The sequence below is a fragment of the Scomber japonicus genome, chromosome 11 (genome assembly GCF_027409825.1).
Source record: "Scomber japonicus isolate fScoJap1 chromosome 11, fScoJap1.pri, whole genome shotgun sequence".
NCBI classification, from domain to species: Eukaryota; Metazoa; Chordata; class Actinopteri; order Scombriformes; family Scombridae; genus Scomber; species Scomber japonicus.
In genome coordinates, this window is record NC_070588.1 from 32,144,655 (window position 1) to 32,216,743 (window position 72,089).

General features: G+C 42.9%; 7 protein-coding genes and 2 pseudogenes across 7 annotated transcripts; 1 reads left to right on the forward strand and 8 right to left on the reverse strand.

The window, feature by feature from the left end:
- Window positions 1-6,651: 6,651 nt before the first annotated feature.
- On the reverse strand, window positions 6,652-7,391 carry LOC128367703 (putative olfactory receptor 13C6). The gene is given in 2 exon segments (XM_053328315.1): window positions 6,652-6,938; window positions 6,941-7,391. Coding segments are annotated over 2 exon segments (738 nt in total).
- Window positions 7,392-10,100: 2,709 nt separating this feature from the next.
- Window positions 10,101-11,030, reverse strand: LOC128367514 (olfactory receptor 11A1-like). The gene has a single exon (XM_053328084.1). The coding sequence runs from the start codon at window positions 11,025-11,027 to the stop codon at window positions 10,101-10,103; it is 927 nt and encodes a 308-aa protein (XP_053184059.1). The 5' UTR covers window positions 11,028-11,030.
- A 4,875-nt stretch (window positions 11,031-15,905) lies between these two features.
- On the reverse strand, window positions 15,906-16,832 carry LOC128367504 (olfactory receptor 11A1-like). The gene has a single exon (XM_053328073.1). It carries the CDS (start codon window positions 16,830-16,832, stop codon window positions 15,906-15,908), a length of 927 nt encoding a protein of 308 aa, XP_053184048.1.
- Window positions 16,833-28,250: 11,418 nt separating this feature from the next.
- LOC128367704 (putative olfactory receptor 13C6) lies at window positions 28,251-28,990 on the reverse strand. The gene is given in 2 exon segments (XM_053328316.1): window positions 28,251-28,537; window positions 28,540-28,990. Coding segments are annotated over 2 exon segments (738 nt in total).
- A 2,709-nt stretch (window positions 28,991-31,699) lies between these two features.
- On the reverse strand, window positions 31,700-32,629 carry LOC128367515 (olfactory receptor 11A1-like). The gene has a single exon (XM_053328085.1). The coding sequence runs from the start codon at window positions 32,624-32,626 to the stop codon at window positions 31,700-31,702; it is 927 nt and encodes a 308-aa protein (XP_053184060.1). The 5' UTR covers window positions 32,627-32,629.
- A 4,875-nt stretch (window positions 32,630-37,504) lies between these two features.
- Window positions 37,505-38,431, reverse strand: LOC128367506 (olfactory receptor 11A1-like). Its single transcript, XM_053328075.1, has one exon. It carries the CDS (start codon window positions 38,429-38,431, stop codon window positions 37,505-37,507), a length of 927 nt encoding a protein of 308 aa, XP_053184050.1.
- A 4,485-nt stretch (window positions 38,432-42,916) lies between these two features.
- Window positions 42,917-43,785, reverse strand: LOC128367705 (uncharacterized; annotated as a pseudogene).
- Window positions 43,786-48,074: 4,289 nt separating this feature from the next.
- On the reverse strand, window positions 48,075-49,028 carry LOC128367501 (olfactory receptor 11A1-like; annotated as a pseudogene).
- A 9,922-nt stretch (window positions 49,029-58,950) lies between these two features.
- On the forward strand, window positions 58,951-59,877 carry LOC128367508 (olfactory receptor 11A1-like). Its single transcript, XM_053328077.1, has one exon. The coding sequence runs from the start codon at window positions 58,951-58,953 to the stop codon at window positions 59,875-59,877; it is 927 nt and encodes a 308-aa protein (XP_053184052.1).
- The last annotated feature ends 12,212 nt before the right edge of the window (window positions 59,878-72,089 follow it).

The following is a 72,089-nucleotide window of genomic DNA, read 5'->3' on the forward strand; positions in this document are numbered from 1 at the left end:
CCTGATGTCCATAACTAAGCAAAGTGCTGCTGTTAGATTTAAGGAAATAGCATGGGTCGTAGGCATCCCGGTGCCTGATGTCCCTGTCTAAACAGGCGCTGTGCTGCTGTTGGATTTAAAGAAACAGCATGGGTCGTAGGCATCCCGGTGCCTGATGTCCCTGTCTAAACAAGCGCTGTGCTGCTGTTGGATTTAAGGAAACAGCATCGGTCGCAGGCATTTTGATGCCTCAAGTACACGACTAAGTGAAGTGCTGCTGTTGGATTTAGAAAACAGCATGGTCGCAGACGTCCCGGTGCCTGATGTCCCTGTCTAAGCGAAGCGCTGGGGTCGTAGTGAGGAAACGCCATGGATGCTGGTATCACTGTGCCCGATGTTCCCGTCTAGCGGAACACTGATTGGAGTTAGAAAACCACATGGGTCGCAGGCATCCTGGTGCCTGATGTCCCTGTCTAAATGAAATGCTGTCTAAATGAAACGCGTGGCTGGAGTAAAGAAAACCGCATAGGTCGCAGGCATCCCGGTGCCTGATGTAGACGACTAAGCGAAGTGCTGCTGTTGGATTTAGAAAACAGCATGGTCGCAGGCATCCCGGTGCCTGATTTCCCTATCTAAACGAAGCGCTGTGGTCGTATTGAGGAAATGGCGTGGTTGCTGGTATCACTGTGACTGATGTTCCGTCTAAACAGAACACTGTGGCTGGAGTAAAGAAAACCGCATGGGTCGCAGGCATCCCGGTGCCTGATGTAGACGACTAAGCGAAGTGCTGCTGTTGGATTTAGAAAACAGCATGGTCGCAGGCATCCCGGTGCCTGATGTCCCTGTCTAAACGAAGCGCTGCGGTCGTATTGAGGAAATGGCGTGGTTGCTGGTATCACTGTGACTGATGTTCCGTCTAAACAGAACACTGTGGCTGGAGTAAAGAAAACCGCATGGGTCGCAGGCATCCCGGTGCCTGATGTCCCTGTCTAAACGAAGCGCTGCGGTCGTATTGAGGAAATGGCGTGGTTGCTGGTATCACTGTGACTGATGTTCCGTCTAAACAGAACACTGTGGCTGGAGTAAAGAAAACCGCATAGGTCGCAGGCATCCCGGTGCCTGATGTCCCTGTCTAAACGAAAAGCTGTGGCTGGAGTAAAGAAAACCGCATGGGTCGCAGGCATCCCGGTGCCTGATGTCCCTGTCTAAACGAAATGCTGTGGCTGGAGTAAGAAACCGCATGGGTCGCAGGCATCCCGGTGCCTGATGTCCCTGTCTAGGAGCGGCTCTGCGGTTGGAGTGAGGAGACGGCAGGGCGTTTATGACTCAGACAATATAGAAGCAATTTCAGGTTAGTTGTATTTGTGATAAATTGTGTTAGTAGCTTGCGATCCAGCTTTTAACGTGGACAATACAGAGTGATTTCGGTTAGTATTGTGGTAACTGTGTTAATAACGTGCAATACGATGCTTTTAATGGCAGATGATGCCTAAAATGACGGTTGACTCGATATGCTGGCAACGTGCAACCTGGTGTTTGTAATGTTCAAGCACGTGTAACGGTGTGCAATGGCAAAGTGACGTTAGAGTAGCTGCGCGAGAAGCTTCCAGCTGGTATATGGAAAAGACAATGTGGAAGTAACTTTAAATTAATTATGAATCTTTACTACAAAGTAGTGGAGATGGATAACGTATGATGCAGGACTGATGCCGTTGGTATAATGCCATAGACTGTATAGAAGAAATGGACGTAACAATGTGACTTCACCCACTGGTTTGTGGACTGCTGCTCGGGAGCCACTTTTATTTATTTATTTATTTATTTATTTATTAATTAATTAATTATTTATTTATTTTTTCTCCTTCTTTTTCTTTTATGACACCAAAACCATAATACTGACAAGTCTGAGTAGAATGAGTAGCGCAATACCACCTGGCCCCTGCCGGGGGGCGCTGTGGCTGTGGGACGCTGTGGCCGTGGGGCTACGGGGCTCTGTGACGTCACGCGTGCCGAACCGGGCGGTGATTGGCTTAGACGAAAACCCGGAAGGCGGGAGCGCCGGTTGCTGTTTGTTGATGCTGAGTAAACAATGAAACTTTAGTTTGATGTGGCTGAGGTTGATCGGGAATGCATCCTATGCAGGGATCGTTGGCAGTTCGGTCGCTGATGTCGGGGTCCTTTGTGGATGTAAAAGCGGCCGGACGGAGAGTGCGACTCCGGTGTGGTGGAGAGTTATCTGGACTGTTGAAGCGGTTGAAGAGGGGAGAGTTGAAGCTGCTGCTCCAGCGGCTTTGTGCGTTGCTTCCCTGTTTTTTTGGGGGTTTTTTTGCCCTCGCTAGTGGAGGAGAGGAAGCCGGAGATCTACCGGGAGTGTCACATCAGTGTGGGTTGAAGAGCCTGCAAGGCCGGTGGTATGTGCCTGCGGGACCGGCATGTGCCCCGCGGGGCGCTCGGCTGCGGTCTGCTGCTGTGTGATGAGAGGAGAACCGGTTTCCCACGAATCTTCAGTCAAGTCGGACGGGTTGATCTGCAGTTCGTGATCCGTGGTGAGTTCACTCTTGGAGTAGTAATCGTAGCATTTGTTCAAGTTGTGTTGATGCAATGCGGGAAGTACGATCTGTTTCTGGGTTGATCATGAAAGCTTGACTGAGACTGCCTGCACGTGAAACTCGAAAGCGAGAGTGAACGAGGGGGACGCTGTTAGGTCTGTTTATATAGGAGCCGGAAGGGGTGTCATTGGTGTGTGTTCCCGCTCCTGAAACTGCGCTTATCAAGCTTCGAAAAAAGTTACTTGTAATAGTTAGTTGTTGTTTTTTTTGTGTGATTTAGCAATGTGTGAGGTTTTTTGGATGAGATTTGACAGCAGAGGCAGCAAAATGGGCATGTGAACTTGTGGAGGAGTGCAAGGACCATGGTTGGTGGGGACGCTGCCACGCCATCCTGGGTCGTTCCCTCCTCATAGGTCTAACAGCACTTGGTGTGACCTGAGCAGCAGAAAGGGGAGCCACACATAGCATCACAGAAGCCACAGAAAAAGCCACAAGGTGGCTTTGGATTAAGAGGGGAGACCCTTGGTGTGTTGCTGCAGGAATGCAAGCTGGGATTTGATTACCCCAGCTGGGTCACCTGGGTGGGGGTCTGATGTTGAAAGACCCGAAACCCCTGATGAACCCAGGAACATCACTGAAGTTGCATCCCATCGCATTATAGAGATGTACTGTATCTTAAAACCAAACCAGGATCTCTCCTGGGCCTTGCATACATCCACCATCATTGGGAAGGCACAACAGTGTCTCTTCTTCCTGCGGAAGCTGAGGTGAGCCAGTCTGCCACAGAACCGTCCGTCTGTCCGTCTTCTGCCCCTTATCCGGGGTCGGGCCACGGGGGCAGCAGCCTAAGCAGGGAAGCCCAGACTTCCGTCTCCCCAGCCACATTGTCCAGCTCTTCCCGGGGGATCCCGAGGTGCTCTCAGGCCAGCCGAGAGACATAGTCTCGTCCTGGGTCTTCCCCGGGTTCGCTTGTACCCGTGATCTTGTTCTTTCGGGCACTACCCAAAGCTCATGACCATAGGTGAGGGTAGGAATGAAGATTGACTGGTAAATCGAGAGGTTTGTGTTTCGGCTCAGCTCCCTCTTCACTGTGCAGAGCCCACATTACGGCAGACGCCGCACCGATCCACCTGTCGATCTCATGCTGCATCCTTCCCTCACTCATGAATGAGACCCCGAGGTACTTGAACTCCTCCACTTGGGGCAGGATTTCATCCCCGACCCAGAGGGTGCACTCCACGCTTTTCTGGCAGAGGACCATGGACATGGATTTGGAGGTGCTGATTCTCATCCAAGCCGCTTCCCACTCGCCGACGAACTGATCCAGTGAGAATTGGAGGTCACGGTCTGATGAAGCCAACAGGACCACATCATCCGCAAAAAGCAGTGACCCAATCCTGAGGTCACCAAACTGGACCCCCTCAATGCCCTGGCTGCACCTAGAAATTCTATTCATAAAGACTATGAACAGGATTGGTGACAAAGGGCAGCCCTGGCAGAGTCTAACCGTCACCGGAAACAAGTCCAACTTATTACCGACAATGTGGACCAAGCTCTGACACTGGTCGTACAGTGAACCCCGTATCAAGGGGACCGATACCCTGTACTCCTGGAGAACCCCCCACAGGACTTCCTGAGGGACACGGTCGAATGCCTTCTCCAAGTCCACAAAACACATGTGGACTGGTTGGGCAAACTCCCATGCACCCTCCAGGACCCTGCAGAGGGTGTAGAGCTGGTCCACAGTTCCACGACCCGGACGAAACCACATTGCTCCTCCGGAATCCAAGATTCGACTATCCGACGGACCCTCCTCTCCAGTACCCCGGAATAGACCTTACCAGGAAGGCTGAGGAGTGTGATCCCCCTATAGTTGGAGCACACTCCTCCGATCCCCCTTCTTAAAAAGAAGGATCACTACCCCAGTTTGCCAATAGAGGCACTGCCCTCGTTGTCCAAGCAATGTTACAGAGTCGTGTCAACCATGACAGCCCCACAACATCCAGGGCCTTAAGGAACTCAAGGCGGATCTCATCCACCCCCGGGCTCTGCCACTAAGGAGCTTTTTGACCACCTCGGCGACCTCAGCCCCAGAGATAGGAGAGCCCACACCCGGGTCCCCAGGCCCTGCTTCCTTACCCGACGGCGTGTCAGTGGGATTGAGGAGGTCTTCGAAGTATTCCTTCCACGAAAGCATAACGTCCCGAGTCGAGGTCAGTATGGTCCCCCACCATACACAGTGTACATACATGGTGCACTGCTTCCCCCTCCTGAGATACCGGATGGTGGTCCAGAACCTCTTTGAAGCCGTGCGGAAGTCGTTCTCCATGGCCTCACCAAACTCCTCCCATGACCGTGTTTTTGCCTCAGCGACCACCGCAGCTGCACTCCGCTTGGCCTGTCGGTACCTGCCTGCTGCCTCCGGAGTCCCACAGGCCACAAAGGCCCTATAGGACTCCTTCTTCAACTTGACGATTCGGATATTGCCGCCACGACAGGTACCGACCACCTTACGGCCACAGAACCAGTCGGCCGCCCCTACAACGGAGGCACGGAACATGGCCCACTCGAACTTAATGTCCCCCGCCTCCCCCAGTACACGGTCAAAGCTCTCGGAGGTGGGAGTTGAAACTCTCTCTGATTGAGACTCTGCCAGACGTTCCCAGCAGACCCTCACAATGCGTTTGGGTCTGCCAGGTCTGACTGGCATCCTCCCCCACCATCGGAGCCAACTCACCACCAGGTGGTGATCAGTTGACAGCTCCAGCCCTTTCTTCGCCCGAGTGTCCAATACATGCGTCCGCAAGTCCAACGACACGACTACAAAGTCAATCATCGAACTGCGGCCTAGGCTGTCCTGGTGCCAAGTGCACATGTGGACACCCTTATGCTTGAACATGGTGTTTGTTATGGACACGGGGTGGGCAATAAGTAAGCCACCCCTGTCCAACGCCTCTCACCAGCAGCAAATCCAGAGTGGAAGAGAGTCCAACCCCTCTCAAGAAGACTGGTTCCAGAGCCCTTGCTATGCGTCGAGGTGAGGCCGACTGTATATCTAGCTTCTTCTCAACCTCGCACACCAGCTCAGGCTCCTTCCCTACCAGAGAGGTGACATTCCACATCCCTATAGCTAGTTTCTGCAGCCGAGGATTGGACCGCCAAGGTCCCCGCCTTCGGCTGCCGCCCAGCACACACTGCACCTGACCCCTTTGGCCCATCCTGCAGGTGGTGAGTCTGCGGGATGTGGGTCCCATGTCGCCTCTCCGGGCCCCATGGGTGCAGGCCTGGCCACCAGGCGCTTGCTACCAAGCCCCACCCCCAGGCCTGGCTCCAGGGGGGCACCTTTTTATATTGTGTATTGAACTTTATTGCTCTTATAGATTGTCAATATTTTATTTATGTCTTAATGTTTTAATTGTCTTAAATGTTCTTATGGCTCAGGGAGTGCTATCTAAATGTTGTTATATGTTGTTGTATATAATGACAATAAAGCTATTAAACTACTTGTCCCCTTAAAGAGAAAGGTCCCTGCAAATAAATAGAAGGTTGTCCTAAGTGATCACTTTCATCCTATGATGAAACATTTCATTTATCTTGACGGGAGTGGTGTCTTCCAGGATGCCCCCATCCATAAGCAACAAGGGTTCACTGACTGGTTTGATGAGATAATAGAATATGAAAATGATGTGAATCATATGCCATGGCCTTTGCAGTCACAAGATCTCTACCCAATTGAACACCTGTGGGATTTTGAACCAATGTGTTAGACAGCACTCTCCACCACCATCAAAACACCAAATGAGGGAATATAGTAGAGTAGAGTTCAAAGACTCTAGAATCAATGCCAAGGTGCATTGAAGCTGTTCTGGAAGCATGTGGTGGTCCAACACCTTACTTTGTCACCTGTCTGTATACACATACATGCACGTTCATAACAGTTAATTGAAACAAAGTGAACATTTTAAATGACTAAAAATGAATTAAAAGATATTTATGAATAATTTCAACAAATGGACAAATCAGTACATTAGTCAAGCTGATGATATACTCTTTACTCTCTATCATATATAAAACTACATAGTCTACATTAAATGCCTTCCAAGAATCCATATTTATGCACTATTTATGCACTCAAACAGGTGAAGCTGATTAAAACCAACAAGTGGGGTAAACATGTTTCTGCTGCCTTTTTCCTGACTTCTTTACAACTTTGGTAAGTTAATATTAATATCCTTACATATGTAAAAATTACAAAGAGCATAGGGAGTAGTACAAAATTGATTAAAAGAACCACACCATATATTGTCACAAATTTTGATCTCACACAATGAAGACTGTAAACTACATTGTTACAAAATATTCCTTTTAAATTAAAGTTGCACAGTTTAGTATCAGCAATGCCCGTAGACAAGCTGGCAAAAGCCATGATAAAACCAGAAAAATACTGATAGTAGTTTTTCTCATGATAACTGGATATTGCAGAGGTTTACATATAGACACATACCTGTCATAAGCCATGGCTGACAACAGTAAGAAATCAGACATGCCTAAAGTGTAAAATATAAAAAACTGAAAAAGACAGACTGAATAGGATATGATCTGTTTTTCAGATAAAAAGTCAATTAACATTTTTGGGTAGATAGTAGTGCTGTAAAGAACAGCATTCAGTAACAAAGCTGCAATGAAAACATACATAGGCTCATGAAGGTTTTCATGAACCCATATAAGACACACAATAATGATATTACTGCCGATTATTAGAATATATACTGTAAACATGATCAAAAAATAAACATATCTGTATTTGTCCACTTCCACATACCCACCAATAGTTATATATGTTACATTTAATTCATCATCCATTAAGATTATCAAAAAAGTAGAAGTTCAGCAATAAAATAGATTACAAAACTAGTGCTTCATTCAATGTCTTCATTCATAGATATTCTACCTTGAAATACACTCTCATGTTCATCTTAGACATTCACACAGTGAACTGTCTCTGTGTCAATGGAATGTTTTCTATGGAATTGCTTGACCCTCTATGGATCTCATTAAAGTCTTCACCTAAATAGCAACTACTCGCTCTTAACTTTACTAAACTCGAGAGGCCTAAAGTTGCAGCAATTGTTTGGCCTACTTTGCTTGGGCGTGTGCCCCATAATACAACATTACACCCCACATCTTCTGCACCAACTGTTATTTTCCCCTTGGGTTTTTATATTGGGATATTTTTATACTGGGATAAACGTGTTAAAACATATATATTAATGTGCACTAATACAACGTTTTTAAAGATGCTTGTGTTGCTTCCCCAACTCAAAGTATTCATAACTCAATATCGAGTACTCAATATTGAGTATGAATACCAGAGCACCAATGCTATCCACCAATTTTTTAAATCTGCTTATCACACTCAATGTGATACACAGATTTTCACAAGATGATAGATTGCTATGGTATATCAAACTGAATCTGTAATAGATGGAACCTTTATTGTCCTCCAGGAAACATGTAAAAACATCCAGATAACCTTACTGCAGTATACCGATGTACATGGTGATGTGGTCATGTCTCGTTTACAAAGTCAGAGTTTGCCCTGATACCAAACCAGTACATTGGATAATTGAGAAAGTTTAACCAAAATGAGTGGCCAATCAGACCTGCAAGATTTTTTTTCTAGAACCCAGCACTGCAAGAGGTGGCAGCCTGACATGACAGCTTCACTCTGCTTTACTTTTTTCTTACTTTTAAGATATTTTTGAAAAACCTAATTTTAGATGCTATATTTTGGCCAAGTGTTTTATTTTATTACCTTAGCAGGCACTACCTCAGAGAACAGTGTTTATGTGAAGCAGTGTTTCCCTGTTTAATTCTCAGCGTTGCTGCAAAAATGACTGTGCTTGAAGTAACATGACGTTAACTATGTTGATCACTTGCTCGATTTCATTAGAAGTTGCTAGCAGCTAGTTAACCATATAACTTTGCTTTTGGCTTCAGTGTAGGCTTCATAACACAACCTGCCCCCTCCCTTCATAAGCTACTGAAGTAGGGGAGGACAAAAGCAGACAACTCAACTCTCCTGGACGTCCTGTGACTCTCCAGCATATTGATAGGGGCTCCTTGACGCCTGCAAATGAGACACAATCTCCCACAATCTGGAGCGAGCAAGCAAGAGCGCGCACTAGAGTGACTGACCGCGCGCGCGTGTGAGTGACTATCAATGCAGCGCGTGTGAATGCACAGCTTCCTGATAGATCTATGTTGCTGCTTATTAGACCAATCGCACCTAAATCTTCCAAAGTGCAGGAGCAGTTCACACTACATACAACTAGAAAGTGTGTGCTGCATCCTGCCAAGGTCGGCATGAAGCGTGTGTGCGCACGTATGCACGCGCACAGAAAACGATGGGTTTTCTATGGCTTTTGCGCGTCATATCAATGATATCATGTCAGTGTGTGGATCATTAACCTTGTTGCAGTGTACTCCCTGGTTCTAGTTAGTGAACTATCAGCTTCTACCTGCTCAGATCTCATATTCAGCAGCAGGAGAGGAGGAGAGCAGCAGGGGAATCTAGCACACATAGTGTATGGAAGCCTATCGATGGAAAAAGTAAAACTGGTAGCCTAACTACAAAAATAAACCATTATTATTATTTATCTTTTATTTATTGCTCCAACAGCTCAGGTCGACTGAACAACAGAAAATACCTCTTTTTGTGTAGCATACATGTGTATGTTATTTTGTTAAAGCTATCAGACATTAACATTTAGTTGTTTTGTTTGAATTATTATTTATAATTTAATATTACTTTAACAACTCAGGGATGTCCAAGAGGCAACATGTTGTTTGAGCATTTCTAGGGGAAATACTGGTGCAGTATAGGGGTTTGAAAAAACGGTTTAATTTGAAACATTTTAATTTCATGGCTCACATTTGTGCAGTTTTTTTTATTTTATAGACTCTACTTTGGCCAAGTGCTTTATTTTTATCTTACAGCACTACTTCAGAGAGCACTGAGTAGTCAGAGCACTTTACTTATTATTTAAAAACATATTGGTTAATCTATTGAACAAGTCATTACATTGACACAGACTGATATGCATTGTTTATGGGAATGTCATTCATGGTTTATCATCTCTAGAAGTGTATGATTCAACTTGTTTGTTTTTTTAAGAAGGAAAAGAAAAATTGCAATTATTGATTACATCGACTCACAATACTTGTAGAATCGCAATTATCAAGAATCGTGATACAAATCGATTCAGCACCTTAGAATAGTGATACAATCTAATTGTGACCAAAGCATATCATCCCACCCCTAATACACACAAGTTCATAACAGTTAATTGAAATAAAGTAAACATTTTAAATGACTTAAAATAAATTAATAGACATTTATGAATAATTTCAACAAATGGATAAATCAGTACATTAGTCAAGCTGATGATATACTCTTTACTCTCTATCATATATAAAAATACATAGTCCACATCAAATGCCTTCCAAGAATCCATATTTCTGCATGATTATTCAAAAATAAATTGTTATACATTTATCAGTGTAAAAGCATCAGAGTCTTTTGGCTCGGCAGAACAACCTTTTGAGGTGTTTAGAAATTTCTTTCATTTTGAGCCCGTATATGAGTGGATTAAACAAAGAATGATACAAAACTATTTGTAACGTCATTATTAGACGTGCCATTTTTGTAAACTTAGATTCCAGTCGAGCTATACTGACATCATATACACTAAAACAGGTGATGCTGATTAAAACCAACAAGTGGGGTAAACATGTCTCTGCTGCTTTTTTCCTGGTTTCTTTACAACTTTGGTATGTTAATATTAATATCCTTACATATGTAAAAATTACAAAGAGCATAGGGAGTAGTATAAAATTGATTAAAAGAACCACACCATATATTGTCACAAATTTTGATCTCACACAATGAAGACTGTAAACTGCATTGTTACAAAATATTCCTTTTAAATTAAAGTTGCACAGTTTAGTATCAGCAATCTGTATTACTAGCACTGCCAGTAGACAAGCTGGCAAAAGCCATGATAAAACCAGAAAAATACTGATAGTAGTTTTTCTCATGATAACTGGATATTGCAGAGGTTTACATATAGACACATACCTGTCATAAGCCATGGCTGACAACAGTAAGAAATCAGACAAGCCTAAAGTGTAAAATATAAAAAATTGAAAAAGACAGACTGAATAGGATATGATCTGTTTTTCAGATAAAAAGTCAATTAACATCTTTGGGTAGATAGCAGTGCTGTAAAGAACAGCGTTCAGTAACAAAGCTGCAATGAAAACATACATAGGCTCATGAAGGTTTTCATGAACCCATATAAGACACACAATAATGATATTACTGCCGATTATTAGAATATATACTGTAAACATGATCAAAAAATAAACATATCTGTATTTGTCCACTTCCACATACCCACCAATAGTTATATATGTTATATTTAATTCATCATCCATTAAGATTGTCAAAAAAGTAGAAGTTCAGCAATAAAACAGATTACAAAACTAGTGCTTCATTCAATGTCTTCATTCATAGATATTCTACCTTGAAATACACTCTCATGTTCATCTCAGACATTCACACAGTGAACTGTCTCTGGGTCCATGGAATGTTTTTTATGGAATTGCTTGACCCTCTATGGATCTCATTAAAGTCTTCACCAAAATAGCAACTACTAGCTCTTAGCTTTACTAAACTCTAGAGGCCTAAAGTCGCAGCAATTGTTGGACCTACTTTGGCGTGTTCCCCGTAATGCAACATTACACCCCACACCATTAAAATGGGGACCTGGGAAAAAAGTGTAAATAGGTAGATATGCACCAACTGTTATTTTCCCCTTGGGTTTTTATGTTCAACTGGAATAAATGTGTTAAAACACATATATTAATGTGTACTAATACAACGTTTTTAAAGATGCTTGTGTTGCTTCCCCAACTCAAAGTATTTGCCAAAATTGAGTGTGAATACCAGAGCACCAATGCTATCCACCACATTTTAAATCTGCTTATCACACTCCATATGATACACAGATTTTCACAAGATGATAGATCACTATAGTATAACAAACTGAATCTGTAATAGATGGAACCTTTATTGTCCTCCAGGAAACACATCCAGATAACCTTACTGCAGTGTACCAATATACATGGTGATGTGGTCATGTCTCGTTTACAAAGTCAGAGTTTGCCCTGATACCAAACCAGTACATTGGATAATTGAGAAAGTTTAACCAAAATCAGTGGCCAATCAGACTGATCAGACCTGCAAGATTTTTTTTTCTAGAACCCAGCACTGCAAGAGGTGGCGGCCTGACATGACAGCTTCACTCTGCTTTACTTTTTTCTTACTTTTAAGTTTTTTTTACAAGAAACCTAATTTTAGATTGTGTATCTGTGTAAAAAGTTACTTGTAATAGTTAGTTGTTGTTTTTTGTGTGATTTAGCAATGTGTGAGGTTTTTTGGATGAGATTTGACAGCAGAGGCAGCAAAATGGGCATGTGAAATTGTGGAGGAGTGCAAGGACCATGGTTGGTGGGGACGCTGCCACGCCATCCTGGGTCGTTCCCTCCTCATAGGTCTAACAGCACTTGGTGTGACCTGAGCAGCAGAAAGGGGAGCCACACATAGCATCACAGAAGCCACAGAAAAAGCCACAAGGTGGCTTTGGATTAAGAGGGGAGACCCTTGGTGTGTTGCTGCAGGAATGCAAGCTGGGATTTGATTACCCCAGCTGGGTCACCTGGGTGGGGGTCTGATGTTGAAAGACCCGAAACCCCTGATGAACCCAGGAACATCACTGAAGTTGCATCCCATCGCATTATAGAGATGTACTGTATCTTAAAACCAAACCAGGATCTCTCCTGGGCCTTGCATACATCCACCATCATTGGGAAGGCACAACAGTGTCTCTTCTTCCTGCGGAAGCTGAGGTGAGCCAGTCTGCCACAGAACCGTCCGTCTGTCCGTCTTCTGCCCCTTATCCGGGGTCGGGCCACGGGGGCAGCAGCCTAAGCAGGGAAGCCCAGACTTCCGTCTCCCCAGCCACATTGTCCAGCTCTTTCCGGGGGATCCCGAGGTGCTCTCAGGCCAGCCGAGAGACATAGTCTCTCCAGCACGTCCTGGGTCTTCCCCGGGTTCGCTTGTACCCGTGATCTTGTTCTTTCGGGCACTACCCAAAGCTCATGACCATAGGTGAGGGTAGGAATGAAGATTGACTGGTAAATCGAGAGGTTTGTGTTTCGGCTCAGCTCCCTCTTCACTGTGCAGAGCCCACATTACGGCAGACGCCGCACCGATCCACCTGTCGATCTCATGCTGCATCCTTCCCTCACTCATGAATGAGACCCCGAGGTACTTGAACTCCTCCACTTGGGGCAGGATTTCATCCCCGACCCAGAGGGTGCACTCCACGCTTTTCTGGCAGAGGACCATGGACATGGATTTGGAGGTGCTGATTCTCATCCAAGCCGCTTCCCACTCGCCGACGAACTGATCCAGTGAGAGTTGGAGGTCACGGTCTGATGAAGCCAACAGGACCACATCATCCGCAAAAAGCAGTGACCCAATCCTGAGGTCACCAAACTGGACCCCCTCAATGCCCTGGCTGCACCTAGAAATTCTATTCATAAAGACTATGAACAGGATTGGTGACAAAGGGCAGCCCTGGCAGAGTCTAACCGTCACCGGAAACAAGTCCAACTTATTACCGACAATGTAGACCAAGCTCTGACACTGGTCGTACAGTGAACCCCGTATCAAGGGGACCGATACCCTGTACTCCTGGAGAACCCCCCACAGGACTTCCTGAGGGACACGGTCGAATGCCTTCTCCAAGTCCACAAAACACATGTGGACTGGTTGGGCAAACTCCCATGCACCCTCCAGGACCCTGCAGAGGGTGTAGAGCTGGTCCACAGTTCCACGACCCGGACGAAACCACATTGCTCCTCCGGAATCCAAGATTCGACTATCCGACGGACCCTCCTCTCCAGTACCCCGGAATAGACCTTACCAGGAAGGCTGAGGAGTGTGATCCTCCTATAGTTGGAGCACACTCCTCCGATCCCCCTTCTTAAAAAGAAGGATCACTACCCCAGTTTGCCAATAGAGGCACTGCCCTCGTTGTCCAAGCAATGTTACAGAGTCGTGTCAACCATGACAGCCCCACAACATCCAGGGCCTTAAGGAACTCAAGGCGGATCTCATCCACCCCCGGGCTCTGCCACTAAGGAGCTTTTTGACCACCTCGGCGACCTCAGCCCCAGAGATAGGAGAGCCCACACCCGGGTCCCCAGGCCCTGCTTCCTTACCCGACGGCGTGTCAGTGGGATTGAGGAGGTCTTCGAAGTATTCCTTCCACGAAAGCATAACGTCCCGAGTCGAGGTCAGTATGGTCCCCCACCATACACAGTGTACATACATGGTGCACTGCTTCCCCCTCCTGAGATACCGGATGGTGGTCCAGAACCTCTTTGAAGCCGTGCGGAAGTCGTTCTCCATGGCCTCACCAAACTCCTCCCATGACCGTGTTTTTGCCTCAGCGACCACCGCAGCTGCACTCCGCTTGGCCTGTCGGTACCTGCCTGCTGCCTCCGGAGTCCCACAGGCCACAAAGGCCCTATAGGACTCCTTCTTCAACTTGACGATTCGGATATTGCCGCCACGACAGGTACCGACCACCTTACGGCCACAGAACCAGTCGGCCGCCCCTACAACGGAGGCACGGAACATGGCCCACTCGAACTTAATGTCCCCCGCCTCCCCCAGTACACGGTCAAAGCTCTCGGAGGTGGGAGTTGAAACTCTCTCTGATTGAGACTCTGCCAGACGTTCCCAGCAGACCCTCACAATGCGTTTGGGTCTGCCAGGTCTGACTGGCATCCTCCCCCACCATCGGAGCCAACTCACCACCAGGTGGTGATCAGTTGACAGCTCCAGCCCTTTCTTCGCCCGAGTGTCCAATACATGCGTCCGCAAGTCCAACGACACGACTACAAAGTCAATCATCGAACTGCGGCCTAGGCTGTCCTGGTGCCAAGTGCACATGTGGACACCCTTATGCTTGAACATGGTGTTTGTTATGGACACGGGGTGGGCAATAAGTAAGCCACCCCTGTCCAACGCCTCTCACCAGTGGCAACTCCAGAGTGGAAGTGAGTCCAACCCCTCTCAAGAAGACTGGTTCCAGAGCCCTTGCTATGCGTCGAGGTGAGGCCGACTCTATATCTAGCTTCTTCTCAACCTCGCACACCAGCTCAGGCTCCTTCCCTACCAGAGAGGTGACATTCCACATCCCTATAGCTAGTTTCTGCAGCCGAGGATTGGACCGCCAAGGTCCCCGCCTTCGGCTGCCGCCCAGCACACACTGCACCTGACCCCTTTGGCCCATCCTGCAGGTGGTGAGTCTGCGGGATGTGGGTCCCATGTCGCCTCTCCGGGCCCCATGGGTGCAGGCCTGGCCACCAGGCGCTTGCTACCAAGCCCAACCCCCAGGCCTGGCTCCAGGGGGGCACCTTTTTATATTGTGTATTGAACTTTATTGCTCTTATAGATTGTCAATATTTTATTAATGTCTTAATGTTTTAATTGTCTTAAATGTTCTTATGGCTCAGGGAGTGCGATCTAAATTAAGTTATATGTTGTTGTATATAATGACAATAAAGCTATTAAACTACTTGTCCCCTTAAAGAGAAAGGTCCCTGCAAATAAATAGAAGGTTGTCCTAAGTGATCACTTTCATCCTATGATGAAACATTTCATATATCTTGATGGGAGTGGTGTCTTCCAGGATGCCCCCATCCATAAGCAACAAGGGTTCACTGACTGGTTTGATGAGATAATAGAATATGAAAATGATGTGAATCATATGCCATGGCCTTGCAGTCACAAGATCTCTACCCAATTGAACACCTGTGGGATTTTGAACCAACGTGTTAGACAGCACTCTCCACCACCATCAAAACACCAAATGAGGGAATATAGTAGAGTAGAGTTCAAAGACTCTAGAATCAATGCCAAGGTGCATTGAAGCTGTTCTGGAAGCATGTGGTGGTCCAACACCTTACTTTGTCACCTGTCTGTATACACATACACGCACGTTCATAACAGTTAATTGAAACAAAGTGAACATTTTAAATGACTAAAAATGAATTAAAAGATATTTATGAATAATTTCAACAAATGGATAAATCAGTACATTAGTCAAGCTGATGATATACTCTTTACTCTCTATCATATATAAAACTACATAGTCTACATCAAATGCCTTCCAAGAATCCATATTTCTGCATGATTATTCAAAAATAAATTGTTATACATTTATCAGTGTAAAAGCATCAGAGTCTTTTGGCTCGGCAGAACAACCTTTTGAGGTGTTTAGAAATTTCTTTCATTTTGAGCCCATATATGAGTGGATTAAACAAAGGATGATACAAAACTATTTGCAATGTCATTATTAGACGTGCCATTTTTGGAAAATTAGATTCCAGTCGAGCTATACTGACATCATATGCACTCAAACAGGTGAAGCTGATTAAAACCAACAAGTGGGGTAAACATGTTTCTGCTGCCTTTTTCCTGACTTCTCTACAACTTTGGTATGTTAATATTAATATCCTTACATATGTAAAAATTACAAAGAGCATAGGGAGTAGTACAAAATTGATTAAAAGAACCACACCATATATTGTCACAAATTTTGATCTCACACAATGAAGACTGTAAACTACATTGTTACAAAATATTCCTTTTAAATTAAAGTTGCACAGTTTAGTATCAGCAATCTGTATTACTAGCACTGCCATTTGACAAGCTGGCAAAAGCCATGATAAAACCAGAAAAATACTGATAGTAGTTTTTCTCATGATAACTGGATATTGCAGAGGTTTACATATAGACACATACCTGTCATAAGCCATGGCTGACAACAGTAAGAAATCAGACATGCCTAAAGTGTAAAATATATAAAATTGAAAAAGACAGACTGAATAGGATATGATCTGTTTTTCAGATAAAAAGTCAATTAACATTTTTGGGTAGATAGTAGTGCTGTAAAGAACAGCGTTCAGTAACAAAGCTGCAATGAAAACATACATAGGCTCATGAAGGTTTTCATGAACCCATATAAGACACACAATAATGATATTACTGCCGATTATTAGAATATATACTGTAAACATGATCAAAAAATAAACATATCTGTATTTGTCCACTTCCACATACCCACCAAGAGTTATATATGTTACATTTAATTCATCATCCATTAAGATTATCAAAAAAGTAGAAGTTCAGCAATAAAACAGATTACAAAGCTAGTGCTTCATTCAATGTCTTCATTCATAGATATTCTACCTTGAAATACACTCTCATGTTCATCTTAGACATTCTCACAGTGAACTGTCTCTGGGTCCATGGAATGTTTTTTATGGAATTGCTTGACCCTCTATGGATCTCATTAAAGTCTTCACCAAAATAGCAACTACTAGCTCTTAACTTTACTAAACTCAAGAGGCCTAAAGTTGCAGCAATTGTTTGGCTTACATTCCAGCATACCAATATACATGGTGATGTAGTCATGTCTCGTTTACAAATTTGCCCTGATACCAATCCAGTACATTGGATAATTGCATGTCATTTAGATATATTGTTTATAGTTTAAAATGTATCATTGTTGCGTGGCAATGTAGTTAAACATATCACTGTTCAGATTTTTAAAAATGGTGCATTATTGTGCTGATCTGCTCTGCCTTGAGAGTTGTCTGCCATAAAGCAAACATTTTAAGGAAGAATCCACTAAAAGCATATAATCATGGAGCATCTTGTGGCCTTATGGTCCCTACTTCAATTCTGGCTGATAACATTTTTTCTCCCATTGCCCATCTTTATCTCTACTGAAATACAGAAAAAAGAATAAAGAATCTATATGTTCACTACATACATTTTTGGCAGGGCTTGTTTTCTCAGAGTTGATTTGAATGGTAGTAGTATGTAGAGGCTGTGGAAAGAAAGTTTAACCAAAATCAGTGGTCAATCAGACTGATCAGACCTGGAAGATTTAGTTTTTTTCTGGAACCCGGCGCTGCAATAGGTGGCAGCCTGACATGACAGCTTCAGTGTGCTTTGGTTTTTTCTGACTTTAAGATATTTTTTAAACCCAATTTTAGTGTATTCATTCTGTGTAAAAAGTTAATTGTAATAGTTAGTTGTTGTTTTTTTGTGTGATTTAGCAATGTGTGAGTTTTTTTGGATAAGATTTGACACCAGTGGCATCAAAATGTGCATGACAATGCCCTTAGCAACCAGCAAAACAACAACAACAGAGGGCCTTCTATTCACGTGAGGAGTTTTTCCAGTACCAGGATCTACTAGTTGCTTGTCTAAGGGAGATACCTGGCGAGCTGAGGATAAGGAGGAGAGGAACTAGAGCGATGGTGAGTAGGAAGACGATGGAGAGGAGGTGGAGATATAAGCCATGTCTTCCCTCGGTTGTCATGGGGAATGTGCGCTCTCTGAATAACAAGATGGATGAACTCTCTGCCTTAGTGAGTGGACAGCGGGAGTAACAGGAGTGCAGTGTTATATGCCTGAAATAGACGTGGTTGAACGGAAACATACCAGACTGTTAAGTGGAACTACCTTGCAGACACAGCATCCCAACCCTCTTCCCATAATCCACATGGATTTCAGCCAGGTTGAGATCTCAAAGACAATGACTAACTTCAACCAGTGTGTGACCTGTAACACCAGAGGGAATAGGACCTTATTATATGCCAATGATAAGAAGGCATATAGTGCCACAGCCCTCCCTCCCCTTGGATGTCCAATACAGCTTACTGCTACATACAACCCTCTTGTCAGGAAACAGCCCATCACCAACAGTGGTCTGTGGAAGCAGAGCAGGCCTGGGTGATGTTTCAGTAGAACTATGGTGGCAGGAGCATGTCTATGTTCCCCCAACCTTATGTCATTCGTATTTTCCCTCAGTTTTATGTTCCCACAGACCTATGTTCCCTCAGTCCTATGTTTCCTCATTCCTATGTTCCCTCAGTCCTATGTTTCCTCATTCCTATGTTTCCTCATTCCTATGTCTCCTCATTCCTGTTCCCTCATTCATATGTTCCCTCAGTCCTTTGTTCCCTCATTCCTATGTTCCCTCAGTCCTTTGTTCCCTCATTCCTATGTTCCCTCAGTCCTTTGTTCCCTCATTCCTATGTTCCCTCATTCCTATGTTCCCTCATTCCTATGTTCCCTCAGTCCTATGTTCCCACAGTCCTATGTCCCCACAGTCCTATGTCCCCACAGTCCTATGTTCCCTCAGTCCTATGTTCTCTCAGTCCTATGTTCCCTCAGTCCTATATTCCCACAGTCCTATGTTCCCTCAGTCCTATGTTCCCTCAGTCCTATGTTCCCACAGTCCTATGTTCCCTCAGTCCTATGTTCCCTCAGTCCTATGTTCCCCAAGTTTAATAATAAAATAATGTATTTCACCTGTCTTTGAAGTATTTTCATAGATGAACAACAATACATTATAAGCTTTAGGGAATGGCCATACCTGTGCTGTGGTAATGTAGGCCTGAGGAAACATAGAGCCTAATTTTGATGGGAGGAAAATGTCTTAGAAATGGGGAACATAGGGCCATCTACACCTTCTACTTCAACTCCAGGACGTGCCCCCTGCGGAAGTTCTCAGATGACTCCTCCATTGTTGGCTGTATCACAGACAATAAGGAGGAGTACAGAGACCTAGTTGAGAGCTGCAACAGGAACCGCCTACAGCTCAAGCTCAAGCTTCATACAGAAAACCAAGGACTTCCGGTGCAGAAAGTACCCCCCGACACCTGTTTTCATAAATAGGGAGGGGGTGGAGATAGTGGACACCTACAAGTTGATAGGCTAATGATAAAAGTGTGGCATTGTGCTATTGGATAGTGTGAGTGACAAGTGACAACTGAAACTCAAATTACACCCCCTGTATATAACACTTGTTGCAAAATGGCAATTCAATGTTCAATTTTGTCATACAATTTAAAAGATATTGTGCAATATGCAATAGGCAATGCTATCTTCAGTACAGTTTTAATTATCTCAATGAAAATTGTGAATTAATTAAATTCCATATTGCCATGGTATTATTGCACCTTTATTCGAATGGCAATAATAATAATAATAATAATAATGATAATAATAATAATAATAATAATAATAATAATAATTAAAGCTGCAAGCAGCGATGATCGGGCCCAAGCTCCCCCGCCCCGCCACTACTGAGCGAGACTTGCTGTGACGCATACAGAGTCAATATAAAGTTGGTTGGATTAGGAGGAATTCATTAAAGTATGTGGTGTGAAAATTCTATCAAACCGCGCCAAAATTGCAAATTCACTTCAAAATGGCCGACTTCCTGTTGGAGTGAGGATATGGGTCCAAGAGACTTTTTTGTGCCTCTTTATGTGATACATATATATATACCAAGTTTTGTTCATCTACGTCAATCTGGAGGGAGGGGCTCAATTTTCTTAATCTTCTACGGGGTGCAGTACCCCCATTTGGCCAGCTGTTCCTGTTTAATGGCGAAACATCAAAATTCCTCACATCGCCACAAAGCAACCAAATCCCTAATCAGAAAGTTTTTGATAACTTTTCATCTCCAATGTCTCAAGATGTTTCTGAGTGAATTTGAAGTCAATCGGATTAAATCCGTAGGACAAGTTCGTTAAAGTACGTGGCGTGGAAAACGCCAAAATCGCACATATTTTTCAAAATGGCCGACTTCCTGTTGGAGTGACGTCATGGGTCCAAGAGACTTTTTGGTGCGTCTTTACAAGATACATATGTGTACCAAATTTCGTTTGTCTATGTCAATCTGACTTGAGGGGCTCAATTTTTTTTCAATTTTCAATAGGACGCTATTGTATCCAGTAGGTGGCGCTATGGAGCTGACACAGTATTGATGCATATACGTGTTCAGGGCGGGACCCTCTACATGCGTGATTAATTTGGTGTAGATCGGACAATGTCTGTAGGAGTTATAAGGACTTCCTGTTTAATGGCGAAGGATCGAATGGCGAAGGAAATTGTCGGCGCCGCCACGGCCAAACCGGATCCCTAATCAGAAAGTTTTTGATAACTTTTCATCTCCAATGTCTCAAGATGTTTCTGAGTGAATTTGAAGTCGGTCGGATTAAATCCCTAGGACAAGTTCGTTAAAGTGCGATGCGTGAAAAACGCCAAAATCGCGCCAAAAACGCAGATTCAATACAAAATGGCCGACTTCCTGTAGGAGTGTGGGTATGGGTCCAAGAGACTTTCTTGTGCGTCTTTACACGATACATATGTGTACCGAATTTCGTTTGTCTAGGACAATCTCAGAGGTGGGGCTCGCTTTTTTTAATTTTCTAGGGGGCGCTATTGAGCCATTTTTTGTCGCCCATTTTCGTGATCCTTAAAATATCAAATTTTTCGCCGGGTCGGACATGATTGCAAATTTTGGTGACTTTTCGAGCACGTTTAGGCTGTCAAAAAGGCGTTTGTTTTGTATAATAATAATCTTGACGATTACAATAGGGCCTTCGCACTATGCAGGGATCAGTGTAGTCAAATATGGGTTATCCTGGTAACTTGATGATGAGACAGCGGGGCGCTGGAAGCCCGGGGGCAGATGTTCCGGTTGGAGCAGAGTGCTGGCAGCTCTCGGTGCCAGGAGCCTTGACTAGAGCAGGCTTCTGTGGCAACTAGAGCAGGATGTCCACGATAAAAGCTGCCTGCTGTCGAACTAGGCGAGCCAAGGTTGGGTTGAGTAAACGGCGGGGTCACTGACATCAAACATCCTGGCCGAATTGAAGTGGTGCAGATGTAGTGAAAAACAGCAGGGGTCATTAGCATCCTGGTGCTGATGTTCTGGCCTAAGCCGAGTGCTGTGATTGGAATGAAGGGACGGCAAGGGTTGTAGGCATCCCGGTGCCCGATGTTCCCATTGGAACGAAGTGCTGTGGTTGGACAAATAAACAGCATGGGTGGCAGGCATCCCGGTGCCTGATGTCCATAACTAAGCAAAGTGCTGCTGTTAGATTTAAGGAAATAGCATGGGTCGTAGGCATCCCGGTGCCTGATGTCCCTGTCTAAACAGGCGCTGTGCTGCTGTTGGATTTAAAGAAACAGCATGGGTCGTAGGCATCCCGGTGCCTGATGTCCCTGTCTAAACAAGCGCTGTGCTGCTGTTGGATTTAAGGAAACAGCATCGGTCGCAGGCATTTTGATGCCTCAAGTACACGACTAAGTGAAGTGCTGCTGTTGGATTTAGAAAACAGCATGGTCGCAGACGTCCCGGTGCCTGATGTCCCTGTCTAAGCGAAGCGCTGGGGTCGTAGTGAGGAAACGCCATGGATGCTGGTATCACTGTGCCCGATGTTCCCGTCTAGCGGAACACTGATTGGAGTTAGAAAACCACATGGGTCGCAGGCATCCTGGTGCCTGATGTCCCTGTCTAAATGAAATGCTGTCTAAATGAAACGCGTGGCTGGAGTAAAGAAAACCGCATAGGTCGCAGGCATCCCGGTGCCTGATGTAGACGACTAAGCGAAGTGCTGCTGTTGGATTTAGAAAACAGCATGGTCGCAGGCATCCCGGTGCCTGATTTCCCTATCTAAACGAAGCGCTGTGGTCGTATTGAGGAAATGGCGTGGTTGCTGGTATCACTGTGACTGATGTTCCGTCTAAACAGAACACTGTGGCTGGAGTAAAGAAAACCGCATGGGTCGCAGGCATCCCGGTGCCTGATGTAGACGACTAAGCGAAGTGCTGCTGTTGGATTTAGAAAACAGCATGGTCGCAGGCATCCCGGTGCCTGATGTCCCTGTCTAAACGAAGCGCTGCGGTCGTATTGAGGAAATGGCGTGGTTGCTGGTATCACTGTGACTGATGTTCCGTCTAAACAGAACACTGTGGCTGGAGTAAAGAAAACCGCATGGGTCGCAGGCATCCCGGTGCCTGATGTCCCTGTCTAAACGAAGCGCTGCGGTCGTATTGAGGAAATGGCGTGGTTGCTGGTATCACTGTGACTGATGTTCCGTCTAAACAGAACACTGTGGCTGGAGTAAAGAAAACCGCATAGGTCGCAGGCATCCCGGTGCCTGATGTCCCTGTCTAAACGAAAAGCTGTGGCTGGAGTAAAGAAAACCGCATGGGTCGCAGGCATCCCGGTGCCTGATGTCCCTGTCTAAACGAAATGCTGTGGCTGGAGTAAGAAACCGCATGGGTCGCAGGCATCCCGGTGCCTGATGTCCCTGTCTAGGAGCGGCTCTGCGGTTGGAGTGAGGAGACGGCAGGGCGTTTATGACTCAGACAATATAGAAGCAATTTCAGGTTAGTTGTATTTGTGATAAATTGTGTTAGTAGCTTGCGATCCAGCTTTTAACGTGGACAATACAGAGTGATTTCGGTTAGTATTGTGGTAACTGTGTTAATAACGTGCAATACGATGCTTTTAATGGCAGATGATGCCTAAAATGACGGTTGACTCGATATGCTGGCAACGTGCAACCTGGTGTTTGTAATGTTCAAGCACGTGTAACGGTGTGCAATGGCAAAGTGACGTTAGAGTAGCTGCGCGAGAAGCTTCCAGCTGGTATATGGAAAAGACAATGTGGAAGTAACTTTAAATTAATTATGAATCTTTACTACAAAGTAGTGGAGATGGATAACGTATGATGCAGGACTGATGCCGTTGGTATAATGCCATAGACTGTATAGAAGAAATGGACGTAACAATGTGACTTCACCCACTGGTTTGTGGACTGCTGCTCGGGAGCCACTTTTATTTATTTATTTATTTATTTATTTATTAATTAATTAATTATTTATTTATTTTTTCTCCTTCTTTTTCTTTTATGACACCAAAACCATAATACTGACAAGTCTGAGTAGAATGAGTAGCGCAATACCACCTGGCCCCTGCCGGGGGGCGCTGTGGCTGTGGGACGCTGTGGCCGTGGGGCTACGGGGCTCTGTGACGTCACGCGTGCCGAACCGGGCGGTGATTGGCTTAGACGAAAACCCGGAAGGCGGGAGCGCCGGTTGCTGTTTGTTGATGCTGAGTAAACAATGAAACTTTAGTTTGATGTGGCTGAGGTTGATCGGGAATGCATCCTATGCAGGGATCGTTGGCAGTTCGGTCGCTGATGTCGGGGTCCTTTGTGGATGTAAAAGCGGCCGGACGGAGAGTGCGACTCCGGTGTGGTGGAGAGTTATCTGGACTGTTGAAGCGGTTGAAGAGGGGAGAGTTGAAGCTGCTGCTCCAGCGGCTTTGTGCGTTGCTTCCCTGTTTTTTTGGGGGTTTTTTTGCCCTCGCTAGTGGAGGAGAGGAAGCCGGAGATCTACCGGGAGTGTCACATCAGTGTGGGTTGAAGAGCCTGCAAGGCCGGTGGTATGTGCCTGCGGGACCGGCATGTGCCCCGCGGGGCGCTCGGCTGCGGTCTGCTGCTGTGTGATGAGAGGAGAACCGGTTTCCCACGAATCTTCAGTCAAGTCGGACGGGTTGATCTGCAGTTCGTGATCCGTGGTGAGTTCACTCTTGGAGTAGTAATCGTAGCATTTGTTCAAGTTGTGTTGATGCAATGCGGGAAGTACGATCTGTTTCTGGGTTGATCATGAAAGCTTGACTGAGACTGCCTGCACGTGAAACTCGAAAGCGAGAGTGAACGAGGGGGACGCTGTTAGGTCTGTTTATATAGGAGCCGGAAGGGGTGTCATTGGTGTGTGTTCCCGCTCCTGAAACTGCGCTTATCAAGCTTCGAAAAAAGTTACTTGTAATAGTTAGTTGTTGTTTTTTTTGTGTGATTTAGCAATGTGTGAGGTTTTTTGGATGAGATTTGACAGCAGAGGCAGCAAAATGGGCATGTGAACTTGTGGAGGAGTGCAAGGACCATGGTTGGTGGGGACGCTGCCACGCCATCCTGGGTCGTTCCCTCCTCATAGGTCTAACAGCACTTGGTGTGACCTGAGCAGCAGAAAGGGGAGCCACACATAGCATCACAGAAGCCACAGAAAAAGCCACAAGGTGGCTTTGGATTAAGAGGGGAGACCCTTGGTGTGTTGCTGCAGGAATGCAAGCTGGGATTTGATTACCCCAGCTGGGTCACCTGGGTGGGGGTCTGATGTTGAAAGACCCGAAACCCCTGATGAACCCAGGAACATCACTGAAGTTGCATCCCATCGCATTATAGAGATGTACTGTATCTTAAAACCAAACCAGGATCTCTCCTGGGCCTTGCATACATCCACCATCATTGGGAAGGCACAACAGTGTCTCTTCTTCCTGCGGAAGCTGAGGTGAGCCAGTCTGCCACAGAACCGTCCGTCTGTCCGTCTTCTGCCCCTTATCCGGGGTCGGGCCACGGGGGCAGCAGCCTAAGCAGGGAAGCCCAGACTTCCGTCTCCCCAGCCACATTGTCCAGCTCTTCCCGGGGGATCCCGAGGTGCTCTCAGGCCAGCCGAGAGACATAGTCTCGTCCTGGGTCTTCCCCGGGTTCGCTTGTACCCGTGATCTTGTTCTTTCGGGCACTACCCAAAGCTCATGACCATAGGTGAGGGTAGGAATGAAGATTGACTGGTAAATCGAGAGGTTTGTGTTTCGGCTCAGCTCCCTCTTCACTGTGCAGAGCCCACATTACGGCAGACGCCGCACCGATCCACCTGTCGATCTCATGCTGCATCCTTCCCTCACTCATGAATGAGACCCCGAGGTACTTGAACTCCTCCACTTGGGGCAGGATTTCATCCCCGACCCAGAGGGTGCACTCCACGCTTTTCTGGCAGAGGACCATGGACATGGATTTGGAGGTGCTGATTCTCATCCAAGCCGCTTCCCACTCGCCGACGAACTGATCCAGTGAGAATTGGAGGTCACGGTCTGATGAAGCCAACAGGACCACATCATCCGCAAAAAGCAGTGACCCAATCCTGAGGTCACCAAACTGGACCCCCTCAATGCCCTGGCTGCACCTAGAAATTCTATTCATAAAGACTATGAACAGGATTGGTGACAAAGGGCAGCCCTGGCAGAGTCTAACCGTCACCGGAAACAAGTCCAACTTATTACCGACAATGTGGACCAAGCTCTGACACTGGTCGTACAGTGAACCCCGTATCAAGGGGACCGATACCCTGTACTCCTGGAGAACCCCCCACAGGACTTCCTGAGGGACACGGTCGAATGCCTTCTCCAAGTCCACAAAACACATGTGGACTGGTTGGGCAAACTCCCATGCACCCTCCAGGACCCTGCAGAGGGTGTAGAGCTGGTCCACAGTTCCACGACCCGGACGAAACCACATTGCTCCTCCGGAATCCAAGATTCGACTATCCGACGGACCCTCCTCTCCAGTACCCCGGAATAGACCTTACCAGGAAGGCTGAGGAGTGTGATCCCCCTATAGTTGGAGCACACTCCTCCGATCCCCCTTCTTAAAAAGAAGGATCACTACCCCAGTTTGCCAATAGAGGCACTGCCCTCGTTGTCCAAGCAATGTTACAGAGTCGTGTCAACCATGACAGCCCCACAACATCCAGGGCCTTAAGGAACTCAAGGCGGATCTCATCCACCCCCGGGCTCTGCCACTAAGGAGCTTTTTGACCACCTCGGCGACCTCAGCCCCAGAGATAGGAGAGCCCACACCCGGGTCCCCAGGCCCTGCTTCCTTACCCGACGGCGTGTCAGTGGGATTGAGGAGGTCTTCGAAGTATTCCTTCCACGAAAGCATAACGTCCCGAGTCGAGGTCAGTATGGTCCCCCACCATACACAGTGTACATACATGGTGCACTGCTTCCCCCTCCTGAGATACCGGATGGTGGTCCAGAACCTCTTTGAAGCCGTGCGGAAGTCGTTCTCCATGGCCTCACCAAACTCCTCCCATGACCGTGTTTTTGCCTCAGCGACCACCGCAGCTGCACTCCGCTTGGCCTGTCGGTACCTGCCTGCTGCCTCCGGAGTCCCACAGGCCACAAAGGCCCTATAGGACTCCTTCTTCAACTTGACGATTCGGATATTGCCGCCACGACAGGTACCGACCACCTTACGGCCACAGAACCAGTCGGCCGCCCCTACAACGGAGGCACGGAACATGGCCCACTCGAACTTAATGTCCCCCGCCTCCCCCAGTACACGGTCAAAGCTCTCGGAGGTGGGAGTTGAAACTCTCTCTGATTGAGACTCTGCCAGACGTTCCCAGCAGACCCTCACAATGCGTTTGGGTCTGCCAGGTCTGACTGGCATCCTCCCCCACCATCGGAGCCAACTCACCACCAGGTGGTGATCAGTTGACAGCTCCAGCCCTTTCTTCGCCCGAGTGTCCAATACATGCGTCCGCAAGTCCAACGACACGACTACAAAGTCAATCATCGAACTGCGGCCTAGGCTGTCCTGGTGCCAAGTGCACATGTGGACACCCTTATGCTTGAACATGGTGTTTGTTATGGACACGGGGTGGGCAATAAGTAAGCCACCCCTGTCCAACGCCTCTCACCAGCAGCAAATCCAGAGTGGAAGAGAGTCCAACCCCTCTCAAGAAGACTGGTTCCAGAGCCCTTGCTATGCGTCGAGGTGAGGCCGACTGTATATCTAGCTTCTTCTCAACCTCGCACACCAGCTCAGGCTCCTTCCCTACCAGAGAGGTGACATTCCACATCCCTATAGCTAGTTTCTGCAGCCGAGGATTGGACCGCCAAGGTCCCCGCCTTCGGCTGCCGCCCAGCACACACTGCACCTGACCCCTTTGGCCCATCCTGCAGGTGGTGAGTCTGCGGGATGTGGGTCCCATGTCGCCTCTCCGGGCCCCATGGGTGCAGGCCTGGCCACCAGGCGCTTGCTACCAAGCCCCACCCCCAGGCCTGGCTCCAGGGGGGCACCTTTTTATATTGTGTATTGAACTTTATTGCTCTTATAGATTGTCAATATTTTATTTATGTCTTAATGTTTTAATTGTCTTAAATGTTCTTATGGCTCAGGGAGTGCTATCTAAATGTTGTTATATGTTGTTGTATATAATGACAATAAAGCTATTAAACTACTTGTCCCCTTAAAGAGAAAGGTCCCTGCAAATAAATAGAAGGTTGTCCTAAGTGATCACTTTCATCCTATGATGAAACATTTCATTTATCTTGACGGGAGTGGTGTCTTCCAGGATGCCCCCATCCATAAGCAACAAGGGTTCACTGACTGGTTTGATGAGATAATAGAATATGAAAATGATGTGAATCATATGCCATGGCCTTTGCAGTCACAAGATCTCTACCCAATTGAACACCTGTGGGATTTTGAACCAATGTGTTAGACAGCACTCTCCACCACCATCAAAACACCAAATGAGGGAATATAGTAGAGTAGAGTTCAAAGACTCTAGAATCAATGCCAAGGTGCATTGAAGCTGTTCTGGAAGCATGTGGTGGTCCAACACCTTACTTTGTCACCTGTCTGTATACACATACATGCACGTTCATAACAGTTAATTGAAACAAAGTGAACATTTTAAATGACTAAAAATGAATTAAAAGATATTTATGAATAATTTCAACAAATGGACAAATCAGTACATTAGTCAAGCTGATGATATACTCTTTACTCTCTATCATATATAAAACTACATAGTCTACATTAAATGCCTTCCAAGAATCCATATTTATGCACTATTTATGCACTCAAACAGGTGAAGCTGATTAAAACCAACAAGTGGGGTAAACATGTTTCTGCTGCCTTTTTCCTGACTTCTTTACAACTTTGGTAAGTTAATATTAATATCCTTACATATGTAAAAATTACAAAGAGCATAGGGAGTAGTACAAAATTGATTAAAAGAACCACACCATATATTGTCACAAATTTTGATCTCACACAATGAAGACTGTAAACTACATTGTTACAAAATATTCCTTTTAAATTAAAGTTGCACAGTTTAGTATCAGCAATGCCCGTAGACAAGCTGGCAAAAGCCATGATAAAACCAGAAAAATACTGATAGTAGTTTTTCTCATGATAACTGGATATTGCAGAGGTTTACATATAGACACATACCTGTCATAAGCCATGGCTGACAACAGTAAGAAATCAGACATGCCTAAAGTGTAAAATATAAAAAACTGAAAAAGACAGACTGAATAGGATATGATCTGTTTTTCAGATAAAAAGTCAATTAACATTTTTGGGTAGATAGTAGTGCTGTAAAGAACAGCATTCAGTAACAAAGCTGCAATGAAAACATACATAGGCTCATGAAGGTTTTCATGAACCCATATAAGACACACAATAATGATATTACTGCCGATTATTAGAATATATACTGTAAACATGATCAAAAAATAAACATATCTGTATTTGTCCACTTCCACATACCCACCAATAGTTATATATGTTACATTTAATTCATCATCCATTAAGATTATCAAAAAAGTAGAAGTTCAGCAATAAAATAGATTACAAAACTAGTGCTTCATTCAATGTCTTCATTCATAGATATTCTACCTTGAAATACACTCTCATGTTCATCTTAGACATTCACACAGTGAACTGTCTCTGTGTCAATGGAATGTTTTCTATGGAATTGCTTGACCCTCTATGGATCTCATTAAAGTCTTCACCTAAATAGCAACTACTCGCTCTTAACTTTACTAAACTCGAGAGGCCTAAAGTTGCAGCAATTGTTTGGCCTACTTTGCTTGGGCGTGTGCCCCATAATACAACATTACACCCCACATCTTCTGCACCAACTGTTATTTTCCCCTTGGGTTTTTATATTGGGATATTTTTATACTGGGATAAACGTGTTAAAACATATATATTAATGTGCACTAATACAACGTTTTTAAAGATGCTTGTGTTGCTTCCCCAACTCAAAGTATTCATAACTCAATATCGAGTACTCAATATTGAGTATGAATACCAGAGCACCAATGCTATCCACCAATTTTTTAAATCTGCTTATCACACTCAATGTGATACACAGATTTTCACAAGATGATAGATTGCTATGGTATATCAAACTGAATCTGTAATAGATGGAACCTTTATTGTCCTCCAGGAAACATGTAAAAACATCCAGATAACCTTACTGCAGTATACCGATGTACATGGTGATGTGGTCATGTCTCGTTTACAAAGTCAGAGTTTGCCCTGATACCAAACCAGTACATTGGATAATTGAGAAAGTTTAACCAAAATGAGTGGCCAATCAGACCTGCAAGATTTTTTTTCTAGAACCCAGCACTGCAAGAGGTGGCAGCCTGACATGACAGCTTCACTCTGCTTTACTTTTTTCTTACTTTTAAGATATTTTTGAAAAACCTAATTTTAGATGCTATATTTTGGCCAAGTGTTTTATTTTATTACCTTAGCAGGCACTACCTCAGAGAACAGTGTTTATGTGAAGCAGTGTTTCCCTGTTTAATTCTCAGCGTTGCTGCAAAAATGACTGTGCTTGAAGTAACATGACGTTAACTATGTTGATCACTTGCTCGATTTCATTAGAAGTTGCTAGCAGCTAGTTAACCATATAACTTTGCTTTTGGCTTCAGTGTAGGCTTCATAACACAACCTGCCCCCTCCCTTCATAAGCTACTGAAGTAGGGGAGGACAAAAGCAGACAACTCAACTCTCCTGGACGTCCTGTGACTCTCCAGCATATTGATAGGGGCTCCTTGACGCCTGCAAATGAGACACAATCTCCCACAATCTGGAGCGAGCAAGCAAGAGCGCGCACTAGAGTGACTGACCGCGCGCGCGTGTGAGTGACTATCAATGCAGCGCGTGTGAATGCACAGCTTCCTGATAGATCTATGTTGCTGCTTATTAGACCAATCGCACCTAAATCTTCCAAAGTGCAGGAGCAGTTCACACTACATACAACTAGAAAGTGTGTGCTGCATCCTGCCAAGGTCGGCATGAAGCGTGTGTGCGCACGTATGCACGCGCACAGAAAACGATGGGTTTTCTATGGCTTTTGCGCGTCATATCAATGATATCATGTCAGTGTGTGGATCATTAACCTTGTTGCAGTGTACTCCCTGGTTCTAGTTAGTGAACTATCAGCTTCTACCTGCTCAGATCTCATATTCAGCAGCAGGAGAGGAGGAGAGCAGCAGGGGAATCTAGCACACATAGTGTATGGAAGCCTATCGATGGAAAAAGTAAAACTGGTAGCCTAACTACAAAAATAAACCATTATTATTATTTATCTTTTATTTATTGCTCCAACAGCTCAGGTCGACTGAACAACAGAAAATACCTCTTTTTGTGTAGCATACATGTGTATGTTATTTTGTTAAAGCTATCAGACATTAACATTTAGTTGTTTTGTTTGAATTATTATTTATAATTTAATATTACTTTAACAACTCAGGGATGTCCAAGAGGCAACATGTTGTTTGAGCATTTCTAGGGGAAATACTGGTGCAGTATAGGGGTTTGAAAAAACTGTTTAATTTGAAACATTTTAATTTCATGGCTCACATTTGTGCAGTTTTTTTTATTTTATAGACTCTACTTTGGCCAAGTGCTTTATTTTTATCTTACAGCACTACTTCAGAGAGCACTGAGTAGTCAGAGCACTTTACTTATTATTTAAAAACATATTGGTTAATCTATTGAACAAGTCATTACATTGACACAGACTGATATGCATTGTTTATGGGAATGTCATTCATGGTTTATCATCTCTAGAAGTGTATGATTCAACTTGTTTGTTTTTTTAAGAAGGAAAAGAAAAATTGCAATTATTGATTACATCGACTCACAATACTTGTAGAATCGCAATTATCAAGAATCGTGATACAAATCGATTCAGCACCTTAGAATAGTGATACAATCTAATTGTGACCAAAGCATATCATCCCACCCCTAATACACACAAGTTCATAACAGTTAATTGAAATAAAGTAAACATTTTAAATGACTTAAAATAAATTAATAGACATTTATGAATAATTTCAACAAATGGATAAATCAGTACATTAGTCAAGCTGATGATATACTCTTTACTCTCTATCATATATAAAAATACATAGTCCACATCAAATGCCTTCCAAGAATCCATATTTCTGCATGATTATTCAAAAATAAATTGTTATACATTTATCAGTGTAAAAGCATCAGAGTCTTTTGGCTCGGCAGAACAACCTTTTGAGGTGTTTAGAAATTTCTTTCATTTTGAGCCCGTATATGAGTGGATTAAACAAAGAATGATACAAAACTATTTGTAACGTCATTATTAGACGTGCCATTTTTGTAAACTTAGATTCCAGTCGAGCTATACTGACATCATATACACTAAAACAGGTGATGCTGATTAAAACCAACAAGTGGGGTAAACATGTCTCTGCTGCTTTTTTCCTGGTTTCTTTACAACTTTGGTATGTTAATATTAATATCCTTACATATGTAAAAATTACAAAGAGCATAGGGAGTAGTATAAAATTGATTAAAAGAACCACACCATATATTGTCACAAATTTTGATCTCACACAATGAAGACTGTAAACTGCATTGTTACAAAATATTCCTTTTAAATTAAAGTTGCACAGTTTAGTATCAGCAATCTGTATTACTAGCACTGCCAGTAGACAAGCTGGCAAAAGCCATGATAAAACCAGAAAAATACTGATAGTAGTTTTTCTCATGATAACTGGATATTGCAGAGGTTTACATATAGACACATACCTGTCATAAGCCATGGCTGACAACAGTAAGAAATCAGACAAGCCTAAAGTGTAAAATATAAAAAATTGAAAAAGACAGACTGAATAGGATATGATCTGTTTTTCAGATAAAAAGTCAATTAACATCTTTGGGTAGATAGCAGTGCTGTAAAGAACAGCGTTCAGTAACAAAGCTGCAATGAAAACATACATAGGCTCATGAAGGTTTTCATGAACCCATATAAGACACACAATAATGATATTACTGCCGATTATTAGAATATATACTGTAAACATGATCAAAAAATAAACATATCTGTATTTGTCCACTTCCACATACCCACCAATAGTTATATATGTTATATTTAATTCATCATCCATTAAGATTGTCAAAAAAGTAGAAGTTCAGCAATAAAACAGATTACAAAACTAGTGCTTCATTCAATGTCTTCATTCATAGATATTCTACCTTGAAATACACTCTCATGTTCATCTCAGACATTCACACAGTGAACTGTCTCTGGGTCCATGGAATGTTTTTTATGGAATTGCTTGACCCTCTATGGATCTCATTAAAGTCTTCACCAAAATAGCAACTACTAGCTCTTAGCTTTACTAAACTCTAGAGGCCTAAAGTCGCAGCAATTGTTGGACCTACTTTGGCGTGTTCCCCGTAATGCAACATTACACCCCACACCATTAAAATGGGGACCTGGGAAAAAAGTGTAAATAGGTAGATATGCACCAACTGTTATTTTCCCCTTGGGTTTTTATGTTCAACTGGAATAAATGTGTTAAAACACATATATTAATGTGTACTAATACAACGTTTTTAAAGATGCTTGTGTTGCTTCCCCAACTCAAAGTATTTGCCAAAATTGAGTGTGAATACCAGAGCACCAATGCTATCCACCACATTTTAAATCTGCTTATCACACTCCATATGATACACAGATTTTCACAAGATGATAGATCACTATAGTATAACAAACTGAATCTGTAATAGATGGAACCTTTATTGTCCTCCAGGAAACACATCCAGATAACCTTACTGCAGTGTACCAATATACATGGTGATGTGGTCATGTCTCGTTTACAAAGTCAGAGTTTGCCCTGATACCAAACCAGTACATTGGATAATTGAGAAAGTTTAACCAAAATCAGTGGCCAATCAGACTGATCAGACCTGCAAGATTTTTTTTTCTAGAACCCAGCACTGCAAGAGGTGGCGGCCTGACATGACAGCTTCACTCTGCTTTACTTTTTTCTTACTTTTAAGTTTTTTTTACAAGAAACCTAATTTTAGATTGTGTATCTGTGTAAAAAGTTACTTGTAATAGTTAGTTGTTGTTTTTTGTGTGATTTAGCAATGTGTGAGGTTTTTTGGATGAGATTTGACAGCAGAGGCAGCAAAATGGGCATGTGAAATTGTGGAGGAGTGCAAGGACCATGGTTGGTGGGGACGCTGCCACGCCATCCTGGGTCGTTCCCTCCTCATAGGTCTAACAGCACTTGGTGTGACCTGAGCAGCAGAAAGGGGAGCCACACATAGCATCACAGAAGCCACAGAAAAAGCCACAAGGTGGCTTTGGATTAAGAGGGGAGACCCTTGGTGTGTTGCTGCAGGAATGCAAGCTGGGATTTGATTACCCCAGCTGGGTCACCTGGGTGGGGGTCTGATGTTGAAAGACCCGAAACCCCTGATGAACCCAGGAACATCACTGAAGTTGCATCCCATCGCATTATAGAGATGTACTGTATCTTAAAACCAAACCAGGATCTCTCCTGGGCCTTGCATACATCCACCATCATTGGGAAGGCACAACAGTGTCTCTTCTTCCTGCGGAAGCTGAGGTGAGCCAGTCTGCCACAGAACCGTCCGTCTGTCCGTCTTCTGCCCCTTATCCGGGGTCGGGCCACGGGGGCAGCAGCCTAAGCAGGGAAGCCCAGACTTCCGTCTCCCCAGCCACATTGTCCAGCTCTTTCCGGGGGATCCCGAGGTGCTCTCAGGCCAGCCGAGAGACATAGTCTCTCCAGCACGTCCTGGGTCTTCCCCGGGTTCGCTTGTACCCGTGATCTTGTTCTTTCGGGCACTACCCAAAGCTCATGACCATAGGTGAGGGTAGGAATGAAGATTGACTGGTAAATCGAGAGGTTTGTGTTTCGGCTCAGCTCCCTCTTCACTGTGCAGAGCCCACATTACGGCAGACGCCGCACCGATCCACCTGTCGATCTCATGCTGCATCCTTCCCTCACTCATGAATGAGACCCCGAGGTACTTGAACTCCTCCACTTGGGGCAGGATTTCATCCCCGACCCAGAGGGTGCACTCCACGCTTTTCTGGCAGAGGACCATGGACATGGATTTGGAGGTGCTGATTCTCATCCAAGCCGCTTCCCACTCGCCGACGAACTGATCCAGTGAGAGTTGGAGGTCACGGTCTGATGAAGCCAACAGGACCACATCATCCGCAAAAAGCAGTGACCCAATCCTGAGGTCACCAAACTGGACCCCCTCAATGCCCTGGCTGCACCTAGAAATTCTATTCATAAAGACTATGAACAGGATTGGTGACAAAGGGCAGCCCTGGCAGAGTCTAACCGTCACCGGAAACAAGTCCAACTTATTACCGACAATGTGGACCAAGCTCTGACACTGGTCGTACAGTGAACCCCGTATCAAGGGGACCGATACCCTGTACTCCTGGAGAACCCCCCACAGGACTTCCTGAGGGACACGGTCGAATGCCTTCTCCAAGTCCACAAAACACATGTGGACTGGTTGGGCAAACTCCCATGCACCCTCCAGGACCCTGCAGAGGGTGTAGAGCTGGTCCACAGTTCCACGACCCGGACGAAACCACATTGCTCCTCCGGAATCCAAGATTCGACTATCCGACGGACCCTCCTCTCCAGTACCCCGGAATAGACCTTACCAGGAAGGCTGAGGAGTGTGATCCCCCTATAGTTGGAGCACACTCCTCCGATCCCCCTTCTTAAAAAGAAGGATCACTACCCCAGTTTGCCAATAGAGGCACTGCCCTCGTTGTCCAAGCAATGTTACAGAGTCGTGTCAACCATGACAGCCCCACAACATCCAGGGCCTTAAGGAACTCAAGGCGGATCTCATCCACCCCCGGGCTCTGCCACTAAGGAGCTTTTTGACCACCTCGGCGACCTCAGCCCCAGAGATAGGAGAGCCCACACCCGGGTCCCCAGGCCCTGCTTCCTTACCCGACGGCGTGTCAGTGGGATTGAGGAGGTCTTCGAAGTATTCCTTCCACGAAAGCATAACGTCCCGAGTCGAGGTCAGTATGGTCCCCCACCATACACAGTGTACATACATGGTGCACTGCTTCCCCCTCCTGAGATACCGGATGGTGGTCCAGAACCTCTTTGAAGCCGTGCGGAAGTCGTTCTCCATGGCCTCACCAAACTCCTCCCATGACCGTGTTTTTGCCTCAGCGACCACCGCAGCTGCACTCCGCTTGGCCTGTCGGTACCTGCCTGCTGCCTCCGGAGTCCCACAGGCCACAAAGGCCCTATAGGACTCCTTCTTCAACTTGACGATTCGGATATTGCCGCCACGACAGGTACCGACCACCTTACGGCCACAGAACCAGTCGGCCGCCCCTACAACGGAGGCACGGAACATGGCCCACTCGAACTTAATGTCCCCCGCCTCCCCCAGTACACGGTCAAAGCTCTCGGAGGTGGGAGTTGAAACTCTCTCTGATTGAGACTCTGCCAGACGTTCCCAGCAGACCCTCACAATGCGTTTGGGTCTGCCAGGTCTGACTGGCATCCTCCCCCACCATCGGAGCCAACTCACCACCAGGTGGTGATCAGTTGACAGCTCCAGCCCTTTCTTCGCCCGAGTGTCCAATACATGCGTCCGCAAGTCCAACGACACGACTACAAAGTCAATCATCGAACTGCGGCCTAGGCTGTCCTGGTGCCAAGTGCACATGTGGACACCCTTATGCTTGAACATGGTGTTTGTTATGGACACGGGGTGGGCAATAAGTAAGCCACCCCTGTCCAACGCCTCTCACCAGTGGCAACTCCAGAGTGGAAGTGAGTCCAACCCCTCTCAAGAAGACTGGTTCCAGAGCCCTTGCTATGCGTCGAGGTGAGGCCGACTCTATATCTAGCTTCTTCTCAACCTCGCACACCAGCTCAGGCTCCTTCCCTACCAGAGAGGTGACATTCCACATCCCTATAGCTAGTTTCTGCAGCCGAGGATTGGACCGCCAAGGTCCCCGCCTTCGGCTGCCGCCCAGCACACACTGCACCTGACCCCTTTGGCCCATCCTGCAGGTGGTGAGTCTGCGGGATGTGGGTCCCATGTCGCCTCTCCGGGCCCCATGGGTGCAGGCCTGGCCACCAGGCGCTTGCTACCAAGCCCAACCCCCAGGCCTGGCTCCAGGGGGGCACCTTTTTATATTGTGTATTGAACTTTATTGCTCTTATAGATTGTCAATATTTTATTAATGTCTTAATGTTTTAATTGTCTTAAATGTTCTTATGGCTCAGGGAGTGCGATCTAAATGTTGTTATATGTTGTTGTATATAATGACAATAAAGCTATTAAACTACTTGTCCCCTTAAAGAGAAAGGTCCCTGCAAATAAATAGAAGGTTGTCCTAAGTGATCACTTTCATCCTATGATGAAACATTTCATATATCTTGATGGGAGTGGTGTCTTCCAGGATGCCCCCATCCATAAGCAACAAGGGTTCACTGACTGGTTTGATGAGATAATAGAATATGAAAATGATGTGAATCATATGCCATGGCCTTGCAGTCACAAGATCTCTACCCAATTGAACACCTGTGGGATTTTGAACCAACGTGTTAGACAGCACTCTCCACCACCATCAAAACACCAAATGAGGGAATATAGTAGAGTAGAGTTCAAAGACTCTAGAATCAATGCCAAGGTGCATTGAAGCTGTTCTGGAAGCATGTGGTGGTCCAACACCTTACTTTGTCACCTGTCTGTATACACATACACGCACGTTCATAACAGTTAATTGAAACAAAGTGAACATTTTAAATGACTAAAAATGAATTAAAAGATATTTATGAATAATTTCAACAAATGGATAAATCAGTACATTAGTCAAGCTGATGATATACTCTTTACTCTCTATCATATATAAAACTACATAGTCTACATCAAATGCCTTCCAAGAATCCATATTTCTGCATGATTATTCAAAAATAAATTGTTATACATTTATCAGTGTAAAAGCATCAGAGTCTTTTGGCTCGGCAGAACAACCTTTTGAGGTGTTTAGAAATTTCTTTCATTTTGAGCCCGTATATGAGTGGATTAAACAAAGGATGATACAAAACTATTTGCAATGTCATTATTAGACGTGCCATTTTTGGAAAATTAGATTCCAGTCGAGCTATACTGACATCATATGCACTCAAACAGGTGAAGCTGATTAAAACCAACAAGTGGGGTAAACATGTTTCTGCTGCCTTTTTCCTGACTTCTCTACAACTTTGGTATGTTAATATTAATATCCTTACATATGTAAAAATTACAAAGAGCATAGGGAGTAGTACAAAATTGATTAAAAGAACCACACCATATATTGTCACAAATTTTGATCTCACACAATGAAGACTGTAAACTACATTGTTACAAAATATTCCTTTTAAATTAAAGTTGCACAGTTTAGTATCAGCAATCTGTATTACTAGCACTGCCATTTGACAAGCTGGCAAAAGCCATGATAAAACCAGAAAAATACTGATAGTAGTTTTTCTCATGATAACTGGATATTGCAGAGGTTTACATATAGACACATACCTGTCATAAGCCATGGCTGACAACAGTAAGAAATCAGACATGCCTAAAGTGTAAAATATATAAAATTGAAAAAGACAGACTGAATAGGATATGATCTGTTTTTCAGATAAAAAGTCAATTAACATTTTTGGGTAGATAGTAGTGCTGTAAAGAACAGCGTTCAGTAACAAAGCTGCAATGAAAACATACATAGGCTCATGAAGGTTTTCATGAACCCATATAAGACACACAATAATGATATTACTGCCGATTATTAGAATATATACTGTAAACATGATCAAAAAATAAACATATCTGTATTTGTCCACTTCCACATACCCACCAAGAGTTATATATGTTACATTTAATTCATCATCCATTAAGATTATCAAAAAAGTAGAAGTTCAGCAATAAAACAGATTACAAAGCTAGTGCTTCATTCAATGTCTTCATTCATAGATATTCTACCTTGAAATACACTCTCATGTTCATCTTAGACATTCACACAGTGAACTGTCTCTGGGTCCATGGAATGTTTTTTATGGAATTGCTTGACCCTCTATGGATCTCATTAAAGTCTTCACCAAAATAGCAACTACTAGCTCTTAACTTTACTAAACTCAAGAGGCCTAAAGTTGCAGCAATTGTTTGGCTTACATTCCAGCATACCAATATACATGGTGATGTAGTCATGTCTCGTTTACAAATTTGCCCTGATACCAATCCAGTACATTGGATAATTGCATGTCATTTAGATATATTGTTTATAGTTTAAAATGTATCATTGTTGCGTGGCAATGTAGTTAAACATATCACTGTTCAGATTTTTAAAAATGGTGCATTATTGTGCTGATCTGCTCTGCCTTGAGAGTTGTCTGCCATAAAGCAAACATTTTAAGGAAGAATCCACTAAAAGCATATAATCATGGAGCATCTTGTGGCCTTATGGTCCCTACTTCAATTCTGGCTGATAACATTTTTTCTCCCATTGCCCATCTTTATCTCTACTGAAATACAGAAAAAAGAATAAAGAATCTATATGTTCACTACATACATTTTTGGCAGGGCTTGTTTTCTCAGAGTTGATTTGAATGGTAGTAGTATGTAGAGGCTGTGGAAAGAAAGTTTAACCAAAATCAGTGGTCAATCAGACTGATCAGACCTGGAAGATTTAGTTTTTTTCTGGAACCCGGCGCTGCAATAGGTGGCAGCCTGACATGACAGCTTCAGTGTGCTTTGGTTTTTTCTGACTTTAAGATATTTTTTAAACCCAATTTTAGTGTATTCATTCTGTGTAAAAAGTTAATTGTAATAGTTAGTTGTTGTTTTTTTGTGTGATTTAGCAATGTGTGAGTTTTTTTGGATAAGATTTGACACCAGTGGCATCAAAATGTGCATGACAATGCCCTTAGCAACCAGCAAAACAACAACAACAGAGGGCCTTCTATTCACGTGAGGAGTTTTTCCAGTACCAGGATCTACTAGTTGCTTGTCTAAGGGAGATACCTGGCGAGCTGAGGATAAGGAGGAGAGGAACTAGAGCGATGGTGAGTAGGAAGACGATGGAGAGGAGGTGGAGATATAAGCCATGTCTTCCCTCGGTTGTCATGGGGAATGTGCGCTCTCTGAATAACAAGATGGATGAACTCTCTGCCTTAGTGAGTGGACAGCGGGAGTAACAGGAGTGCAGTGTTATATGCCTGAAATAGACGTGGTTGAACGGAAACATACCAGACTGTTAAGTGGAACTACCTTGCAGACACAGCATCCCAACCCTCTTCCCATAATCCACATGGATTTCAGCCAGGTTGAGATCTCAAAGACAATGACTAACTTCAACCAGTGTGTGACCTGTAACACCAGAGGGAATAGGACCTTATTATATGCCAATGATAAGAAGGCATATAGTGCCACAGCCCTCCCTCCCCTTGGATGTCCAATACAGCTTACTGCTACATACAACCCTCTTGTCAGGAAACAGCCCATCACCAACAGTGGTCTGTGGAAGCAGAGCAGGCCTGGGTGATGTTTCAGTAGAACTATGGTGGCAGGAGCATGTCTATGTTCCCCCAACCTTATGTCATTCGTATTTTCCCTCAGTTTTATGTTCCCACAGACCTATGTTCCCTCAGTCCTATGTTTCCTCATTCCTATGTTCCCTCAGTCCTATGTTTCCTCATTCCTATGTTTCCTCATTCCTATGTCTCCTCATTCCTGTTCCCTCATTCATATGTTCCCTCAGTCCTTTGTTCCCTCATTCCTATGTTCCCTCAGTCCTTTGTTCCCTCATTCCTATGTTCCCTCAGTCCTTTGTTCCCTCATTCCTATGTTCCCTCATTCCTATGTTCCCTCATTCCTATGTTCCCTCAGTCCTATGTTCCCACAGTCCTATGTCCCCACAGTCCTATGTTCCCTCAGTCCTATGTTCTCTCAGTCCTATGTTCCCTCAGTCCTATATTCCCACAGTCCTATGTTCCCTCAGTCCTATGTTCCCTCAGTCCTATGTTCCCACAGTCCTATGTTCCCTCAGTCCTATGTTCCCTCAGTCCTATGTTCCCCAAGTTTAATAATAAAATAATGTATTTCACCTGTCTTTGAAGTATTTTCATAGATGAACAACAAGACATTATAAGCTTTAGGGAATGGCCATACCTGTGCTGTGGTAATGTAGGCCTGAGGAAACATAGAGCCTAATTTTGATGGGAGGAAAATGTCTTAGAAATGGGGAACATAGGGCCATCTACACCTTCTACTTCAACTCCAGGACGTGCCCCCTGCGGAAGTTCTCAGATGACTCCTCCATTGTTGGCTGTATCACAGACAATAAGGAGGAGTACAGAGACCTAGTTGAGAGCTGCAACAGGAACCGCCTACAGCTCAAGCTCAAGCTTCATACAGAAAACCAAGGACTTCCGGTGCAGAAAGTACCCCCCGACACCTGTTTTCATAAATAGGGAGGGGGTGGAGATAGTGGACACCTACAAGTTGATAGGCTAATGATAAAAGTGTGGCATTGTGCTATTGGATAGTGTGAGTGACAAGTGACAACTGAAACTCAAATTACACCCCCTGTATATAACACTTGTTGCAAAATGGCAATTCAATGTTCAATTTTGTCATACAATTTAAAAGATATTGTGCAATATGCAATAGGCAATGCTATCTTCAGTACAGTTTTAATTATCTCAATGAAAATTGTGAATTAATTAAATTCCATATTGCCATGGTATTATTGCACCTTTATTCGAATGGCAATAATAATAATAATAATAATAATGATAATAATAATAATAATAATAATAATAATAATAATTAAAGCTGCAAGCAGCGATGATCGGGCCCAAGCTCCCCCGCCCCGCCACTACTGAGCGAGACTTGCTGTGACGCATACAGAGTCAATATAAAGTTGGTTGGATTAGGAGGAATTCATTAAAGTATGTGGTGTGAAAATTCTATCAAACCGCGCCAAAATTGCAAATTCACTTCAAAATGGCCGACTTCCTGTTGGAGTGAGGATATGGGTCCAAGAGACTTTTTTGTGCCTCTTTATGTGATACATATATATATACCAAGTTTTGTTCATCTACGTCAATCTGGAGGGAGGGGCTCAATTTTCTTAATCTTCTACGGGGTGCAGTACCCCCATTTGGCCAGCTGTTCCTGTTTAATGGCGAAACATCAAAATTCCTCACATCGCCACAAAGCAACCAAATCCCTAATCAGAAAGTTTTTGATAACTTTTCATCTCCAATGTCTCAAGATGTTTCTGAGTGAATTTGAAGTCAATCGGATTAAATCCGTAGGACAAGTTCGTTAAAGTACGTGGCGTGGAAAACGCCAAAATCGCACATATTTTTCAAAATGGCCGACTTCCTGTTGGAGTGACGTCATGGGTCCAAGAGACTTTTTGGTGCGTCTTTACAAGATACATATGTGTACCAAATTTCGTTTGTCTATGTCAATCTGACTTGAGGGGCTCAATTTTTTTTCAATTTTCAATAGGACGCTATTGTATCCAGTAGGTGGCGCTATGGAGCTGACACAGTATTGATGCATATACGTGTTCAGGGCGGGACCCTCTACATGCGTGATTAATTTGGTGTAGATCGGACAATGTCTGTAGGAGTTATAAGGACTTCCTGTTTAATGGCGAAGGATCGAATGGCGAAGGAAATTGTCGGCGCCGCCACGGCCAAACCGGATCCCTAATCAGAAAGTTTTTGATAACTTTTCATCTCCAATGTCTCAAGATGTTTCTGAGTGAATTTGAAGTCGGTCGGATTAAATCCCTAGGACAAGTTCGTTAAAGTGCGATGCGTGAAAAACGCCAAAATCGCGCCAAAAACGCAGATTCAATACAAAATGGCCGACTTCCTGTAGGAGTGTGGGTATGGGTCCAAGAGACTTTCTTGTGCGTCTTTACACGATACATATGTGTACCGAATTTCGTTTGTCTAGGACAATCTCAGAGGTGGGGCTCGCTTTTTTTAATTTTCTAGGGGGCGCTATTGAGCCATTTTTTGTCTCCCATTTTCGTGATCCTTAAAATATCAAATTTTTCGCCGGGTCGGACATGATTGCAAATTTTGGTGACTTTTCGAGCACGTTTAGGCTGTCAAAAAGGCGTTTGTTTTGTATAATAATAATCTTGACGATTACAATAGGGCCTTCGCACTGTATAGTGCTTGGGCCCTAATAATGATACATTTTATTTGTATTGCACTTTACATTTCAGCAATCTCAAAGTGCTACAGAGTAAAACATTTTAAAAAAGGTTAAAAGGAGAACCTTCAAAAGACATTTAGCAAAATGCAAATGATAGGTTTTTAGGTCTCATTTAAAGACATCTGCAGTCTGTGGGGCCCTCAGGTGTTCAGGGAGGGCGTTCCACAGCCTCGGGGCTGCAGAGGAAAAGGCCCGATCACCCATAGTGCGGAGCTTGGCTCTGGGGGCTTGGAGGGTTTTTGTGATTTCAGAACGGAGGGTGCATGAGGAGGTCTGGGGGTTGAAGAGTTCCTTGAGGTATAGGGGGGGGCATGTCCATGAATGCACAGGTGGGTGAGGAGGGAGATCTTGTACTCAATTCTGAGCGGGACAGGGAGCCAGTGAAGGGATTTTAGGATGGGGGTGATATGGTCGTATTTGCGCACCTTCATCAGGATCCTGGCAGCACTGTTCTGGATGTATTGCAGTCTCTGGATGCTCTTGCCAGAGATCCCGATGAGGAGTGCATTACAGTAGTCCAGTCTGGAGGAGATGAAGGCGTGGACGAGCTTCTCTGCATCTGCCAGGATGAGTGTTGGACAGAGTTTGGCGATGTTCCTGAGGTGGTACAAAGATGTTTTACGAGGTGTTTGATGTGGGTGTCAAAGGTGAGTTGAGGGTCCATTTTACCACCCAGGTTGGTGACGGATAAGGAAAGGGGGATGTTTTGGCCAGAGAAGGTGATGCTGGTGATGGTGGAAGAGCGGAGCTGATGTGGTGTGCCAACTAGGATGGCTTCTGTTTTGGAACTGTTTAACTGCAGGAAGTTGAGCTCCATCCACGTTTTGATCTCCTCCAGGCAGGTGGTCAGTGTGGATGTTGGCAGGGGAGCAGAAGAAGTGGGGGTTGACCTTATGTAGAGCTTTGTGTCATCAGCATAACAATGGTACGATATACCATGCCTGCTAATTACATTGCCCAGGGGAAGCAGGTAGAGGGTGAAGAGGGTGGGGCCCAGCAAAATGGCAATTCATTTTGCAGAATGGCAATTAAATATTCAATTTAGTCATGCAATTTTAAAATGTATTCGGCAATTGACATTTTAATACGCAAAGTGGCAATGCAATCCTCAATACAATTTTAATTATCTCAATGAAACCCTAACCCAGCCTTTCTCAAACTTTTTTCAGTCGGGGCACCTTTCAAAAGTGCATAAAATCTCAAGGCACCCCAGTGTAAAATATGATTAAAAACGATACTGCATAGCCTAAACGTAAATGCAAATGCCCTGTTTATTTAGACAGGACAGTGAGCATACAACTGTAAATATTAATAATAATAACTTCATAGCAACTTTATAGCACCTTTAAAAACACAGGTTTACAAAGTGCTTCACAAAACAATAAATCAGAGACACAAATGCCATAAAACCATAACAGGTGGACCGCCCAAGCAATACAGTAACACAGGCAATACAAGAACCCAACAAATTGAGACCAGGAGAACTCAAATGAAGTGCAGAGATAGCAGGAATGTTTTTCCATCACAGTGCTTGTTTCCATCCGTGCCATACGCACGCGTGCGCGCACACACACACACACACACACACACACACACACACACACACACACAATAATCCGCAATGAGAGAGGGAGAGAGAGGTCTACATGCGCGCATACAGCGCGCATACGCGCTCCCACACACAAATAAACCGCAATTGAGAGAGAGAGGAGAGAGAGTGGGGGCGGGGGTGTGACTCACAATCAGTGAGAGACGTGAGCCTGGTGCGACGCACACAACCAGCCTATCCTGGCAGGGATGGATGAGAGGCAGACACGGAGCTCCTGGTCCACAGTCCTCAGTCGCTCCCTGTACTTGTTCTTGATGTATGTCAGGCTTGAAAAGCTCAGTTCACACAGATAAGTTGTGGAGAAGGGAAGCAAAATAGCAACAGCGCTACTTGAAGCCACTGGATACTCTTTTTCTATCGCTATCCAAAATCTGTCCAGTTCCATGTCTCCAAATTTAATTTTCAATGTGCAGTCTTCCCTGATCTCTATCAGTTGCTCCTGTATTGACAGTGGCCAGTCCTTTGCGCTCTCCAGTGCGCTTGAACTCCATGGATCACGGACCCAGTAAAACTGTGCATTAGACTCCGATGTAAAATAATGATTAAATCGCTCGTCGAGAGATTTCAGATGCTGGGCTATGAGGTCAGAAAGCGTGCTGCTGTTTACATGCAGATTGCACAGGGGAAACATATCCAGCCTGCCCTGTTCCACAAAGGAACGCCAGAGTGTGAGCTTAGATCTGAAGCCACGCAGTTTGTCAGATGAGGAGAGGAGGTTTTCTTCTTTGCCTTGCATTTTAATGTGCTTGAAGATGTCAGCCAAATACGCAAGTTTTACGCACCATTGCTCATCTGCGAGCAGCTCTGCATATGCAGATTTCTCTTCTGTCAAGAAGACTCTGAGTTCTTCTCTTAACTCGTACAATCGGCCCAAAACCTTCCCCCGTGACAGCCAGCGGACTGCCGTGTGTAGCAACAAGCTCTGATGCTCTGCCCCCATTTCCTCGCACAGAATCGAAAACAGGCGGCTCTTTAACGGGCGGGCCTTTATGAAATTAACAATGTCCACTGCTCTGTCAAGTACGTCCAAAAGTTCTTTGGGAGTGTCTTTGCAGCAAGTGCCTCTCTGTGAAGGAAGCAGTGGGTTGTTCTGATGTCAGGGTTTTGCTGTTTGGCCCTGCTAATGAAACCTTTGGCAGAGCCCGTCATTGCAGCCGCACCATCAGTACAGATACTGATACAGTTCTTCCAACTCAATCCTCCCTTTTGTCACACGATAAATTTCTTCTCCTGTCGTTTTGTTTGGCAGTGGTTTGCAAAATAAAAAATTCTCTCTAATACGGTCCCCATCCACAAACCGAACATTTACCAGGAGCTGCGTGTGCCCACTCACGTCTGTTGACTCATCAAGTTGTAAAGAAAAATGTCCACTTGTCTTGATTTTCCCCAAAACGGCATCTTCAATATCCACAGACATGTCATTAATACGTGAGACAGATGTTTATGGTTCATTTTATATATTTATTTATTTAAAATAACTTTACAATTTTATTAATCCATTCATATGTAAGAAAGAATGTATTTATGTATTCAAATATTTCTATGAAATGTTTTTTTAATTAAATGTCAGAATACGTAATTTTTTGGCGGCACCCCTGACACAGTCAGGGGGCACCCCAGTGTGCCGCGGCACCCACTTTGAGAAAGGCTGCCCTAACCCACCCAGAGAGTCCAAGAAGGTCTGGTACTCCAAACTGAGTCTTCCTCCCAGCAACAAAGAGTCGCAAGGAGGCGACCCTCTCGTTCCGCGGGGAGAACTACAACACTGCTGTGCTCAGCCAGGGACTGTAAGTATCCCCACACCAGCTTGGTGTATTTCCCCCTGGACAAATCCGGAAAAAAGAAGGGAATCCAGCCCCTCTTCAGGAGTTGGGTCCCAGAGCGAGTGCTGTGTGTAGAGATCAGCTATATCTAGCTGGTACCACTCCACCTCCCGCACCAGATCTGGCTCTTTTCCCACCAGCAAAGTGATGTTCCACATCCCTAGAGCTGATTTAGGATGCCAGGCATCTGAATGCCTAGGCCCACACCTCTGCCCAATGCCTGATCAACATCGCAACTGACCCCAGACTTTATCCCTGTAGGTGCATTATAAAAGTTCACATTTCAGAACATCAGTGAAGAACACTTGGCAGTTAGTCAATGATGTGAAAAACACACAACGATAAAAATCGAATGATTTATTTATTTATAAATCATGACAGGACATTGGAAATTACAACATTAATAACAGATCACAATAAGAGGGTTCAAACTTTCTCCCACTCGCCATGATGACTTCTGCCTGTAATCATGTTTGTCCTTGGGCTATCAGGATTATGATGGTAATCTGAAAAACAGTGGTCATATCATTTCTTGTGCTGTCCTAGATAGTGCACTTTTTTGTTTTGTTTTTGTATGTTTTCCACAGGATCTTTCCACAAAAGATTAACCACACTAACCCTATAATTACCTCCCATTTCTCATTAAAATTCTTGGGGGGGAAAGTGCATTGAACACTATTACTTATTCATAATTTTTTACAAAACTGTGACTGGTCTGATCTTTTAGACTAAAGATCTAAAGCAAGAAAAAATGTGTGACCCTTGTCCTGGAGGAAATGTGTACAATGTATTGATTAAGTATTATATGTGTTTAAAACTTTTGTATGCCTGACATCAGGCACTTTAAGCACTGTTTTAATCTGCCAAGAGTTAATACTAAGGATGGTAAAGCAGCCTTCTGTTTTATGCCCCCATGCATTTGGAACAGCTTCCCAGTCTATCAGTCAATTTTTTCATTGGCATAGAAAAGTTCAGCCTTTGAGGTTTACCTTTATATATGCTTTGTTAAACCCCAGAACACAAATTTAAAAGATACATTCACAATTTTCCAAGCCTCCCTTAAAACAGCAGTCAAGTGCCCATATGAACACTGGTATTCCTATTCCCTGAGTTCATACCTGTTATTAAAAGATCTCCTGTCAGAGTTCATTTCACCTCCTGACTGTTGTTTTAAGACAGACTTGAAAAAATGGCAAATAATGTTTTTGTTTAATTTCATTTCATTTCATTTTTCATTTCAGGCAACTGTTAAACATCATTACATTGAGCAAGGGAAGTGTTACCATCTTTTAAAGTGTGGCTACAGTATGACTGCTGGATTGCAATACTGTTTGCTGTCAGTCTAAATCACCTGCCAACCGAGAAAAACACCATGTGTGGTAAAGAGTCCAACATGCCTATGCCTATTCCTATCATTTTGACATCTTGCTAGGTCAGTGCATTGATGAACAAACATTCCCAAGCCCTTTTCATGAAAAAAATCACATATGTCTGCCACTTATTTAACAGATCATCTTAGCAACCACAGCAGTCCTCCATACATAACTAAGTAGCAAGGCCAGGGGGCAAACATAAAACTTAACCTTAAATATTTAAGAAAAACCATGAGAGAGGAAATTCACATTCTACTCATGACTGACTAACAAAACTGCAGCTGACATATACACAAACAACATGTGGCTGATCATTACATTCTTAAGGCTAAAGATATTCATGAAAAATTGAAAGAGGGTTTTAGCATAGACACAAATCTATATGTTAAATATCTACTAAGTATCAGAGTATGCACAACTCTGCATTATTATTACAGAAGAAATGACTGTATATTAGCATCACTAACATTACAATTACATCAATCTTAATGGATTAGATCACTTTGGCTTGACAGAACAACCTCTTGAGGTGTTTAGTAATTTCTTTCATTTTTAGCCCATAGATAATCGGATTAAAGAGAGGATGATAAATAACAAATTGTAATGTCATAATTAAATGTACAGTTTTTGTAAAATTAGGTCCCAGTCTAATTATACTGACATCATATGCACATAAACAGGCAAAACTGACTAAAACCAGAAGATGGGGTAAACAGGTCTGTGCAGCTTTTTTCCTTACCTCTCCACAGTTTCTATAGGATATTATAAATATCTTTGTGTATGTAAAGATGATGAAGAGCATAGGAAAAAGTGCAATGTTCATCAGAGCCACAATGCCAAATATAGATCGTGCTCTTGAACTTACACAGTGGAGTTGGTAAATGGTGTTGTTACAAAAAATTCCTTTTAATGTTAGGCTGCAGAGTTTCATATCAGCACTCAGTATTGCTGGTACCGCAATCTGACATGCAGGTACAAGCCACGCTAAAGCCAAAAAAATCTTGACAGTTGTTTTTCTCATGATAGTTGGATAATGCAGAGGTTTACATATAGACACATACCTGTCATAAGCCATGGCTGACAACAGTAAGAATTCTGAACCATTTAAAGAATAAAATAGAAAAAATTGAAAGAGACAGGCTGAATATGATATGATCTGTTTTTCGGATAAAAAGTCAATTAACATCTTTGGGTACATAGCAGTGCTGAAAACAACAGAGTTCAGTAGCAAGGCTGCAATGAAAATGTACATAGGCTCATGAAGGTTTTTGTGAGTCCAGATAAGGCATATAATTGTGGAATTACAGCATATTATTAGAATGTATACTATAAACATGATCAGAAAATAAAGATACCCATATTTGTTCACGTCCACATGCCCATCAAAAGTTATATATGTTACATTTGCTTCATAATCCATTAATGTTGTCAAAAACTAAATATACATTAATAAAACAGGCAATTACATTACTAGTGTCAATACAATTTTTAAAAATAATTTAAATGATAATACTAACATCTAACCTGTCCTGGAGTGTAGGGTTAGGGTTAGGGTTAGTTATTCGTTCCTAGATACCTGACCTTGAATTATACTTGCTTTTTGCTCATCTCCAAAATATAGAAAGTGAACAGCTCTGTGGGGGGGGGGGGGGGGGGGGTTTCCATTAGATTACTTCACCCTCCAAGGATCTCATTAATTTCTCTACTTGTGAGAGGAGAAAAGTTTGTTGGTTGGACCAGATCTATGACTCCAGAAATAGTAACAAAGGCCACTTGAAGCAGTACCAAAGAACAATATTCAAAAGTCTAGTATGTGCAAGTGCAAGTTTCCTTAAAGTTCAGTGCAATCTTTCCTCAAGCTAGACTAAAGATATGGTGATTTCCAGTGTTGGGTGTAACGCATTACAATGTACCATTACTACAGTCAGTAATCACATTACAGTAACTAAACAAACTAATATGGAGTTACGTGCATTAAATAAGTTATTCAATTATCATGTATAAATTGGGCTGATAAAAAAATAATCAAAGGTGCAACTACCTAGGGTTGCCAACCATCCCGAATTGGCCAGGACATCCCGTATTTTGGATGATTTTGATTTGTCCCGTCACGGATAGCGCCCGCCCCGAATTTCAGTCACAGGCAGCTCCACTAGCCAATAGTTGCTATACATTTAACGTGCCCAAAGTCACTTCACGTTGCTAGGAGTACTTCACTCATAATGCCTGCAAGCAGCCAATCAGCTGTCAGTGGACATTGAGACATTTGTTTTGAAGGTCTACACTGAAGAGAATGTTTGAGGATGAAGTAAAAACTGACACCGCCAAGATTTATCTGTCCTTTTTCCACAACGTGGGGTGTGTTTTTGATCAACTTGTCAAGAAACTAAATATGGAAAGCCAATATGACAAACATGTTCAGGATTTTCTCATTGGTCCTCATTGTGCCAGGCTCAAACTGACAAGTGGTTGACAAGGCTGGGACCCAGAATCAACGATACGGACGCAGTGTAGCAGGCAAAAAACCAAGGGTCTTTATTAAAGGGAAAAGCAACAAAAACTTCAACCAAAAAACCACAAAGGTATCGAAAAACAAAAGGAGGGAGGCACAAAAAATCCTCAATGCCACAGGCAAAACTAGACAGAACAACAGGGCTTCGGAGGCACATGAGGACAGACACTCTGACACTGGGCGACTGGAAAGTGGCAGTATATATGCAGGTGGTAATGATGATGAACCGCCTGTAGAAATTGGCGAAGCCCAAGAAGCGCTGCAGCTCCTTACGGGAGGAGGGAGAAGGCCAGTCCAGGACAGCACTGACTTTGGCAGGATCCATCCGAATGCTTCCCTCCTTGATGATGAAGCCTAGGAAAGACACCTCAGACACATGGAACACACACTTCTCCGCCTTGACAAACAGTTTATTCTCCAGAAGCCTTTGGAGGACGCGCCGCACATGCTGGACATGCTCCTGCCTGGACTTAGAGAAAATAAGAATGTCATCCAAATACACAAAAACACAGGTGTTGAGCATGTCCCTCAGCACATCATTGACTAGGGCCTGGAAAACGGCAGGGGCATTGGTGAGACCGAAAGGCATCACCAGATATTCATAATGGCCCTGGGGGGTGTTGAAAGCCGTTTTCCACTCATCTCCCTCCCGAATTCGCACCAGATGGTATGCATTCCTGAGGTCGAGTTTGGAAAACACAGTGGCACCTTGTAACAGTTCAAAAGCAGAGGAGACGAGTGGAAGAGGGTACCTGTTCTTAACAGTAATGTCGTTGAGACCTCGATAGTCGATGCACGGGCGCAGTGACTTGTCCTTCTTGTCCACGAAAACGAAGCCGGCCCCAGCAGGAGACGAAGAAGGCCGGATGAGGCCTGCTGCCAACGAGTCATTGATGTACATCTCCATGGCCCTGGTTTCTGGAGCAGACAAAGAAAAAATGCGCCCTCTGGGGGGAGTACTGCCGATGGGGGGGTAACGTGGAGGCCCGAGTCTTGTTGAACACCTCCTTAAGGTCCATGTACTCGGAGGGCACTCTAGACAGATCTGGGAACTCAGATGGGGGGTTACATTCAGTCACAGGTGAGGCAGAACGAAGACATGTGGCATGACAGTATGAACTCCATTGTGTGATAACACCAGAGGACCAGTCTATGTGAGGATTGTGGAGTTTCAGCCAGGGATAGCCTAAAATAACAGGTGTGCTGGGAGCATTAATTAAGTGGAAATGGAGCGATTCTTGATGGTTACCTGACATGCCGAAAAGTACCGGAGCCGTGCGGTGGGTGACAGTGCATAGTAGGCGGCCATCGAGCGCACTAGCTGGGACAGGTTTAGCAAGGGGTTCACGACCAAGTCCCAGCTGAGCTGCCAGGATGTTGTCCATGAAGTTGGCATCAGCTCCAGAATCGATGAACACAGCTACCACTGAAGAATGACCAGCCACTGTAAACTGTCCATGATGCAGGGGACGAGAAGACATCTCAGGAGTCAGAGTGCGGCTCACCAGTACCCCTGGAATTACTGGTGAGCCTGATCTTTTACTGGACACGAAGCCACGAAGTGACCAGCCTGGCCACAGTACAAACATCTGTTCTGTTGCAGGCGGTATTGGAGCCATTTTTGCATATTTTGTTTGATTATTATTTTCCTGAACAATATTAAAGAGTAGCTGTTTAGATATTATTTAATTAGACTGTGTGAGTATTCAGCGACCTCCCAGGAAATGAGGATAAAAGGGAGGAGGGAGACAGGTGACTCGGATGAGACAGTGGAGAGCCATAATGTTTTTAGACCGCTCTCTTTATTCATTTTTTTTTTGTCCTTTCTTTAAGTATATTCGTGACTTTGAAATTGTGTATGGACAAATAAAACGCTGCTCATAATTGAAGAGAAGCAGTGATTGTTTTTTATTGGAGCGCGTCTAGACCACAGAAAAACCCCTGAACAAAGGAAGGCGGCTGGTTAAAATGCCGCCACAACTTGTCTAAAAACAATGCAACCTGTGGAAATGGGGATGATCCAACGCATCGGAACAGGCGCTGGACCTTTATGGACTTAGACACAGACATCTGCCTCAGCGGATTTGTGAGTAAAAGCCACGCTGGAAGTTACGGCTGGAAGTTACGGCTGGATGAAATGTTACATTGTAACATCAATGGAAATCAATCAATTAAGTGTGCACACTGACAAACAAAACAAAATCCAAATCCAATGATGTCTTGAATAAAACTTTGAACGGAAAATGGAAATAAATGTGTTGTGGAGAAGCTTCTCATGCTTTGGGATCGACATGTGGTGAAATGAAAATGTTTATGAATGAGTCTTACAAACGCGAGCTGAAGTGTATAAACGAGTTGAACTAAACTTGTGAATAAAGACGGAAAGAATAATGGATGTTGATGAAATACCTGCTGAGGCTGGCGCAGAGAAGAGATTTAAATCGCTCAGCGCATCGCGCAAAGGGAGACTTGGAGCGTGCACGCGCAGAATGAATGAAATAAAAACCTTAATGGAAACTGAAGGGAATGTTGGAAAAGTGAATGAATCTGTTGTTTTGTTTCAGAAATCACTTGAAGATTTTAATGATATTCATGAATCAGTCCAAATGTTTTTGTCCGGGGAAGACAAGGAAAAGGAGAGAATTGACTGGTATGAACCAAAAATGTCCACATTTGCGGATTTCCTTAAGGATTTGGAAAAGTGGAAACTTCTCAAACAGATCCTCAGTCATTCATTGGACGTTCAAAAAGGTCACAAGTCTCCAAACGTTCAAGATCAAGTACTTCTTCTGTTGCCTCAGCTCGTCTTAAAATTGCCGCAGAAAGAGCTGCTCTGCTGGCCCGGGCAGCAGCTTTAGAAAAGAAACATGCCCTGGACATGGAGAAAGCTCAATTAAAAACCAAAATGGAACAAATGGAGCTGCAAACGAATCTGGCTGAATCTGAGGCAAAATTAAAAGTGCTGGAAAACTTTGAATCTCAAAATGGACAAATGCAAAATGAACAATTACCAACACAAGTACCACAAGCACAACAGGGGGATGGCATGAATGAATACCTGGAAACTTACCTGGAAAACACTGATGTAACAGTGAGAACAGAAACATCTCCAGTTGAATTTGCTGAGCTTGGAGCAATTCCCAAAACACCACTACAAAGGTATTTAAACCAACAAACCAAACCATTAATAAGCTCTCCAGCACAAGATAAAACAGTAACACACATTACTCTACCACAGCATGGTCCTACTATTCAGAGTTCTCCACAAACAGCAACAGGTGTTGGGATTAAAATGACAAACAATGAAGACAATATCCTGACTGTAATGCAGAGACAAAATGATATTGCTGATTTATTGGTTTTGCAGCATAAGCAATTATCACTTCCTGCACGTGAAATTCCAGTTTTTGATGGAAACCCTCTGAATTATCAAATCTTTATGAGGGCATTTCAGCATAACATTGAGGAGAAAACAAATAACTCCCAAGACATGTTATACTATCTGGAGCAGTATACATCAGGATCCTGCCAGGAGTTGGTCCGTAGCTGTCTTCATATGGATGCTGTAGCAGGCTTTGTGGAGGCCAAGAGACTATTAAAAGTGCATTTTGGAAATGAAATAAAGATTGCAAATGCCTATATGGCTAAAGCTCTGAACTGGAACAATATAAAGCCAGAGGATGGAAAGGCATTGCAAAGTTATGCACTTTTCTTAAGAGGCTGTTGTACTGCCATGAGAGGTTTACAGGACATGGAGGAGCTTGACCTACCGTCCAACTTAAAGCTCATTGTGTCTAAACTTCCTTATAAACTGAGGGAGGGGTGGAGAACTGCAGCTTGTGACATCTTGGAACACAGAAACACACGAGCAAGATTGCAGGACCTTGTGGCATTCATTGAAAGGCAAGCTAGGATACTACAAGATCCTCTTTTTGGTGATATTCATGATCCTCTCATACATATTAGGGCTTTAAAGGCCAAAACTACCGCAGACACAAAACCAAATAGATTTAAGAGTAAAGGCAGCAGTTTTGCTACCACAGTGGCAATGGTGTCTGACAGTAAAGAAGAGAGATGGACAAAAGAGAAATCACCCATTAAAGTCAACTTGAACACCAGCACTCATGACACCCCATGCTCCTTTTGTGCTGGTAAACATCATTTAGCTGAGTGTCGGAAAATAAATGTACAACCTCATGAAGCTAAAATTGAGTTTCTCAGAGAAAATGGATTGTGTTTTGGATGTTTGAAAGTGGGACATCTGAGTAAAACCTGCAAAAGAAGAATGAAATGTCGGAGTTGTCAGGCCAAACACCCCACTATTCTGCACATAAAGAGACCTCCCAAGCCTGAGATATACACTCACCAGGCAGAGCTACATGGTATAGCAGCTAAACCTGAAGAAACATCAATCAGCAGTGCTCTTGTGTCACTTGGAGAGGGTGAGGGAACTGGGGCTGGTAGAGACTGTATACTGGCCATAGTTCCAGTGCTGGTTAAACTCTGTAATGAAAGTAAAAGTGTGCCTACCTATGCCTTCCTGGACCCCGGCAGCACTGACACATTTTGTACAGAGAACCTCATGAGGAAGCTCAACGCTAGAGGACGGAGAACTGAAGTTCTTCTACAGACTATGGGAACAGAAAAAATAGTTAAGAGCTATGAGCTAACAGGTCTAGAGGTTGGTCATATAGAAGATGGTACCTACCTGACACTGCCAAAGTTATATACTCAGAACAAAATCCCTGTCACAAAGAAAAACATTCTCACCCAGGCGGATTTAAATGAGTGGCCTTACCTGCAGGAGATCAAGGTAAAGGAAATAGATGCTGATGTGGAGCTTCTTATTGGAGTGAATGTGCCAAAGGCTATGGAACCATGGAAAATAATTAACAGCCAAAGAAATGGACCATATGCACAGTGTTGGGGTAGTTACTCAAAAAAAGTAATTCATTACTAGTTACTTCTGTAAATTGTAATGAGATTACTTTACTAGTTACTGGATTTGAAAAGTAACTTCAGTACTTATTACTTTACTTTCCCATTTCCGTGTAGATACATGGAAAAACATCACTTAGTCTGCCCACATAGTGTTTATTGTATAGAAAATGGCATGTAAAACCATATGAAAGAACACTATCCCTGTCTTCACAAAGAAATATGCCTCACTGTAAAAGCCACAAACAACAGCTTAAAGGAGGCTATGGTGGGGTCAATGAACACACAAGTTTCAAAACACAGGCGTCAATGAAAGTGGTCAAAGAAAAATATAAACATAAAGGTCACTTTATCCCATAAAATTAAAACAGAAATGCACTTAAACCCATATAAAGGAAACAGAAAATGCAGGGTCGCGGGTATTTTATCTAATATTTTTCTAAACCTGGGCGATTCAATGGTCGACAGGGGAAGCATGTCTTCTACAATGAACCCTTTCTTTTTGTGTTACCTGCTGCGCTCCAAGGCTTGACCAAATCTTAGCTTGTTTTGGTGGGGTCCGCTGCTCAGTGACTCCTTCAAATGACTGACGAGCAGGATCTTTGGCCACAAGTTTTGTATTGCCATGCTGCGCTGACAAATGCTTAGACAGGTTGCTCATTGACGTGGCAGCAGTTGAAAAACACTTGTCGCCAGGGCATAGAGTGCATTTCACACGGATATTTTTGTCTTTTCGAGGAATAAACTGGAAGTAATGTGCATATCGTCACTGGCCAAAACCCCTATCTCCTTCTCCGGCGTCTCCATCTCCAATTCCCTGCTTCTCACCGGCAGCGACGTCACTCAAATCAAATCGATGATCGATCAGGCGGCACTGACGTTCCTCCACTGAGAGGCGAGTCCGTCCCAGTTGCATCGGCTCCGAGGTGTCAGGCTGAGAACTGGTCGTGGAACTAGGAGAGACCGCAGTTTCCCAGGCTGAAAGACGAGGAGGCGCTCTGGAGGAAGATGTACAGGCTTTTTCCTTTCTGCGCTCCCAGAGGCGACCATCCACACGAATGGAGATAGCGATAAGAGCCTCCAAATCCTCAGGAGGATCTCTGGCCGCCAGTTCATCCTTAATGTCTTCAGAAAGCCCCTTGTAAAAGGCATCATAAAGAGCAGCAGGGTTCCACTTACTTTTTGCCGCCATGGTGCGAAATTCAATGGAAAAGTCCGCCACACTTCTCTTTCCCTGACTGAGATTCAGCAGTCCCCTTGCCGCCTCTCTCCCTGGAGTAACATGGTAAAACACTTTCTTCAGTGCAGCAGAAAAAAGTTCAACTGAGGCACAGACAGCTGATTTCCTCTCCCACTCAGCAGTTCCCCAATCTCTAGCCCGACCAGTGAGCTGTGAGATGATGAAGGCCACCTGGGATCTCTCTGAAGGATAGGTTGAGGGCTGCAGTTCAAAAATGAGAGAGCACTGAGTAAGAAAGGGCTTACATGCTCCAGGCTCACCCGAGAATCGCTCAGGAGGGGGCAGCCGAGGCTCCGGTGTAGAGGGCCGCATGGAGAGCAGCTGCACCTGCCTGCGGAGCGAATTCAGAACCTGGTCCTGATGAGTGGCGAAATCCCGAAGACCCCCAGCCACCGAGTTGAGCTGGTCTTCTTGTTTTTTGATGGCAGCAGCTTGACTGGCAAGCTCTTGTCGCACTGGGTCTGAATCGGCTGGGTCCATGTTAGTCAGAGTGTACTGACAAGTGGTTGACAAGGCTGGGACCCAGAATCAACGATACGGACGCAGTGTAGCAAGCAAAAAACCAAGGGTCTTTATTAAAGGGAAAAGCAACAAAAACTTCAACCAAAAAACCACAAAGGTATCGAAAAACAAAAGGAGGGAGGCACAAAAAATCCTCAATGCCACAGGCAAAACTAGACAGAACAACAGGGCTTCGGAGGCACACGGACAGACACTCTGACACTGGGCAACTGGAAAGTGGCAGTATATATGCAGGTGGTAATGATGATGAGGGACAGCTGAGGGAAGGGGCAGGGCAACAGGTGAGGGGAATGAGGTGATTGCAGGAGTGGTGAGACCTGGAATGACAAAAAAAGGATGATGAAAAACACAGAACAGGCCTAAACTGCTGGTCCCGTAACACAAACGTCTTTATGGAGAGGATCTTCTCATTGATGGCTATGAAATGGTCAGACTCGAGAAACAGATGCAGCACAGAGCTAATCAAAAATGAACTTTTAGTGTCTGTGAACTGTGACATGTCACGCAAGGACTTCTATCTGGTTGCACAGAAGGATAAAACACTGTTGGAATCAGTCAAGAGTAGAAAGAAATATCCATGGAAGAAGAAGCCTTAGCTGGTGAATCTTCTTTTGCTTTGTTATTTAAATGTATTGTAATTGCTTATTTATAAAAGAAACCCACATATAGCCCACCACCAGAAAAAATGTATGTAGTATTTGTCAAACAAGTAAACAATTTGTGTCTGTCATTTAGACCGGATTAATTTTAGAGATTGGGGGGGTCGTGGAGGTTGTTGCAAGTTCTCGCACTTTAATGACTGTCAGGCGCACATAACCTACTCAATTTTGTCTCACTGTAATGTCAGTGCATATTTTTTAACCACAATCAAAAAAATCGCCTTTGCAACAAGAGTGCTGGAGACTGCAGCACTCATGAATTTGATGTGCTCTTTTTTCACAGAGGGGTGGATATATTTCTCTGTTGTTTAGCAGTTGTAAAGTGGTAGGCCTATCAGTGGCAATTAAAGTGTGTTATTACATTAGTGAAATAAATAGCTTCTCTCTGTATGCTGCTCTCACACATCTGTGGTGCTGAAAACACACAGACTGCAGTGGCTACTTTTCACCTGTTATTCTTGTTATTCCTGTTATTTAATAGGAATGATGATCATTGGTAAAAGCAAGTGTTTTATAATTGCTGCAGTTTCTGATCATGAAAAAGTGAAAACAAGTGAATTCCCCAAAAGACATAATATAGTTCACACTGGTGCGAGACCATGTGTGGTGGCACAGCGGTAGAGACTTTATATCACCTGGATCAAATAAAGTTGCAGTGTAACCCATTCTTCTTACACGGGATATAGTGAGTAAAGAAAACAATTTAAGTAATGTAGTTAACAACAAACTTTACTTTGAGGGGAAAAAATTAGGAAATGGACACACAAATAACGTTGGCTCGTTTCAATAATAAATTTACTACATCTTAACAAGCACGTTAACGTGCACTGAGTCACTGACGTCACTCCAGCATGCAGTGTGTGGACAGCAGCTGTTCGATCAGTTTATGTAACTTATTGTGGAGTCCGATCGTTGTGTGGGCATATAACTGGTTCAGGAGTCGATTCACAACACCGTGGACAGTGCTGCTTTTGTGTGTGTGTGTGTGTGTGTGTGTGTGTGTGTATGTGTGGCTGCTGCATGATCGATAGACAGAGAACGCGCAGTGCTCACTCAGTTTAATCTTGTACTTTTGCCCCGAATTCGAAGGGAAAGGCGCCAATGACTTTAAGATTAAATGGTGATATTGGTATATCAGTCCAAAGAAACCTTAAAGAAAATACTGGGGGATACATGCCCCAGTAAAACTTTTGATTTCTGGCCTCCCAAGTTTGATAAAGTTGGTCACATGTTATTGTCTCTTTTGGTGAGGAGTTTAATGAGACCCTTGGAGGGCGAAGAGATGTGATAAAAAAACTTTTCACAAACTCAAACTGTGTATAGAGATGAACACATATTGAATTCAAGTCATTTTGAAAAGACAAAGACGTTGCAACAGATTATTAGGTGAATCTATGTTCAAAGTGAGATAGTTACTTAATTGTATCTTAGATATACCTGTATACCTGACTGCTTGTTTTTTGTTTTGTTTTTATTATCAATGCTTTTGCCTGTCTGAATGGATGATCAGTTTAATGTAACATATATAACTCTTGGTGGGCACGTAGAAGTGGACAAATACAGGTACCTTTATTTTGTGATCATGTTCACAGTATATATTTTTATCATTTGCAGTAATGCTATTATTGTGTACCTGATTGTGATTCACCGAAACCTTCATGAGCCTATGTACATTTTCATTGCAGCTTTGTTAGTCAACTCTGTTCTCTACAGCACTGCTATCTACCCAAAGTTTTTGATTGACTTTTTATCTGAAAAACAGATCATATCACATTCAGTATGTCACTTTCAGTTCTTTCTATTTTATACTTTAGGCGGTTCAGAATTCTTACTGTTGTCAGCCATGGCTTACGACAGGTATGTGTCTATATGTAAACCTCTGCAATATCCTGTTATCATGAGAAAAACCACTATCAGTATTTTCTTGCTTTTGGCCTGGCTTGTGCCAGCTTGTCAGGTGGCGGGGTCAGCTGCATTGAGTGCTAGGAGAAAACTCTGTAACTTTACTTTGAAAGGAATTTTTTGTAACAATTCAATTTACAAACTTCATTGTGTGAGCTCAAGAGGACTATCTATATATGGTGTGATTATTTTGCTGAATGTTGTATTTTTTCCTTTGCTCTTCATAGTTTTCACATACATAAAGATTCTTGTAATATCATATCGAAGTAGTAGAGAAGTCAGGAAAAAAGCTGCACAGACATGTTTACCCCACCTGCTGGTTTTAATAAACCTTTCCTTGTTGTGTACATATGACATTATCATACTGAGACTGGAATCAGAACTTCCAAAAACTATTCGTTTAATTATGACTTTGCAAGTAGTTTTGTATCATCCTCTCTTTAATCCAATCATATATGGACTAAAAATGAAAGAAATCACTAAACACCTCTGTAAATTGTTCTGTCGAGTCAAAATAATCTGATGTATTAACTCGTATTATATTATATTATATTATATTATATTTGTCTGAAGCTTGAAAGGTATTTTTCAGGGGTGTAGCGGAGGCTGAAGTTGACCCGGGTACTATTACTGACGATGTGTCCAAGTACATCACTGGATGTATGTGAATATTCATGTGTTTTGATAACTAACACACAGTGAAGAATTAACCTCAACAATGTAATGACTGATTAGTTTGATTAGTTTCAATGTTCATTATAATCTGTCAAATGATCATAAGTTTTATAGTTAATTTTTCATTTTCTCTTCAATTAGTCATGCTCAAACAGAACTTTGTCCCTGTTAATGGCATTCATATTTACTTTGCCACTGGTTGTACTGATGATGTTTGTTATGGCCATGAAGTGAAGATAAACATCAGTTGAAAAGTAGACAGCCTTTCCAAATCATTTTCTACAGGTGGACTCTGATCAAGTTGTAGAAACATGTCAAGGATGGGTTAGGGTTAGGGTTCATTTTGAGTTTCATAGCAAAGGGAGTGAATACTTATGTACATGCGATATTTCAGTTTTTTCATTTTTAATACATGTCGCTGCTACTTGTTTCCACTGTACTGCTGTGTCAATGTGAATTTCTTCTAGGGGGAATCAATAAAGATACATCACATCTCATTTGAATTATTGTTTTATTTAATTATTGGTTAACATCCTACCTCCTACTGATATTGATTAAACATATGATTGCAAGAAGATTTATATAATCATAGAACTTATGTGTGGTTACTGTGATACTTGAGTACCACGAGGGCCACAATAGTTTGTGAAATTGTCCACTTTGACAATGTAACATTCAGAATTAATGCTGAAATCTGGGGAGAGATCAGATGACTAATGGCAATACTGGAGTCTACAAGTGGGTACCAAAAATAAACATTTATTGACTCAAAAGACATTTTCTCAATAATCAAATTCAAGTTTTGTAAATGAAAGTGGCAATGAAAACCTGCTCTCACTTTGTTGAATAAGCTCCCAGTTCAAATCATATGGGTTCAAACTGTTGCTGTGAATGATGATGGCTTCCATCAAGACCCAAAATGACACATGGCATTAAGTAAGCTCAATGTGCTTGACACTGAAAAACAAAATATACAAATATAGGTGTAATGATAAGTACATAGTGCACAACACAACACCAAAACCCTCCATAAAACTCCATAAGTTAACACAACACAAGAACCCACTGCACATGTACACACACGCATAGACATAAAGACACACGCACACACCTGCCCGGACAATAGGAACGATTTGAGTTAGCTTTTGAATGTAAACACAATTGTGATGGACTTCAGGTCAGCAGAATCACAGTAACTGAAGTCACTATCACTGGATCTCAATCTAATTCTGGATGTGATTAGAAGACCTCTGTGGGCAGAGGTCAAAGGTCAGATTATAATCAGTGAGCAAGATACAAATGTGCTGAGGATTTTGAAGTGTATGTGTAAGAACTGCTGGAGCCATCCTATTGGCTGTTTCTCAGAGTCCGTTTCACTGAGATTTGATATATTTTTACCAGGGCTGTCAACTGATTAAAACATTTAATCATGATTAATCGCACACTTGTCATGAGTTAACTCGTGATTAATCGCACATTTTTTACTTGTTCTAAATTTACTTTAAAGTGATATTTTTCAAATTTTTACTCTTATTAACATGGGAGTGGACACATTTACATGATAAAACACTGTTCTGGTGATATTGATAATGTGATTTTGAAAATTGAGATCAGAATCCAAAATAATGCTAAGGTGTCTGATTACTTACTGTATTCCAGGGACAGTGATGCCAAGTGTCAGTACATTTACTGTCTCTGAATTTCAACTGCAAATTTCTCAGTCTGTACTCAGTTTTAAAAAGTTTCTGGACATCTATTAATGGTTAAGGATCAATATTAGACCTGGTTCTATGGAAGCCCATAGGGGACCCATTGAATTGGTTCATGTTGGCATATGCTTCAACAATGATTTTATGTGATATATGCCAGATTTACCACTGATGTCAACAACATGCACATAGTGTGAGCAGCAGTGGCACAAACCAAGGACTTTGGCAAGTCTGAGCATAATATAAGTTTAATTCAAACACTACTACAACAGAATAAGCACATATTGTCCATCATCTGTCTCACATGTGCGCATACACACAGGCACAAAAGCACAAAGGCACACACACACACACACACAGTATTTTGTTTAGCGTGTGTTTTGAAGGTGATCTACTAAAAATAAGTGTGTAAATGAAAACAGGAGCAACAGGTGCAGACAGCAGTATTTAAATGAAGGTTTTGTGTCTTAATGGAGAGTTTGGACGAGCAGAAAGCTGCAAGCATGAAATGAAATGTGATCAGGTTCTAGTGGAAGAAGTGAACTAATATATTGACTTATTACAAAAACAAATATTACCAGAAAAACCCACATATGGGAGATTATTAGTGACAAAGTCAATGCTGTTAAAACCAAAAATATTAATACAGGTGGAAAAAATCCGTCCTGTGTGTATTCTGTCATTATGTCTCTGTCTCCTCGTCTCCATAGTAACAGCAGGTTAATACCTGTCCTTCAAAGGTTTTATTAATAGAAACAGTTACCATAAGTAAAATCACCTTCAGGTTTGGTAAATCACAATGCTTGTGCTAAATAACATATTTACATTTTCTCCTCCCTGTATTTTACACACTGGGGTTAAAACGCCTCATATTACATATTCATTATGGCAGACATACTAAATGAACAGCATGTATTATCTTACACAGTTGAAAGACACAAACCTCAGTGTGCTGCGTTAGTAGATTAGCTTGCATATTTTTTGCAGGTGATGTCAAGTTTGCACATGTTTTTACACACAAAGACCTTTAATAAATCAGACCTTTCATCTGTCGGATGAATGGTGACCTGTTGATCTTGTTATCATCTTTCAACATGTCCTTGAACATAGGCTTTTATCCCATTTTATTCTAGATCTTAGCACAGTGCGTTGGCTCACTGATTTTTTAACTACCAGACACAGACAGAGAGAGTTGCAAAGTTTTAATGTAGACAAAACTCTCATGAAAATGTTTTATTCTGTTTTTATTGGATTGGTAATTTGCTGGTTCGGCCATCTTAGTCTTAAAAATAAGAAGAAGTTGACATTACTCAAATCTTCAACAGCTTCACGAGGAGAAGCTCATGTTTAAGGCTCAGCTCATTGTGTCTGACCCTCTGCACTCTTTACATGTTGAGTTTCAGCTGCTTCCCTCAGGGTGAAGGTTTAGCCTTCCCAAAATGCTGCACCAATAGTTACAGATATTCCTTTGTTCCATCTGCTATAGCTGCTCTTAATGGGAACTGATTGCCAGATCAAGTTGCTCTGTCTTGAATATATAATAGTTCTGTGGAATGTATGCTGTACATGTATGCTGTTTTAGTGTTGTCATTGTTTTGTGTACTCATTCAATACTGGCTGTAAACGTCAAATCTTATGTTTCCAAAGAAAGAAAAAGTAATTTAAGAGTAAGTAAATTTAAATTAGCTTCAATCTTAGTTGATTAGAGTGATATGGATTTGGGGAAGGGGTGTGAATGCAAGAAATGAAAGGCCTCTTCATGCCAAGGAAGGGAAAAAAAGCTTTGCATGGAGAAACTGGAACAGAAAGGAAATAAATGCTTGATACATTCTCCTTTACTGCCTACAACACCAGGTGTGTATGGAATATTATGCAAGAACTCAAACACAAATTAAGGATGGCTAGGAGGAAGGAGTAGACATTTTAGACCCACTGCTCTTCTATGAACTCTATGAAATTCATGACAAACATGACTCCAGCTAAAATGTGTGTCAGTGTTTCAAATATGGGTGAGCTCTAGTAAATTAAACAATGGTTATAGTAGGTTTGAAATATCTGCCAATGCAGGAGCAAAAAATAGAATACATTAGCTGCATCCCAATTGGAAATCACAACTGACCAACATGTTGTACATGAGAACAAGCTCAAGACTCAAGCATCTGCACCAGGAAGGCCACATTTCTGGGCTGGCAGAGGCCTGGTGCTCCGTCTACCAGAAGTCTGAAACAAAAAACTGTAAGAAGAATAAGGACTATTGTCCTGTTGCATTGACTTCAGGAGTTTGAATACTTTTCAGTTTGTATTAAGTGTAATAGAAGTACAGATGATGAGCTCATAGTCATGGTAAATTTCATATGTAAGCCCTTAGAGGACCCTACCCATTACCTCAAATAACAAATGGAAAAACTGCTTCACAACATGTATTATCATTGTTGTGTATTCATTCATTCATTTATTATTATGTTTACTGCTGTTATTGCTGCTGTTGACTAAAGGTCATGCTTGATTGGGTTCTGTTTCACACCAGGCTGGAGTTGTGTCCTGTGTTTAATTGCTCTCAAGGGGCGACAAAGATAATCATCTGTTACTTCAACTAATCTACAGTAGCTATATTCAAAACACACCTGTTCAAACTGTCATACTCACTTTAACACTGTGCACTACAATTGTTTTTAGGTTGTTGTTTTTTGTTTGTCTGGTTTTAATAATGTGTGTTGTTTTATTCTGTGTTATTCTTTGTAAGGTGACTGCGGGTGACTTGAAAGGCGCCATCAAATATAATATATTATTATTATTATTATTATAGACAATTAAAGTAAAGCTTTTGATGCCAAGAGCCACAGCCATCATCAGTCAGTTGGCCATAATACAGCATGGTGGATCATTATGACAGTCCTTTCTGACTACAAATGGAAATGGTGTTTGCTACAGTAAGCAGAACATCCCATGAGGCCTGATCATGGGATGACCATTGGGTCATAATTAACTGTTCCCAGTCTGGCAGTAGTCAGACCCATCTCCTGAGGCCTGGCCTGTTGTTCACTCAGGGGTAGCACACAAGGGAGTTCAGTGTAGGGGACACTAGTGACTCATTACAGTGTCCTTGCATCAGCTCTGGGTTTCTCAATACACAATGTTGGCATTATCGAAACAAATTGCATCATTCTAATTGGAACTTTTCTCATTCATTCCTCACACACACACACACACACACACACACACACACACACACAAATCAAAACCACATCACTTTTAGATTGCATTCTCTGTTTACTTTGTTACCACATGTAAACATTATGATTTACTTGTCCTTGACATTAATGAATAACCCTGATATTTTCATCAATTCACCACTGGTCACCAGCTCACCTTGAATTCTTAGTGTTGCTCTACTGTCAGACAGAAGATTTATCTGAAAAATGTAACTCAGGAGATTTTGGCAAGGAAGAGAAGAGTAGTTGAATGTAAAAAACATTAACAGTAGGTGGCAGACAATTGTGTAGGCTGTCAGGCAAAGCAGGCCCAGTGTGTGAATTAAAATATAAGGTGAAGAAGCATTATGTACATAGTAATCATGTATAGTATAAAAATAGAAATAAAAATGATATATCAGAAGTTAAAGCAGGTTGTCCACTAATCACAGTTTGATCCCCAGCCCTTTCTATTCTCATGCTGAAGTATCCTTAAGGAAGACAATGACCAGCTGCCCATGACAGTGGGGTTAGCACCTACACATCCTGTTGCATCACTAGCACACAGTACATCCATAACAAAATAAATGTGTAGATGTGTGGAATTGATCTAAATAAATCTGTACTGCTGTACCAGCTGTGCATCGTATTTCATCTTTGTCTACAACAGGCCGTGATGTATCTAAAGCAGACACTACTGACTTGTTAGACTGTGAGGAACACTGAACAGCCAGCTGCGCACATCACAGTCAAAACTGATGGGAGAAATTGCCACTATGAAAAATGTTCAATTTGAGACAAAAAGTTGCTGCGTGGAGCTCCTTGGTAGCGGAGTGGTTATCGAGCATGACATAAAGGCAGCGTCCCTGGATCAATTCCAGCAAGGGACTTAGTGTAGGTAGGTAGGTTTTTTTCTAAGCTACACCAAAACATGTGGATGTTAGCTTTGCTGCTAGCAAAAAAACCCAGTTGGGGATGTTTGTCACTTTCTCTTTGGGGTTGGTTTTCACATGTTGTTATATATATATATGTATGCAGTGATATATCTGGTTCTTTCTTTCTTTTAAGATAGCAGAATGAGCAGGAATTTAATCGGGAAGGGAAATAAGAGCCAGACTCCTCCAGATGTGAAGCTCAGAGCAGTCAGAGAGGTGAAAATGAACAATATTGTCATATAAGAACAAAAAATGCACTTCCAGGAATGATTTTTCCTTTTTATGTTCTCTGGATGCAGGAGATGTGTTAGGTTGTTGTATTTCAATGAAACTAAACATTTTAAATTCATTTCTAAGATTAAAATAACACAGGGACAACCAACCCCATAGTGTGTGACTACAAATGACCACGATGGGGACGGTTGTCACAAGTACACAAGACGTATTTGATGGTCCATATCTTTTGAACAGAACCAGCTGAAGGAGAATAAGGCCACTTTATTACACTTTAGGCTTCCATTACAAATAATAATAGGGAATTTATTGATTGCAGTTTATGAGGAATTCAAAGTTAAAACCCCATTCTCCTCTACATCATTAATGTACGGAGAGGAGAGGGAAAAAAAGAGAAGTGGAGGGAAATAACAGAAAGAACCAGAATTCCAGCCAGTTCCCAGTTCAGTCAGAAGCTGAGCTCAGCATGCACACACAGATCACTGGTCCAGTGGTCAAACTCATATGAGTGACACGAGACAAACATTCAGCATGAATATTCATTCACAGCCTAGATATGCAGACTGCTTTACTAGCATTCCTGCTTTAATCACATTAAATATTTGTTTTTAAATAATGATTTAAAGCTACTCTTACCTTTGTTACATTTTTACACATGTTTTTGTTTAGGTTAAAATGCTATTAATAAGGTAATGGCTGCCCAAATTTCTCTACCTTTTTCAGCACGTCCCTATATACATTACTAAATCATTTTTCGACAAGCTAGATGGGATAATATCTAAATTTCTATGGGGAAACAAACCGGCTCGAATTCGAAAAACAATTTTGCAATCTCCCAAAAGGGAGGGTGGCCTTGCACTCCCGAACCTGAGGCGTTATTATTGGGCCGCTAACGTGCAGAATATTTTATATTGGATGGGTGATCCACAGGACTCCCTCCCTGCCTGGATACTGTTGGAAAGGGCAACTTCGCACCTCTCTCTACGCTCTGTCGTTTGTTCTCAGCTCCCCCTTCCTGTAACGTCTCTGAGAACAAACCCAATTGTGTCTGCCTCACTGAAAATATGGAACCAACTCCGGAAGAACTTTGGCCTGCAGGGCCCGTCCACCCTCTCCCCACTTCTTAAAAACCATGCCTTTAAACCCTCTAATATAGACCCTACATTTAAAATCTGGCACAGTAAAGGTATCATCAGCATTAAGGATCTGTACACGGATGGCATTTTTTCGTCTTATACACAACTCTCATCAAAATTTAATTTGCCGGCCTCCCACCTCTTTCGTTTCTTTCAAATTAGAGACTTTGTTAAAAAGAACTTTCCCCATTTCCCTAATTGCCCCCCTGAAACCCTAACAGACACGATACTAGCCGTGGACCCCAAACAAAAGAAATGTATTTCAGTGTTGTATAACTTTCTTAGGACAACTGTCTCTGACTCTCTCAATCTAACCAGGACCGCATGGGAAAATGACATGTCAATGGCGTTGACAGATCAGCAATGGACCTCTGCTCTTAACTTAGTCCATACCTCTTCCATCTGCGCCCGTCATGGCCTAATTCAATGTAAAGTTCTCCACAGAATCCACTACACAAATGCAAAATTGGCCAAAATCTATCCCACGGTTAGTGAGGCCTGTAATCGGTGTAATCAATCCCCTGCTACTCCCTGTCACATGTTTTGGTCGTGCCCTAAATTGACAACTTTTTGGCAAAGGATTTTTGACACCATAGGTAGTGCCTATGGTCAGCGTATTCCCCCTAACCCAATATCTGCTGTTTTTGGCTCCCCCCCCCCCGGACAATAATCTCTCTGCTGTGGCGAGACGGGCCCTGATTTTCACAACCTTGTTGGCTCGCCGGCTGATTCTTCTTGACTGGAAGCTAACCCGCCCCCCATCATATAATCGCTGGGTTAAAGAAGTTCTATATAACTTGAAACTTGAAAAACTTATATTAAATTAATTAATTTTATTTTATTTATTTTCCTTCCCCAATTTATTTACTTAGTTATTAGTTAATCATTTATTTACTCACGATTCGACTTAACTACTATTACCTTTCTCCTCTTCCCACCTTCCTATTCCTGTGTGTGTATGGTTGTATGTATGTGTTGTTTGTCCCAGTATGGTTCAGACCTGAAGTGGATGGGTTATTGGGTGGGCGGGTGGAACTGGGTTGAGGGGTTTCGATGACAGACTGCTGTGAATGTCTTTTTTTTATATACAGTACGATATCACTATTGTCATCCTGTTGAAAAATTTCAATAAAGAGATTTGGAAAAAAAAAAAATAAGGTAATGGCACTCTAAAATGAGAGATCCACCTGTTTTCCCCTTTCGCATTACGTAATCGTGTGCGCACCCCCACCCGAAAGAGAGTCTGTTGTGGATCCACGGCATTATAATACATCCATGATCCACGGAGATAGTCGTAAACAGACAGTAGGGACTGACGATGACAGACAAAAACTGCCACGGCTTCCACCTCCAGCAAAAGAAAATATATCAGAAAACTATTGTAGTGCGCGTTCGCGGAGGGGGAGGTGGGTGGTGGAGGGGAAGGGAGTGCGGGGGTGGGACATAGGAGGGAGGAGGGGTTGTTGCTGTTCAAGTTTTTTCAAAGTGCTGTGTGAAATGCAAGAAAGGTAAGAGTAGCTTTAAACACATTTATTCACATTTTAAATATTATTCAATTATTGCAACATTGGCTCCAACTGAGACGCCAGCTAAGTGATGGTGCCAATCAGAGACTCAATGTTCACCTTAATACAAAGATAAAGATGAAGAATGAGTTAGTAAGTAAGTAAGCAATGAGACATTAAAATAAACATGGTGTTACTACTATTATTATTATTATTACTATTACTAGTATTAGTAATAATAACAAAAATAAAGACATTATGCTGGCAAGCAGAGACAAACTGTCCTACAAGAACATTACTGTCTGTTTTCCCACAATGTCATTTGTGATTCATCATCAGAGCAGTTACAGTACTAAACTGTGGGTGTCAGTTTGAGGTGAAGAGGTGTTCCCAGCATGCATTTGGGGCACTGTGTGAGGAGGACATGCATCTCTGTTAAAGCTTTGTTTGGTTGCCATGTTGTCTTATTTCTGCACGTTTCTATGACCTTTCTCTCTTTCTGAAGGATCAGTGTTAATCACTATGGATCTGACCCAGTGACCGTTGCTCTGTGATAACCCCCAACACACACACACGCACACACACACACACACACACACACACACACACACACACATACATACACAGCTGATAACGGCTGGCCTCTTGAAGACCCAGATGTTGCAGTGGGATTTAATCCATCACAACTACTGTTATTGTATGTTTGTGTGTTGCACTCTTAACACTGTGTTGCCTTGTATGTGAGTGTGTGTGTGTGTGTGTGTGTGTGTGTGTGTGTGCATGTGTGTGTGTGTGTGTTTGTGTGCATGTCTGTGCGTGCGTGTGTGTGCGTGCGTGCATGTGTGTGTGTCTGGCTAAAAGCAGCAAAGAGTTAAGAAGCTTTGTCATCTGTTGAAGTACTTAAAGTGAGTGAGAGAGCGAGAACATGATGGCATGAGGAAGCGAAACCATGAGTGAAGACTGAGTAGGTGAAGAGACGCAGAAGAACACACCACAAATACAGATCTAGAGTGAAAAAATAGCAGATGAGAGAGTGAAAATGATTATTTCAAATCAAATAAACAAAAAAATGAAGAGAAAGTGAGACGAGAGAAGAGAGAGAGAGAGAGGTTAGTGGTTGGTGGATTAAGTCGGGTTAAAGAGGATTAGTGTCTGTTTTGGTTTGGTAGTAAAATCACATGAATGTCAGTCACCACTGGCTGCTGCTGACACACCAGCTCACAGATTCACTGCTTAATTCACATACTGAAACATCTCTGCTGTGGAAACTAGACCAGAGGAAGAGGAGGAAGAGGAGGAAGAGGTGGTAAGTCAGTCTGCTTAAATTGTTTTGACTCTTCTCTTAATGATAACATGCTCACAATGACATGCCAAAGTATAATGTGTACTGTTTTTATCTTAGTGTGATAGCATGCTAACATTTGCTAATTGGCACAAAAAACAAAGTGCAGCTGAGGCTGATGTACACAGTCTTTACACTGCATCATGTTCAGTCTAAACACACCTGAAAAACATCCACACAGGATTCCCACAGCACACTGTAACCTAACATTGTACACTGTAACCTAACATTGTACACTGTAACCTAACATTGTACACTGTAACATAACATTGTACACTGTAACATAACATTGTACACTGTAACATAACATTGTACACTGTAACATAACGCTGCAGTTAATAAAACACAGTGGAAACAGCTGACAGGAACTGGCACTAAAGCCTCGCAGGTTCTTTAAAGGTCAATTTTTCGGTAAAATGTGCAAAATATTACATCACTAAAGCATAAGCTTCTTTCAAAACAAACTTATTTAAGAATATAAACCATGTAAATTTGAATTCAGGACGCCTGCACAGGTAAAGAAAAAAAAGACAGGTCCTAAAAAATAATGAACATTTTGGTGCTCAGAAGTTCCAGGTTCCAGGTCATCCCTGCTGTGAAAACAAAACCAGGAGTATGGGTGGTCCTACTTTTAGCTCAAGATCTTCTCAAACATGCTGCTGTGGTCAATAGAGGACCAACATGAATATTACAAAAGCTATTCATATGGCTGTTTTGATGATTTGCCACCTCTGGTTACAGTTCAGCTAAGTTGAGGAAACAACAACTTTAGATTCAGTCAAATGTCAGCACTGACACAACCTTCCTAAATTCTGCACTCACACTTTAGTCAATAGGCAGACAGTCATGTTTAAGACATCAGGCATTTAAAACAACAAACACATCCCTGTTTAAGAAACATAAGAGTTGACAGAGTTTAAGCAGCAAAAATAAAGCAGTGTGACGTGACCAGCTGACTTTTCATGACTTTCAGTCTGTTAATGGAAGCTCTTCCTGAATAGTGTCAGTGGAAACCGGAGCTGAGCCAAGATAATAGGCTAAAGAGGAGACGTAACCTCAAATTAGTCCACATTTAGAAACCTGCTGCTGTAAGAGGAAGTGCTGAAATAACACAGGTGTGTTTAGTCTCTGTGTTTTTCATATAAAGAAATATTTAACATAGTCTTCCAAAATCACAGATTATGAATACTTTTATTGGAATACCAAGGATGTTGGACTGGTAGGGCTTTTGTATATTTTTCAGTTTGCTGATCAATTCAGTTTTTTTAAGATTAAGTTTTTAAACTTAATCTTATTTTCTACATGTAAGAAGACACTTACTTAATGGTAGATGTAATGATTAGACATGCACAACATGTACACATTGCATTTAGTCTTAAAGTAGTCAAATACATGTTGATAAGAATGTCACAGTTTACGAAATATCTTATGGAGGATAATGTCATGGTCTGTCATGTTTTAATATTTTCATCATTATTTGTGTTTCCTGTTTTATTTTGGTCACTTACCTCTTACCACTTGCCTCACGCTCATGTGTTGCACCTGTCTCTCATTGTGTTTCCTAGTCTGTGCTTTCCCCTCCTTCTGTACCTTCCATGTGAGAGTTCAAGTGTTTTTCTATTGAGTTTCTAGTGTGTATTGACCTTTGCTTTTGCCTATTACTTACCTTTTTACCTGCTGATTTGGATACCTTTGCCTGTTGGACTGATGATCTGTGTTTCTGATTAAACCCTTGAACTAATTCCTGCCTTGATGTCTGCATTGTGGGTCCTTCATCAGTTTGTGCCCGATAGATAGTCACCAAACTCTGTTGTCCTCTGCTCTACAGAGCTTACTACTAGTTATTATGTCCAATATGTATTATACTCTGTGTTCCTGAATTGTTGTGGTTATGCATGTGGATGAATTGTTTGTGCATTTGTATTTGCAAACTTCCTTGAATCAATAGGAAAGTAATTTGTAGTGAGTTGAGTCGCAAAGTCCAACAAAGTTTATATGATCAGAGTAC

Excerpts from the sequence above, each read along its gene's own strand:
- LOC128367514 (XM_053328084.1), bottom strand. The coding sequence starts at position 11,027 with ATGGATGATGAATTAAATATAACATATATAACTATTGGTGGGTATGTG.
- LOC128367504 (XM_053328073.1), bottom strand. The coding sequence starts at position 16,832 with ATGGATGATGAATTAAATGTAACATATATAACTCTTGGTGGGTATGTG.
- LOC128367515 (XM_053328085.1), bottom strand. The coding sequence starts at position 32,626 with ATGGATGATGAATTAAATATAACATATATAACTATTGGTGGGTATGTG.
- LOC128367506 (XM_053328075.1), bottom strand. The coding sequence starts at position 38,431 with ATGGATGATGAATTAAATGTAACATATATAACTCTTGGTGGGTATGTG.
- LOC128367508 (XM_053328077.1), top strand. The coding sequence starts at position 58,951 with ATGGATGATCAGTTTAATGTAACATATATAACTCTTGGTGGGCACGTA.